The following is a 72,089-nucleotide window of genomic DNA, read 5'->3' on the forward strand; positions in this document are numbered from 1 at the left end:
GCACAATAACTTTTGTAGTCTAATTTCTCCTGTTACCCTTGGTAAAATAAAAAAATTGAACCTGAAGTAATTTTTTTTTGTGAAAAAAAGTTAAATGTTCATTTTTTTTAAACATTCAAAAAATTCCTGTGAAGCACCTGAAAGGTTAATAAACTTCTTGAATCTGGTTTTGAGTTCCTTGAGGGGTGCAGTTTTTTTGAATGGTGTCACTTTGGGGTATTTTCTATCATATAGACCCCTCAAAGTGACTTCAAATGTGATGTGGTCCCTAAAAATAAAATGGTGTTGTAAAAATGAGAAATCGCTGGTCAAATTTTAACCCTTATAACTTCCTAACAAAAAAATTTGGTTCCCAAATTGTGCTGATGTAAAGTAAACATGTGGGAAGTGTTACTCATTAAAGTTTTTTGAGTGCCATATCTCTGTGATTTAAGAGCATAAAAATTTAAAGTTGGAAAATTGCAACATTTTCAAAATTTTTGCCAAATTTCCATTTTTTTCACAAATAAACGCAAGTTATATGAATGAAATTTTACCACTAACATGAAGTACAATATGTCATGAGAAAACAGTGTCAGAATCACCGGGATCCATGGAAGCGTTCCAGAGTTATTACCTCATAAAGGGACAGTGGTCAGAATTGTAAAAATTGGCCTGGGCATTAACATGCAAACCACCCTCGGGAGTAAAGGGGTTAAGGGAAAAAGAAATCCAAACCTACAGGGCCCTGTGCTAAAAAATGAGTGTTCCCCCCCCTTCCTTTAAAACATAAGGGTTTATCATATCTTTGGGGTGCTGAGTTCAAATGCCCTAGCCACACCCAGTCCTGATTACTGCCACACCTGTTCTCAATCAAGAAATCACTTCAATCACCTGTCCGACAAAGTGAAGTAGACCAAAGGATCCTCAAAAGATTGACATCATGCCACAATCCAAAGTAAATTGGGAACACATGAGAAGCAAAGTAATTGAGATTTATCAGTCTGGAAAAGGTTAGAAAGCCATTTCTAAAGCTTTGGGATTCCAGCGAACCACAGTAAGAGCCATTATCCACAAATGGCAAAAATATGGAATAATGGTGAACTTTCCCAGGAGTGGCCAGTCAACCAAAATTACCCCAAGAGTGCAGCGACAACTCATCCAAAAGGTCACAAAAGACCCCACAACAATATCCAAAGAACTGCAGGCCTCACTTGCCTCAGGTAAGGTCAGTGTTCATGACTCCCACCATTAGAAAGGTCACCATAAGAAAGGCCTGCATGGCAGAGTTCCAAGACAAAAACCACTGCAGAGCAATAAGAACATAAAGGCTCGCCTCAATTTTGCCAGAAAACATCTTGATGATCCCCAAGACTTTTGTGAGAATATTCTCTGGACTGACAAAAGTTGAACTTTTTGGAAGGTGTATATCCCATTACATTTGGCGCAGAAGTAACAGCATTTCAGAAAAGGAGCATTATACCAACAGTAAAATGTGGTGGTAGTGTGATGGTCTGGGGCTGTTTTGCTGCTTCAGGACCTGGAAGACTCTGGTAAATGGAACAATCAATTCTGCTGTCTACCATAAAAAACCTGAAGGTGAATGTCCAGCCATCCGTTAGTTACCTCAAGCTGAAGTGCACTTGGGTTATGCAGCAGGACAATGATCGTAAACACTCCAGCAAGTCCACCACTGGGTGGCTTAAAGAAAATCAAAATGAAGACTTGAGTGGCCTAGTCAAAGTCCTGACCTTAATCTGATTTAGATGTTGTGGCATGACCTTAAAAAGGCGGTTCATACTCGGAACCCTTCAATGTCGCTGAATTACAGCACAAAATTCTTCCAGAGCGTTGTAGAAGACTCATTGCCAGTTATCGCAAACTCTTGATTGTAGTTGTTGATGCTAAGGGCGGCCGAATAGTTACTAGGTTTAGGGGAGCAATCACTTTTTCACACAGGGCCCAGTAGGTTTGGATTTCTTTTTCCCTTAATACTAAAGACCTTCATTTTAAAACTGCATTTTGTGTTATCTTTGTCTAATAGTTAAATTCATTTGGTGATCTGAAACATTTAAGTGTGAAAAACATGCAAAAGAATACAAAATCAGGAAGGGGGAAAACACTTTTACACAACTAATATAAAAGCTGCCAGGAGAATGGATCAGTAACAACCTTTAGTTTCCTCATGGTTTTCTAAGCCTGACACAGTTAAAAAAAGACAAAATATATGCACAGTAAGTGGTTTTAACATTGCTGTGCATTTGTTATTTATTGAATAATTTTTAGGTGAGTTCCAGGCAGAGTTCGCTTGAAAAAGAGACTGGTGTTTATACCCTCAAGTTTTTTTTTTTTTCCCATATCACAATCTGTATTAAGAATAAAAATTAGTAATCTTGCAATTGTCACAATGCCATGTGGGGTTATTTTGGACTTACTGCAGGAAATTCACAGGTACATGGTCAGCCATAGACTGATTCAAACTCTGGGCACGATTTATTATTGTTTGTTTAGTTTTTGGTGATTTCGTACATTTTTTTTCTTACTACCTTATTATTCTATTAATTTTCGCCTTTTATAAAGTTTATTTTTTAGGTGCTTACCTATTTTTTCATGTTCGTTATTGTGGGTGGGGATTTGGGGTTTTTAGATGTTTTCAGCTAATTCATCACTTGTGACCTTATATAGTGGAAAATGTTTGCAAAACTATACTGCAGTCCCCACCATTATTTGATGTGCGCATAAAATATTTGCAAAAGAAAAAAACAAAAACCTTTTTACATTTTAGGAGAACATGCCGCTTTTTGCAATAAAAAGTAGGAAAAAAAAATTAAGGCAAAACAATTAGCATTTTTGATTTTACGCAAAACTCTTGAACCGTGTGTGCCATTTTGAAGAATTTTGCAGCAAAACTGTCAAAGAATAACACATGGAAAAAATAAAAAAGAGGCGACTTTAAAAAAAAAAAAAAAAGCGTAAGTGATAAATTGGGCCCTCCTAACTTTTGCATTGACTTTTTGTCAAGTGTGAAATTTGCAAGATTACTAATTGTTATTTTTTAAATAGATTGTGAGAACAAAGAAAAATTGTCAAAAGGTTTTTAAGAGTACAAGTAACATTGATGACACTTTCCCTTTAACTGTCGTCATCCATCATGTGCCATTTCTAGCTCTGGTGACTTTTCACATGACTGTGCAGCTTTTGGACTCCCTGAAGAACTATGGCTGGAGGAGACTGCTAACCTCTGCACTCTCTAGAATTGGGCCGATGTACAGCTATTGATAAAAAATGGGCCACATTTCCCACTGAAATGAATGGACCTTGTGCTGTAGCTGCATGAATATGAACTAGACCCAGAATCGTACTGAAATGCTACAATTCTCATATGCTTATTAGGGCACATGGACGTAATATAGATGGGTGGTGGGTCCCCAGCAGTGTATATACGAGGACGGACCTGGATGTTGTAGTTCGAGAACTGTCCATAGATGTATGAAATTGGCCTTGCATGCGGTTTCCAATGTAGGATTGCTTCTGAAATGAATGCATCTGCTCAATGAGAATATTCTGCCGCACACCCTCTCAGTACACAGTACAGATTACAAGTCTCCTGTCTGTCACACGCACAGGCTTTTATCCAATTCACTTTTGACTGCAAGTGTCTGTACATAGTGAAGGCAAAACTTACCCATGGACTGAAAAAAGTAGAACATGTCCCACTTTCAGCTTTGCAGCCTGTTATCTATTGTCAAATGCCCCAGTGTGCTAAGAAGAAGCTGCTGCCTACATTTGCCTTTGCTTTATTATACATGGGGGATGGACGACACCGTGGGTTTTCTGTCTCTTCTGATCACCAATGTGGTTTGGTCCCTGTTTCATTTTCACACTTCTCCACAAGCAAAGAATTTATAATTTCAAACTGGAGAATCAGGAAGCTGTGTATATAATATACATATATACACAGCTCTGGCAAAAATTAAGAGACCACAGCACAGTTTTATAAAAATCAGCTACTCTACTTGTCTGACAGCCATTCCATTACAGTGTCAGTTGAATTCCAACCAGAGTACACCTCATTCTACTTAATGTGCTTCTGATTAGATGATCATCTGAACCAATTATTTAATGAAGGAAAGTATAAAAAAAACCCTGCTGTGGTGTTCACAATCCTCTTGCAGCAGGACAAGCTGGATGGCAAGAAAAAGTGCTAGTAATATCCCAAAAGTAATAGGAATGAAAAAATAACTTTTAACCATGCCAAAGGAGTTGAAAAGAAAAGTCTAGTGAGGAAAAGAAGGGCTCAATTCTGACTTTACTGAGGGATACAGTGAGCGTCATGTTGCCTCCATCCTTAAAATTTCTAAGATGGCAATTCATTACAACAAGGTCAAGCAGCAGAAATTGGGGACAACAAAGCTTACAGACTGGCAGAGGGCGAAAACGACTCTCCACTGACCGGGATGACAGTCATCTTATTCGAATGTCAGTCAACAACTGCAGGATTGAGATGCTGTGGCATGACGATACAAAAGCTGTTTATGCTCAGAAATCCTCCACTGTGGTTGAATTACAACCAAAACGTCAAAAAACTCATTGCCAATTATCACAAACATCTGATAGGAATTCTTGCTGCTAAGGGTGGCCCAACCATTTATTAGGTGTAGGGGACAATCACTTTTTCACACACAGCCCTGTAGGTTTTTTTTTTCCCCCTTAAGCCCCAAGGGTGGTTTGCACGTTAATGACCAGGCCAATTTTTACAATTCTGACCACTGTCCCTTTATGAGGTAATAACTCTGAAACACTTCCATGGATCCCGGTGATTCTGACAATGTTTTCTCGTGACATATTATACTTCATGTTAGTGGTAAAATTTCATTAAAATAACTTGCGTTTATTTGTGTAAAAAACGGAAATTTGACGAAAATTTTGAAAATTTAGCAATTTTCCAACTTTGAATTTTTATGCCCTTAAATCACAGAGATACGGCACACAAAAAAACTTAATAAATAACATTTCCCACATGTTTACTTTACACCAGCACAATTTTGGAACCAAAATTTTTTTTTTGTTAGGAAGTTATAAGGGTTAAAAATTGACCAGCGACTTCTCATTTTTGCAACACCATTTTATTTTTACGGACCACATCAGATTTGAAGCCACTTTGAGGGGTCTATATGATAGAAAATACCCAAAAGTGACACTATTCTAAAACCTGCACCCCTTAAGGTGCTCAAAACCACATTCAAGAAGTTTATTAACCCTTTAGGTGCGTCATAGGAATTTTTTGAATATTTAAAAAAAAATGAACATTTAACTTTTTTTCACTAAAAAAATATTTCAGGTTCAATTTTTTTATTTTACCAAGGGTAACATGAGAAATTGGACTGCAAAAGTTATTGTGCAATTTGTCCTGAGTACGCTGATACCTGATATGTGGGGGGAACCACTGTTTCGGCGCATGGCAGACCTCAGCAGGGAAGGAGCGCTGTTTGACTTTTTCAATGCAAAATTGGCTGGAATTCAGATCGGACACCATGTCGCGTTTGGAGAGCCCCTGATGTACCTAAACAGTGGAAACCCCCCCAAGTGACCCCATTTTGGAATCTAGACCCCCCCCAAGGAACTTATCTAGATATGTGGTGAGAACTTTGAACCCACAAGGGCTTCACAGAAGTTTATAACGTACAGCGGTACAATTGAAAAATCATTTTTTCCACAAAAATGATCTTTTCACCCCCAATTTTTATTTTTCCAAGGGTAACAGGACCTTAAAAGTTATTGTGCAATTTGTCCTGAGTGCGCTGATACCCCACATGTGGGGGTAAACAACTATTTGGGCGCATGGCAGAGCTCGGAAGGGAAGCAGCGCCATTTGACGTTTTTGGCTGGAATTGAGATCGGACACCATTTCGCGTTTGGAAAGCCCCTGATGTACCAAAACAGTAGAAACCCCCCACAAATGACACCATTTTGGAAACTAGACCCCCCAAGGAACTTATCTAGATGTGTGGTGAGCACTTTGAACCCCGCAGTGCTTCACAGAAGTTTATAACGCCCGGGCGTGAAAATAAAAAAAATCGTATTTTTTCCACAAACATGATCTTTTAGTCACCAATTTTTTCATTTTCCCAAGGGTGCCAGGAGAAATTGGACCTCAAAAGTTGTTGTCCAATTTGTCCTGAGTACGCTGATACCTCACATGTGGGAGAAAACTACTGTATGGGCACACGTCGGGGCTCGGAAGGGAAGTAGTGACGTTTTGGAATGCAGACTTTGATGGAATGGTCTGCGGGTGTCATGTTGCCTTTGGAGAGCCCCTAATGTACCTAAACAGTGGAAACCCCCAAGTGACCTCATTTTGGAAACTAGACCCCCTAAGGAACTTATCTAGATGTGTGGTGAGCACTTTGAACCCCCAAGTGCTTCACAGAAGTTTATAACGCCTGGGCGTGAAAATAAAAATAATCATTTTTTTCCACAAAAATGATATTTTTGCCCCCAATTTTTTATTTTCCTAAGGGTAACAGGAGAAATTGGACCCCAAAAGTTGTTTTGTAATTTGTCCTGAGTAGGCTGATACCCCATATGTGGGGGTAAAACACTGTTTGGGCGCATGGCAGAGCTTGGAAGGGAAGGAACACCATTTGACTTTTTCAACTCAGAATTGGCTGGAATTGAGATCAGACGCCATGTTGCATTTGGAGAGCACCTGATGTGCCCAAACAGTGGAAACCCCCCAATTCTAACTCCAACCCTAACTCCAACACACCCCTAACCCTAATCTGAGCCCTAACCCTAATGGGAAAATGGAAATACATTTTCTTTTAGTTTTATTATTTTTCCCTAACTAAGGGGGTGATAACGGGGGGTTTGATTTACTATTTATGGCGGTTTTTATGTTTGGCGGCTGTCGCACGCTAAAAGACGCTTTTTATTGTAAAAACCAGCGTTTCATGAATTTCTTTTGGGGGGGTGCGTTTACACCGTTCTGCGTGCGGTAAAATTGATAAAGCGGTTTTATTCTGCGGGTCGGTACGGTTACAGTGATACCTCATTTAGGTCTTTTTTTATGTTTTGTCGGTTTTTTGCAATGAAAACCATTTTATATAAAAAATAATTATTTTTGCATCGCTTTATTCTGCGAGCTATAACTTTTTAATTTTTTTGCGGATGACGCTGTATGGCGGCTCGTTTTTTGCGGGACAAGATGACGTTTTCAGCGGTACCATGGATATTTATATGCGTCTTTTTGATTGCGCGTTATTGCACTTTTTGTTCGGTGGTATGATAATAAATCATTATTTTTTGCTTCATTTTTTATTTTTAAGGGGTTCGCTAAAGGGGTTAATGGGAGTTTTATAGGGCGGGTCGCTACGGACGCGGCGATACCAAATGTGTACTTTTATTGTTTTTTTTATTTTCAAAAAATGAATTTATTGGGGAATATTTTTTTTTTTACTAATTTATTTAGCGATTTTTTTAAAATTATTTTTACACTTTTTTTTTTACTGTATTACATAGTCCCAGGTGGGACATCGCTGATCTGTCACATCACTGACAGATCAGCAATCTGTCACAGGCAGTTCTGCAGACTTCCTCATGCCTGCGCTTTGCAGGCAGTGAGGAAGTCAGCTCCCTACAGGCCCCCGTCGCCATCTTGGATCCGGGGGCCTGTAGGGAAGGAGTCCCCCTGCAGCAGCGCTGCACATTGCGCTGCCGTGGGGGGCTCAGGGAAGCACGGAGGGAGCCCCCTCCCTGCCGATGCTTCCCTTTAACCCCGGTACACCGTGATCGTGTTTGATCGCGGTGTACAAGGGGTTAATGTGTCGGGGGCGGGCCGTGACCGCCCCTGACACATTGTGCCGGGTGTCAGCTGTGATAATCAGCTGACACCCGGCCGCGATCAGCGGCGCTCACCACGTGGGCGCCGCTGATCGCATTAGACGTACTATCCCGTCCCTGGGAATTAAGTCCCAGGGCACATGGACGGGATAGTACGTCTAATGGCAGAAAGGGGTTAACCACCACTGATACGCCTTTTAACGGCGGTCGTTAAGGGTACTTAAACCAAAAAAAGAGTGTATAGCGCCCTCCTCAGAGTTGGATTTTCTCCAAGGTCTCGGCTGTCAGGGGTAGCCGAGACCCCAGAGAACATGATTCCGGTCGGTTTTTACCGACCCCACTTTTGCGAACTCCGTTGTTAACCGTATAACGGCGACCGCAGAAGAAAAAAAAAAAAAGGCAGATGTGTCATTTAATTTCTCTCTCGTCTGATGTGATCGCACATCAGAGAGAGAAATAGGGTCCTCAGCCCGCGTTCTTTCCCTCCATGGGTGCCGCCATCTTCTTCCGGGAAGAAAATGGCAGGCGCGTGCGCAGGCCGAGATCTGCCGTCTGGCACCCGGCAAGATTTCATTCATGGTACATTTTTGTTATAAACCCTATCAAAGTGATCAAAATAAAAATAGTAAGTACCCCCCCCCTTAGTGAAAAATAACGAAAGAAAATATATTTTCATTTCTCCATTAGGGTTAGGGTTGGAATTAGGGATAGAGATGTGTTTGGGTTATGGTTGGGATTAGGGTTATGGGTGTGTTGGGGTTAGGGATGAGTTAGAATTGAGGGGTTTCCACTATTTAGGCACATCAGGGGGTCTCCAAACGCGACATGGCGCCACCATTGATTCCAGCCAATTTTGCGTTCAAAAAGTCAAACGATGCTACCTCCCTTCCGAGCCCCGACGTGTGCCCAAACAGTGGTTTACCCCAACATATGGGTCACTTGTGGGGGGGGTTTCTACTGTTTAGGCACATCAGGGGCTCTGCAAACATAACTTGACACCCGCAGACCATTCCATCAAAGTCTGCATTCCAAAACGGCGCCCACAGTGCTCTGCCATGCGCTCACAGTGGCCCCCCCCCCCCACATATGGGCTATCAGCGTACTCAGGATAAATTGCACAACAACTTTTGTGGTCCAATTTCTCCTGATACCCTTATGAAAATAAATAATAGCAGGCTAAAAAAAATCATTTGTTGAGGGAAAAAAAGATTTTTTATTTTCACGGCTCTGCGTTATAAACTTCTGTGAAGTACTTGGGGGTTTAAAGTGCTCACCACACATCTAGATAAGTTCCTTATGGGGTCTATTTTCCAAAATGGTGTCACTGGTGGTGGTGGTGGTGGGGGGTTTCACTGTTTAGGCACATCAGGGGCTCTCCAAACGCGACATGGCGTCCGATCTCAATTCCAGCCAATTCTGCATTGAAAAAGTCAAACAGCGCTCCTTCCGTTGCAAGCCCTGCAGTGCGCCAAAACAGTGGGTTACCCCCACATATGGGGTATCGGTGTATTCAGGAGAAATTGCACAAATTTTGTTGTTCATTTTCTCTTTTTACACTTGTGAAAATAAAAAAAAAATAAAAAATTGGTTCTGAAGTAAAATGTTTGTAAAAAAAAAAAAAGTTGAATGTTAATTTTTTCCTTCCACATTGCTTCCGTTCCTGTGAAGCACATAAAGGGTTAATAAACTTCTTGAATGTGTTTTTGAACACCTTGAGGGGTGCAGTGTTTAGAATGGTGTCACTTTTGGGTATTTTCTGTCATATTGATCCCCCAAAGTGACTTCAAATGTGATGTGGTCCCTAAAAAAAAAAAAAAAAAAAATGGTTTTGTATATTTTGTTGTAAAAATGAGAAATCGCTGGTCAACTTTTAACTTCCTAACAAAAAAAAAAAAAAAAATGTTTCGAAAGTTGTGCTGATGTAAAGTAGACACGTGGGAAACGTTATTTATTAAGTATTTTGTGTGACATATCTCTCTGATTTAAGGGCATAAAAATTAGAAGTTTGAAAATTTCAAAACTTTAAAAATTTTCACCATATTTCCGTTTTTTTCATAAATAAATGCAAGTCATATCGAAGAAATTTTACCACTAAAGGCTCATTCACACGTCAGTATTTGGTCAGTATTTTGCATCAGTGTTTGTATGCCAGAGCCAGGAATGGAACTTACCGAGAAAAAAAATATAATTGAAAGACTGATTCCTGTTCCTTATTTTGGAGACATTCCTGGTTTTGGCATACAAATACTGATGAAATACTGATCAAAAATTCTGATGTGTGAAAGAGGCCTAACATGAAGTACAATATGTCATGAAAAAACAAACTCAGAATCACCAGGATCCGTTAAAGCGTTCCAGAGTTTATAACCTCATAAAGGGACAGTGGTCAGAATTGTAAAAATTGGCCCGGTCATTAAGCTGCAAATTGGCTCTGTCACTAAAGGGGTTAATAATAAAGGTCTTCATTTAAAAATGGCCGATAACATTTTGCAGAAATGAAGTACATCTAGCCTTGGGCTGACATCAGTTTTGTTTGGTGCTATCAGCCTGTACATACTGAGATGTATTGTGGCCATAGTATTTTTCCTTCGTTATACATTATTCCAGGTCCATTACTTTCATGAATATGACCAAAGTGTGCTATACAGTTTTAAGTTGTACTCAAAACGACAGCTATTCCTGCCATCCACATACATGCTTGGCTCAGCTGAGTGCGCATGTGTTTCCAAAAGGGGCAAGGAGAGTAAGGCTAGATTCACACTGGCGTTCTCGGGCGCAGCGCAGGGCCGCCGCTTAGCTCTGCCCCTGGCCACGCCCATTCCAGCCAACTCCTCCTAGGATCGCATGCGATCAGCGTACCGTATATTTAGCTCAGTGCACAAAAATGCAACACAGCGCGTTTTTGTGCGCTGGGGGCAGCGCCAGCAAAATCAGACCAGAGCACGACCAGCGTACCCAACGCTAAATATACCGTACGCTGATCGCATGCAGCGTCATGCGATCCTAGGAGGAGCTGACCGGAGGGGGCACGGCCGAGGGCAGAGCTAAGCGGCGGCCCTGCACCCGAGAATGCTAGTGTGAAACTAGCCTAAGGCTATGTGCACACGTAGTGGAAGGTGGTGTGGATTTGGAAAAATTTGCAGGTAAAGCCCCAGGTCAAAAGACCTGCGGATTAGCCTGCGGTTTGACACCTGGACTATGGAGCAGGTGTAAAACCGCTGCAGATTCCACACAAAGAAATGGCAAGCTGCGTTTTTCATTTTCCATAGACTTAAATGGTACTGTACAACGCAGCAAAATCTGCTGCGGTTCCACAGGGCCAAAAACGCTGCGGATCCGCAGCAGAATCCGCAACGTGTGCACATGGCCTAAGACACCTCTGGTTATCGCCCTTAGGCTAGGATCACATGAGTAAATTAAAAAAAAAAAAAAAGTACCGTATATACCCGTGTATAAGCTGACCCCCCTAATTTTGCCACAAAAAAACTGAAAACTTATTGACTCGTGTATAAGCCGAAGGTGGAATCCATAGACTATGCCCCCATATGCTGCTCCATAGTTTATGCCCCCATATACTGCCCCATAGACTATGCCCCATATGCGCTCCATAGAATGTGCCCCCATATGCTGCTCCATAGACTATGCCCCATATGCTGCAAAAAGAAAAAAAGCCATACTCACCTCTCCTGGGTCCATCCCCGCTGTCTGCCGCTTCTTGTGGCAGTGACTGTTCAGCCAGCAGAGGGGCGGTGCGCACTAATCACATCACCATGCCCCCTGCTGCCTAAACGTCACTGACACGAGATGCAGCAGAGACAGTGGTGAGCAGCGATGGACCAGGGGACAGGCGAATATCGCTATACTCACCCATCCTGCCGCAGTCTCTGCAGCCTCGCTCACTTCTCCACTGTCTCCCTTCCCGTCTTCAGCGGTCACGTGGTACCGCTCATTACCACTCATGAATATGCGCATATTCATGAGTGGTAATGAGCGGCACCACGTGACCGCTGAAGACAGGAAGGGAGACAGTTAAGCAAGGCGGCAGAGACCGCGGCAGGACAGGTAAGTATGATCTCTGACACCCCCGCCGACCCCAGGTATATAAGCCGGGGGGGGGGGGGGGGGGACTTTCAGCCCCAAAAAATGGGCTGAAAGTCTCGGCTTATACACGAGTATATACGGTAATCTTTTCATCCAGAGAAGTACGGTACAATTTTTTTTTCTCACTTGTCATGTGTGGTGTTCATATACAATCTGTTTTTTTACTTGGCCGTTATTAATCTTTTACAAGACTATTTACAGTTTCCTATGCTACAGAATAGTAATATATCCATAATAATGGGAAGCTATACTGTGGCTCTGTACGGCATCTGATTTTTTTTTCAATAGGTCCAATCCCATTTCTTCCCAATATTGACCAAATGAACGATGATCTTATAAATACGAGATGGTCAATCGTGCCGGAATCAGCTTGTTTGGATGACCTTCTTCCAGGTCCTTTAGTCCTTCGTCTGGCACCCACCACTTTTGCATCGGGAGGCAAGTAGCAGAAATGATGATATTGCATCTACTGTTACTTGCCAGGGTGCTTGCGCAATCTGGAATGATGAGAGACTCAGACATCAGGTTTACAAGAACGTTTCAGTATACTTTACAGAAATCTTCCATCAGCTGGAAGAAGGTCCACCCAGGATGTTCATATAAAACAAAGAAAATTACTACATTTATTCCCCCAATGTCTCTTCTGCAAGGATAAAACTTCCGTCTGTTCAGAATAAAAGTTTCGGGTAAACATGAAGTCTGCTAAATGTGATGGACGGCGTCTTCCGGCCAGACTCATGTGGTGGCAAATAAAGTTAACAGCCCCTTTACAAATGAGACTATTTCATTGCCCCCAAGCTTGGACTCTCCATAAACACGATCCACAAAGGAGATTGGCACCTAGAAGAAAAAAAAAAAAAAAAAAAAAAAAAAAAGGGAAAGATCAGGGATTTTTCAGACCAAGTATCAACAGCATCAGTGCAAAATTTCTGGGCTCAAGACCGATAATGAAGGTTACAGATAACTAGAAGCCGTAGGCCTCATTCACATGGTCGATGTTTGTGTACATGTTCTAGTTTCTTTTTTTTCCCCTCAAATAGTACCCATGACATACCCAATAAGTAGCGATGAGCGAACATGCTTGGATAAGGTGTTATCCAAGCATGCTTGTGTGCTAACCAAGTGACTTTGGTGGGCGCTATTAATATTATTGCGCCATTTATTCCATTGCACTTTACATGTAAGGAGGTGTATACATAATAAATACAAGTACAGTAAACTTAAACAATACAAGTCATAATATGTTTGAATCCACACGCCTGCACGTCTCACGGAGGTAATCCCTGCATGTGCTGTGGCTGTGGAACAGCCGCAAGGACTGAAACACATTTTTCAATGACACCGAAGACACTCGCTTACCACTTGAGCTTGCTCGGATAACATTATCCCAGCACGTTCGTTTATTCACTACAAAATAACACCTATGAAATCTCCTGTGCCATCATTCTACCCATGCTATTTCATGGCACTGAGGCGACAGGTTATATGCAGCTAGGTGAAACTGTCTATTCCATGATATTTTGGTGGCATTTTACCTCTCCGATTGTGTAATTAAACTGCCGTGCTCGTACGATCATCTCCATCTGGAATACGTAACCCTTGGAGACGCAGTGATTCACCAGCTTCTGCAGAACCTCTTTCTTATAAAGCCTATACAGCATATTGTACACATAAAACAATTACAATATAGATATAATTTGTGCCCAGAAAACTCAAAACGAATCTGAATAAAATGCAAGAAAGAACGGTATACAACGATGACGGACAAGAAAGGGTGTAGAAAGAAAGTCTTTAGAAGAATCTTACAGAGTTATCCAATTGTCACCACTTTAATAAGTTTGCTGAAAGTACAGGTCCCATTTCCAGTTCTCTGCGTGATGTCAGTAAAAAAGCAACAACATCATGGAATGGAGTTTGCCACAATTGTATCCAGTATATACAACTCTCTAACTAATCAGTCCTCATATGGGACAACGTTAATAACCCATCAGCTATGAGAACGATTAGGTCTGTAAAGGGGTTGAGCATTTACGGATAGCACAAATCTTGATGTGAACTGAAGTACAAGTGATAATGATCATCATTAACAATAATGATGATCATTATGTTTATACTACTTAAACAATTAGCGATGAAAAGCTTTTGGAGGCCTCTGTGGCCACACAGCAATGGTAGCTGCATCAATACCAAATAGCACATGCTTTGTGTAGGGCCAAAAAACGTATTCTTAGGGTTGGTGATTTGGGCTGCTAAATACACTTCTGTCAAAATTGATTGTGTGGTTGTGTTGATCATGATTGTCATGCCCACCATGTCTGTTATGCCGCATGAACCCTGGAGCAGTGTGCACGTGCGCTGAACTATCATGCCCGTTATGTCTTGTGCTGCAAGATCCCTGGAAGCAGTGTGCACATGCACCTCGTGACTGTTGTGCTGCAAGATGCCTGGAGCAGTGTGCACGCGTGCTTCATCTCATGGCTGCCTGCCAGTGCGCATGTGTGTTTTACCTCTTGGCTACACGCCATTGCTGTATGACCAGCCGTCTCTGCTCTGCCTGCAGCAATCCTCTATATGGTCCTGCCCCTGATCATGTGACCTTTCCTATGTTCCAGCACTGTCTGAGCCAGCTAACCTCTTCGTGTTTCTGGAGCCCCTGATCATGTGACCTTCTCTATGGTCCAGCCCAGTCTGATCTAGCAATACTCTCTATGATCCTGGAGGATCTGAACCAGAAGTCCTTCCCTGGTCCTGACCTGGAAGTGCAGGTGCTATATCAGACCGCCCCTTCCTATGGTCGGGGCCTGAGTATCGTGTCGCTTCCCTGCATGGCTGCTTGGTCTGCTCGGTCTCTCCCTGTATTCTGTGCCCCTGCACTCTGCCCTGTCGTGCGTCTCTACACACGCTCTGTGCTTGTACTCTGTCTCTTGTCTCTTGCCATGTCTTGTGTTGTCTTTCGTGCCATGTTTGTCCTTGCTATGCTTTGCCTTGTAAAACTTCCTCTGTTCTCTGCCTTAGTCTGTTTCGCTATGTCTTGCCTAAGCTCTTCCTTGCCTAGTCTCAAGGCTCCGCCTTGACCCGGCTCTGGGCTTCGGTCTCTGCTCCGCTGCTAAACTCTGTCCTATCGTGCTCTCTAGCACATTTCATGGCTAGTCTCAAGGTTCTCCCTTGACCCGGCTCTGGGCTTTGGCCTACGCTCCGCTGCAAGTCCTTTACTCGCTCTGGCCCCACTCTGTGCTTCTGCCTACTTTCCGCTCCTTGTTCCGTACCTAGTCTAGCTTTGTTTCTTTGTGTGCCCTTTGCATGCGCCTGGCCTTCCTAGCCTCTTGTCTGTGCCTCAGCTGTGCTCGTCGGCCAGTGACAGCTGTGTCGCCTGTTATGCCTCAGCCGGGTTCGCCTCAGTCTTGCCCGCCTGTGCCTCAGCCCGACCAACTAGCCAGTGCCCCAGCTGTGCTCTGTGCTTTGCGTGCTTCTCTAATAGAACACGCAGGCCCTAGCCTGCTCCTTGGCATACCTCCCCGTGCTTCTGTAAAAGTACATGCAGGCCTTGCCATGTACCCTGTCGTGCCCTCTTGCACGCACAGGCCCTAGCCTATACCCTATCGTGCCCTCTTGCACGCACAGGCCCTAGCCTATACCCTGTCGTGCCCTCTTGCACGCACAGGCCCTAGCCTATACCCTGGCATGTCTCTTAGCACGCACCCTGACTAGAACCTGACCCTGGCGTGTCCCTCGGCACACGCAGGACCTTGCCTTGAACCCTGGCGTGTCCCTACACACGCACCATGTCTTGTACTTTGAACCCTGGCGTGTCCCCCTACACACGCACCTTGCCTTGCACCTTGTCCTGGACCCTGGTGTGCCCCTAGCACACACCCTGCCTGGAACTGCCTTGGACTTTGGCATGTTCCCTAACACGCACCATGTCTGGAGATCTGTCGTGCCTCCTTGCCTGAACCCTGGTTTGCCTGCTGGATGACCGGAACCTGCCGATCGCTGCCAGAGATCGTAAGCCTGACGACTGCGGCCTGATGTCCGCAGCCTGATGCCCGGAGTCCAATGCCATTGAGCCTTGCTTGTACCTAGGCGTGCCTGTGACGAGGTCAGCTTACGCTGAGTCGACTTTTTCTTTAGAGTGGACCCTCTGGGTCGTGGCACCCACCCACCTAGGGCGAGCTGACCTTGTGAGGAACCACCCCCTATACAAGGAGTGTCAGGGGCAAGACCAAGGGGGTGAGCCACGACTGCTGGCACCAGACGGCCGGCTCGAGTAGACATCAGGTGCGAGTGTATAACGACCAGGGACGAGCAGGAAACAAGACAAGACGTGAATTCAAAGTTTCTTCATTAAGGCAAATTCAGGATAACATAAATGTAAAACGGGATAACAGGCAACCACAGCAAGGTGCGTGCATAGCACACCAAGGTCCATGGAATAGTACGTGCTAGAAGGCAAACCCAGTTACCGGCACGGACATGATGGCATCGGACTCCAGACAACTGGCAGGGATCGGAGCATCAGGCTGTAGTCTTCATGCTTACGATCTCTGGCAGGGATGGCAGGTTCCAGCAGGCAAACCAGGGTACAGGCAAGAAGGCACAACAGATCTCCAGGCACGGTGCGTGTTAGGGAACACGACGAGGTCCAAGGCAAGATTCCAGGCAGGGTGCGTGTGTATGGGACACGCCAGGTTCAACGTGCAAAGGACGGTGCGTGTGTAGGGGACACGCCAGGGTTCAAAGTTCAACATACAAGGCAGAGTCCTGCGCGTGCAGAGGGGCACGCCAGGGTAAGAGGCAGAGTCCTGTGCGTGCAGAGGAGCACGCCAGGGTCAGGGTACAGGATAGGACCTGTACGTGCTAGAGGGCACGACAGGGTATATGGCTAGACCTGCACGTACTTTTCCAGAAGCACGGGGAGGTATGTCACGGGGCAGGCGAGGGCCTGCGCGTGCTAACAGAAGCACGGAGAGCACAGTGCAGAGACAGCGTAGGTGCAGAGACAGCGTAGGTGCAAGGAAGCACAGAGAGCACGGCTGGGCACTGGCTAGCTGGTCGGGCTGCAGCACTAACAGGCGGGCAAGACTCCAGCGAACCCGGCTGGGGCATAGCAGGCGACACAGCTGTCACTGACCGACGAGCACGGCTGAGGCACAAGCAGGCGGGCACGGCTGAGGCACAAGCAGGAGGCTAGGAAGGCCAGGCGCATGCAAAGGGCACACGAAGAAACAAGGCAAGGCTAGACCGTGTACGGAACATGGAGCGGAACATAGGCAGAAACAGAGTCAGGTCAGAGCGAGAACAGAGCTAGCAGCGGAGCGTAGGTCGAAGCCCAGAGCCGGGTCAAGGGAGAACCTTGAGACTAGCCTGGAAATGTGCAAGAGAGCACAAAAGGTAGGAGAGGAGGAATGGTGCGTGTGCCAGGAGGCACAACAGAGCACCATAGGTAAGAGCAAGGAAGAACTAGCAAAGACAGAGCACATAGGAAGGACCACAAGGCAGAGCATGGCAAAGCAAGCAAGGCAGAGAAATACCGGAAGGACTACAAGTCCAAGCATGACAGACAAAACATGGCACAATGGACGAACACAAGACAAGGCACGGGACAAGAGACAGAGTACAAGCACAAAACATGTGCAGAGACGCACTACAGGGCAGACTGCAGGGGCGCATAATACAGGGAGCGACTGAGCAGCCATGCAGGGAAGCAACACAATACTCAGGCCCCGACCATAGGAAGGGGCGGTCTGATACAGCACCTGCACTTCCGGGTCAGCACTAGGGAAGGACTTCCGGGTCAGGACTAGGGAAGGACTTCCGGGTCAGATCCTCCAGGGTCAGAGAGAGCATTGCTAGATCAGACTGGCTGGAGCATAGGAAAGGTCACATGATCAGGGGCTCCAGGAATACAGAGAGGATTGCAGAATCAGAGCAGAGACAGATGGTTACCCAGCAACAGCGTGCAGCCATGAGGTAAGGCGTGCGTGCACACTGTTCCAGGCATCTTGCAGCACAACAGTCACGAGGATTTAGTGCACGTGCACACTGCTCCAGGAGTCATGCCGCATATCAGACATGGCAGGCATGATAGTTCGGTGCGCGTGCACACTGCTCCAGGGGTCATGCGGCATAACAGACATGGCGGACATGACAGTCATAACGGACATGGCGGGCATGACAGTGCCATCTAGCACGTACCATGCCATGGACCTTGGCGTGCCATGCACGCACCTTGCTGTGTTTTCCTGTTATCACGTTTTGCACCTGTTGCTACCCTGAGTTTGCCTTAATGAAGATACCTTAAATTCACGACTTTTCTTGTTTCCTGCATGTCCTGTGTCATCAGACACTCGTGTCTTCCTTGAGCCGGCCGTCTGGTTCCAGCAGTCGTGGTGGCTCGCCCCTTTGGTCTTGCTCCTGACACTCCCTGTATAGGGGGTGGTTCCTCACAAGGTTAGCTTGTCCTAGGTGGGTGGGTGCCACGACCCAGAGGGTCCACTCTAAAGAAAACGACTCAGCGAAAGCTGACTCCGTCACAGTGATACATATGGCACTGCATTATGCAGTGATGTAGCAGCTGCAAAGTATGATTTTTGGGTGAGCCAAGTGTGTCATGGCGGAAGTCTGGCCCCGGCCTAATCTTCGCTCAGAGGGTAGAGATATTGGTAGCACGCTGGGCGATATAGCTACAGAGACACACCAAACATACCTTTTCTAAATTTTGGTGCAGTACAGTCATGGCCAAAAGTTTTGAGAATGACACAAATATTAATTTTTACAAAGTCTACTGCTTCATTTTTTCTAATGGCAATTTGCATATACTCCAGAATGTTATAAAGAGTGATCAGCTTAACAGCAATTACTTGCAAAGTCAATATTTGCCTAGAAAATTAACTTTATCCCCCAAAACACATTTCAACATCATTGCAGCCCTACCTTAAAAGGACCAGCTAACATTGTTTCAGTGATTGCTCCATTAACACAGGTGTGGGTGTTGATGAGGACAGGGCTGGAGATCAATCTGTCATGATTAAGTAAGAATGACACCACTGGACACTTTAAAAGGAGGCTGGTGCTTGGCATCATTGTTTCTCTTCTGTTAACCAAGGTTATCTCTAAAGAAACACGTTTAGTCATCATTGCACTGCACAAAAATGGCCTAACAGGGAAGAGTATCGCAGCTAGAAAGATTGCACCTCAGTCAACAATCTATTGCATCATCAAGAACTTCAAGGAGAGAGGTTCCCTTGTTGCCAAAGAGGCTCCAGGGCGCCCAAGAAAGACCAGCAAGCGCCAGGACCGTCTCAAGTGTTTCAGCTGCGGATCGGGCTACCAGCAGTGCAGAGCTTCCTCAGGAATGGCAGCAGGCAGGTGTGAGTGCATCTGCACGCACTGTGAGGCGGAGACTCTTGGAGCAAGGCCTGGTCTCAAGGAGGGCAGCAAAGAAGCCACTTCTCTCCAAAAAAAACATCATGGACAGACTGATATTCTGCAAGAGGTACAGGGAGTGGACTACTGAGGACTGGGGTAAAGTCATTTTCTCTGATGAATCCCCTTTTCGATTGTTTGGGACATCTGGAAAACGGCTTATTCGGAGAAGACCAGGTGAGCGCTACCACCAGTCTTGTCTCATGCCAACTGTCAAGCATCCTGAAACCATTCATGTGTGGGGTGGCTTCTCAGCCAAGGGAATGGGCTCTCTCTCAGTCTTGCCTAAAAACACAGCCATGAATAAAGAATGGTACCAGAATGTCCTCCAAGAGCAACTTCTCCCAACCGTCCAAGAGCAGTTTGGCGATCAACAATGCCTTTTTCAACATGATGGAGCACCTTGCCATAAAGCAAAGGTGATAACTAAATGGCTCAGGGAACAAAACAGAGATTTTGGGACCGTGGCCTGGAAACTCCCCAGATCTTAATCCCATTGAGAACTTGTGGTCAATCATCAAGAGACGGGTGGACAAACAAAAACCTTCAAATTCAGACAAAATAAAAGCATTGATTTTGCAAGAATGGCCTGCTATCAGTCAGGATTTGATCCAGAAGTTGATTGAGAGCATGCCACGGAGAATTGCTGAGGTCCTGAAGAAGGGTCAACACTCAAATATTGACTTGCTGCATTAACTCATTCTAACTGTCAATATAACCTTTTGTTACTCATAATATGTTGCAATTATATTTCTGTATGTGATAAAAACATCTGACAAACACACACAAAAACCAGAGGGCAGCAGATCATGTGAAAATATAATATTTGTGTCATTCTCAAAACTTTTGGCCATGACTGTATATGGATTACAAATTCCACAAGAAAACACCATTTTATACATGAAGGGATTTATTAATGATAGAAGACGGGTTTCACTTACCTAAAACTCCCAGTCAAGTCGGAGGCTCCTGGACGCAGCAAAACCTGGGATAGGAAGTTTGCCCCTCGACTGTTAAGGTCAATTAAGAAGAGCCCATGAGATGATTAATTATCAAAACGTTAATGGTTGAAGCAATGAAAGCTAACCGTAACTTCTGGTGACCTGATGAGCTTCCTCTTTAAGTCCCAGCCATAAACGCCTCCATTTCTGATGTATCGAGTCCCAGACACAATGTCGAAATTGCCTTCCTTCTGTTTACTGCAAAAGTACAGCGATGTTAGCGGTCCGCTAGTAATAGTCATGTTCTTATGTGCTGCTGGCAGGTAACGGACAGGTCATTGCCCCCTCAAGATTAGCACACTAGCCCTGAAATACTCCGATTTTCAGTGAGTGAGGGCTCGCTCCCACTTGCGATTAAATCCGATGAATGTAATCCAGTTAAAAATTGGATTGCATTTTACCAATTTAATCCTATGCTTGTGTTCTCAGTGGCATTTTTTTTCCTGCCATGATCGGATGCATGCACCACTATAAGTCTGAGTGCATGTGAAACATTGCACTGCACTCAGATATCACCCGAGTGCAATTCACACGGACGCCGGCAATGGAGAAATTAATTTCTCAGTCTCCTCCACAGCTGTGCTCCGATCCTGTCATGCGAGACACTTGGCTGCTGCTCGCAGCAGAGCTGGAGCTGAGTGTCATTAGCATGTTCCATCAGATGTGATACCCTAGGGTATCTTCGGCCAAACTATCAGTCTGTGATCCACCACAATATAATCACTGCTCCTGAAATACTGCACTGCTGGATATTCCTAAATATCCCAGCCGCCCACCAACAACTTTCCAGAAATAATCTGTACTACAAGACATAAAACTAAATTTTGCACTCACTTGATGAATTCTGGGATAAATTTTGGCTGAAGAGAAAGACGACAAAAAAAAAAACAAAAACATACAAAGAAAACAAGAATATGATTAAAACAAAAAAGAAAACAAAAACATTTATTACATATTGCAAATATCTGCAAAGAACTTTTAAAACAATTTATGGTATGTCTACAGTGTTCTTAGAGACTGAAGTCTTTTTAAAGTTCCAGAGAAAAAACCCAAAAAGTTCAAAATAAATGTACCGTACATACTCGAGTATAATAAGCAGAGGCACCAAGTTTTGCCATGAAATACTGGGTAAACTTATTGACTCGAGTATAAGCCGGGTATACATTGTCCCCTCATCCCTATCTTGGTATGCATGGCTCCCCTCTCCCATCCTTATATGCACTGCTCCTTATCCCCTATCCTTGTATGCATGGTTCCTATTTAAACACAAACATCCTACTCACCTTCGTGCGCGCCCTCGCTGCATCTAGTTCGTTCCGGTGCCAGCAGCACTTCCGGCCAAGCGATCACCTGGCCCCGCTCATTAAGGTAATGAATATTCACTCCACGCTTATGGGAGTGGAGAGGCGTGCATATTCATTACCTTAACGAACGGGGCCACGCGATTGTTCGGCCAGAAATGCTGCTTGTGTCGGAACGAACTAGATGCAGCGAGGGCACGCAGGAAGGCGAGTAGGATGTGTGCCACTGTGCTGGAAGTTGATGGCTGCAGCTGTAACTGTGCGCGCTATAAGAGAAATGAATATTCGTTTCTCTTTAGCAGCGGCACAGGCTTTAGCCACAGCTCCTGCCTCTGAGCTGCTGCTCCTCCTTCACCGCCAGCTTTCTGGGACAACTGACATGTGTATAAGCCAAGGGGGCGCTTTCAGCATAAAAAAAAAAAAAGTGCTGAAGAACTCGGCTTATACACGAGTATATATGGTATTTAGTTTTGCTAAAAAGCAGTCCAAACAATGCACGATTCATCATAATATATATTGGTGGTCATGATTTTATGTTGAAAGACAGCAAATACTGACAGGTCAAGATAGATCACTTATAGAATTTTTAGTGCAAATGTTTAGTCACACTTTATTTGTTTGGGATCCGGGTCCTGAAACACTCACTGACCGCTCAAAATACCAGAAACGTGTGCAGCTCAGAAGAGAGAAACGCAACAGCTCCAGCGTGAATGCAGCGTTAAGTACTGAAATCATGGGGCTCCAAGGCTTTCTATGGAATCCATCTTTGATCTGGGCAGGCTCCGGCAGTATCTGCACACTTTTCAGGGGCGTTTTGAGCAATCAGTGTGGGTGTCAAGTCCCAGATCCTCACTGATCTGCAAGCAGTTAAAAAGGCATAAACAAAGAATTTTAGTACACGTTTAGTTATTCTAACATGAGCTAGGACTCATTTTAAACGGTGTAATGGTCATGTAATCTCTCTTGGCATTTCATTACTGCCCTAGATTATTGGGAGACGGCATTCAATAATGTATTATGACATCTGCTTAGCCTATACCCCTCTTGCCCCCACAGTCATTTTTCATCTTTGCATTTTATTTTTTTCCTCCCTTTCTCCAAACCATAATTTTTTTTTTTTGACCAACAGTCATGAGGCCTTTTTTTTTTGCCGGACGAGTTGTAGTGTTGAATAACAGCATTCATGTCACAATAATGGGGTTAAAAAACCCACGGCATTACAACATTCTTTATTTTCCGTCTATGGAGCGATTTGAAAGCTTTTTTATTGAATGGCAACCTGACAGTCTGATACTAATTTGTGGCGTATTTCTTAGGGAACTATGTTACCAAAGAAAAAAAAATGGAATTCTGTTTAGATTCCCCCCCTTCTGACGCAGACGCTAAGAGGGGTCAGAGATTAAATGTTAAATAGCAGCGATCAGAGCTCAGCTCCGGTCACTGCTGTTCGAGACACATGCTGGCTATGTAGATAGCTCTTGAGCACTCTTAACACATGGGCATCCCCGCATTGACGTACACGGATGATAACTTGTGCTCCGGTGTTAAAGATAAAATGTTATTTAGAATACCATTCTCATAGCCATCAGTCACAGGGTAAATAAAAAAAAAAAAAAAAAAAAAAGACACCAATAATATAAAATATTGGTATATTTTAATCTGACATGTGAAAAGATATATATACACACACACCTTTTACTGATCGGTGGTGGTTTGGCATCCAATATTCCACCAATCAGAATGTTTTAACCCTTTGTTTTAAAGATTAGTGGGGATGTCAGCAATTAAAGCTGTTATGTCACTATGACGTCTATTTTTAAAGATTTACGTCAATATGTGTCCTCCCAGTCATTGTCAAAGGGGCAAGACAATCTCAATGGCCCCATCATTTTAGAGATTTGTTTGGTGTGAGCAGTCAGATGCTGATCAATCATACACTCCAGCAATACACTGTGAATATACAGTGGAACAACCATGTCACCAACTTGCAGCCTGTGAATAATACATACATGGTGTGACAGGTCGGCATCCATGATGATGATGAAATTTCCTGAGGCGTGCTGCATGCCGTGAATGTACGCAGTTCCTAGGGGAGGAAATTAAAAGATCAACATATTAGTACAATTTTTTTTTTGGGTGGGCGGGCAAATCACAGATTGTATTGCATAAGGGGGTTGCATCTATTTTTCCAATAATACGCAACGTAAAAAAAAACAAAAAACAAAAACAAAAAAAAAAAAAAAAAACAAAAAACACTACCGTAACCAAACTCATTGTGGGAACGTATCCTAATAAATAAGGATATGAGGATGGTTTCTGCACAGTGATTTTGGAGGAATTTCTATAATATATGGGCGAGAAAGCTGTATCTCCTTCGGTGTAGAGACACAGCAAAGTCATCAATTCATACACAAGATTATTACATGGGTCCTATAATAATGTATGGCCTTCACATTCTCCGCTGGCATCTCCTTACTTGATGTAAAGGTGAATGTCTTCATTCACTGACAGCAAACGGCACTGTGAACCTCAACTCCAGTCTTTAAGTACCACAAACAGAAAAAGTTTTCAGGATTTCCTTAGTAATGCAGTGGTCATGGAATAATCACCAATGAAAGGTGGGAAACAAGGAAAGGAAATCCTGAAACCTTGGTTTGTGGTGTGTACGGATCACTCACTCTCTGGCAGCTCTTCGGGTATACACATGCACGGGGTTCTTGTCAATCAAGGGAAGATTTATTAAACGTTATAGTCTTTCACGGTGATCAAACTAAACTGACAAACCAAAACAAACACAGTCACTTCTCTGGGGAGAATTATATTTTAATTATAACAGCCAGTCATGTAAAATCATTTCTCATGTTATACTCACACTCTACAGGAGAAATAGCAAATATGCACTTGCACTTTTATTACTTCTGGTCCCATACAGATACACTATAATGGGATAGGTTGAATTTTGTATCATGCTTGTTCCCATGAGACTATGACCTTGCACTGTCTGTTATAACAGTTTTAAAGATTTTACTGTGTACTTGTATGCAATATATCAACTAACTTCTCTATACAGTGGGTACGGAAAGTATTCAGACCCCTTCAAATTTTTCACTCTGTTTCATTGCAGCCATTTGGTAAATTCAAAAAGGTCATTTTTTTTCTCATTAATGTACACTCTGCACCCCATCTGAAAAAAAAAAAAAAAAAAAAAAAAAAAAAAAAAAAAGTATAAATTTTTGCAAATTAAAAAAGAAAAACTGAAATATCACATGGTCATAAGTATTCAGACCCTTTGCTCAGACACTATTTAAGTCACATGCTGTCCATCTTCTTGTGATCCTCCTTGAGATGGTTCTACTCCTTCATTGGAGTCCAGCTGTAAACTGACAGGACTTTATTTTGTAAAGGCACACAATTGTCTATATAAGACCTCACAGCTCACAGTGCATGTCAGACCAAATGAGAATCATGATGTCAAAGGAACTGGCCAAGGAGCTCAGAGACAGAATTGTGGCAAGGCACAGATATAGCCAAGGTTACAAAACAATTTCTGCAGTACTCAAGGTTCCTAAGAGCACAGTGGCCTCCATAATTCTTAAAATGGAAGAAATTTGGGAACACCAGAAGTCTTCCTAGACCTAGACGTCCAGCCAAACTGAGCAATCGTGGGAAAAGAGCCTTGGTGAGAGAGGTAAAGAAGAACCCCCAAGATCACAGTGGCTGAGCGCCACAGATGCAGTAGGGAGATGGGAGAAAGTTCCAAAAAGTCAACTATCACTGCAGCCCTCCACCAGTCAGGCCTTTATGGCAGAGTGGCCAGACATATGAAAGACTGCATAGTTTGCTAAAAAAAAAAAAAAACACATGAAGGACTCCCAACTACGAGAAATAAGATTCTCTGGTCTCATGAGACGAAGATAGAAGTGATAATTTTAAGCGGTATGTGTGGAGAAAACCAGGCACTGCTTATCACCTGCCCACTACAATCCCAACAGTAAAACATGGTGGTGGCAGCATCATGCTATGGGGGTGTTTTTCAGCTGCAGGGACAGGACAATGACCCTAAGCACACAGCTAAAATAACAAAAGGAATGGCTTCAGAACAACTCTGTGACCATTCTTGACTGGCCCAGCCAGAACCCTGACCTAAACCCAATTGAGCATCTTTGGAGAGACCCGAAAATGGCTGTCCACCAACGTTCACCATCCAACCTGACGGAGCTGGAGAGGATCTGCAAGGAAGAATGGCAGAGGATCCCCAAATCCAGGTGTGAAAAACTTGTTGCATCATTCCCAAGAGGACTCATAGCTGTACTAGCTCAAAAGGACGCTTCTCCTCAATACTAAACTTCTATCTCTCACTTCCTCCTTCGGCCTCACTCAATGGTCTTCTGCAGCCACTCACAAAGATGGCCACACACTAGACCTCATCTTCACCCGCCTCTGCTCCCTATCTAGCCTCTAACTCACCTCTTCTTCTCTCTGACCACAACCTACTTACATTCTCTTCCCTCTCCTCCTCAGGTCCACAATCCTCACCTCAAAAACTCGCACACCCTCGCAGAAATCTTCAACATCTCGATCTACACTCACTGTCTGAATCCCTCCTCCCTCTTACAGACATAAGTTCCCTACACAATGCAGATGCCGCTCTATATAACACCACAATAGCTGTAGCTTTGGAATCAGTTGCCCCTCTCAAACATACCAAAACTCGCAAAATCAACAGACAGCCCTGGCACACCAGTCTGACCAAAGAACTGAGGCGGGCTTCCAGGGCTGCTGAGCGGAGATGGAAAAAATCCCACTCCGATGAGGACTTCATCACATTCAAACAGTCCCTCACTACTTTCAAGGCCACACTCGCTGCAGCAAAACTAACCTACTTCTCATCTCTCATATCCTCCCTGTCTCGCAACCCTAAACAGTTATTCAACACTTTCAATTCTCTCCTCCGCCCCCCCAGCACCTCCTCCCTCTCCACTCATCTCAGCTGAAGACTTTACCTCATTTTTCAAGTAGAAGATTGATAACATCAGAGACAGTTTTGGTCAACAACCCCCAGTGCCCTTCCTCCTACCTGCCCTGCCCTCCTCCCCCAAAACCAACTTCTCCACCATTACAGAAGATCGACTCTCCACTCTACTCTCAAGATCACATCTCACTACCTGTGCACTTGACCCGATCCCATCCCACGTCATCCCAAAACTCACCACAGTCTTCATCCCAACCCTAACCCATCTCTTCAACCTATCACTAACAACTGGTGTTTTCCCCTCAAGCTTTAAACATGCCTCAATCACACCTATCCTCAAAAAGCCCTCTTGACCCATCCTCTGTATCTAGCTATCGCCCTATATCACTTCTCCCCTATGCCTCAAAACTACTGGAACAACACGTCCATCTTGAACTATCCTCCCACCTCTCTTCTAGCTCCCTCCTTGACCACTTGCAATCCGGCTTCCGGCCACACCACTCCACTGAAACTGCCCTAACTAAGGTCACCAATGACCTACTAGCCGCCAAGGCCTCCTCCTCCTGGACCTGTCCTCTGCCTTTGACACAGTGGACCATTCCCTATTACTACAGACCCTCTCATCTCTTGGTATCACAGACTTGGCCCTATCTTGGATTGCGTCATACCTAGCAGACCGGACATTCAGCGTCTCCCATTCGCACACCACCTCCTCACCGCGCCCCCTATCCGTCGGAGTCCCGCAAGGTTCAGTCCTAGGCCCCCTGCTCTTCTCCGTTTACACCTTTGGCCTCGGACAGCTCATAGAATCCCATGGCTTTCAGTATCATCTCTATGCTGATGACACACAGATCTACATCTCTGGACCAGATATCACCTCACTACTAAACAGAATCGCTCAATGTCTGTCTGCTATTTCATCCTTCTTCTCCGCTAGCTTTCTAAAACTTGATATGGACAAAACAGAATTAATCATTTTTCGCCCATCTCATGTGACCCCCCCCAACAGACCTATCCATTAAAGTAAACGGCTGCCCACTCTCTCCAGTCCCACAAGCTCGCTGCCTCGGGGTTATCCTTGACACTGATCTCTCCTTCAAACCACATATCCAAGCCCTTTCCGCTTCCTGGCGACTTCAACTCAAAAATATTTCATGGATCCGTACATTCCTCAACCAAGAATCTGCAAAAAAAACCCTAGTCCATGCCCTCATCATCTCCCGCCTTGACTACTGCAACCTCCTGCTCTGTGGCTTCCCCTCTAACACTCTCGCACCCCTCCAATCTATTATTAACTCTGCTGCCTGACTAATCCACCTGTCCACCCGCTATTCCCCAGCCTCTCCCCTCTGTCAATCCCTGCACTGGCTCCCCATTACCCAAAGACTCCAGTTCAAAACCCTAACCATGACAAACAAAGCCATCCACAACCTGAGTCCTCCATACATCTGTGACCTAGTCTCCCGATACTTACCTGCACGAAACCTCCGATCCTCACAAGATCTCCTTCTGTACTCCCCTCTTAGCTCCACTTCCCACAATCGCGTACAAGATTTCTCCCGCGCATCCCCTCTACTCTGGAACTCTCTACCACAACATATCAGACTCTCGCCTACCATGGAAACCTTCAAAAAGAACTTGAAGACCTACCTCTTCCGACAAGCCTACAACTTGCAGTAACCACCGATCCACCAAACCGCTGCACGACCAGCTCTACCCTCGCCTACTGTATCCTCACCCACCCCGTTGTAGATTGTGAGCCCTCGCGGGCAGGGTCCTCTCTCATCCTGTACCAGTTGTGACTTGTATTGTTTAAGATTACTGCACTTCTATGTATTACAATATGTATACCCCTCCTCACATGTAAAGCGCCATGGAATAAATGGCGTAATAATTAAAATAATAATAATACTGAGCAAAAGGGTCTGAATACGTATGACCATATGATATTTCAGTTTGTCTTTAATTAAATTTGCAAAAATTTCTTCATTTTTTTTCCAGTCAAGATGGGGTGCAGAATGTACATTAACCGCTTTCTGATATTATACGCACTATTCCATCCATGTGACCTGGGACTTGATTCCCGTAGACGGAATAATACGTCATAGTCGATCATCCGCACTCATGAAGGGGGGGGGGGCTGAGGGGATTGCAGCGTTCTGGAGCTGGCAGAGGGGATGACAGCCCCTCTGCCTTTGGATTGGAGACCCCGCGGCATGACACGAGGTCCCGATCGCTCCCATGGTAACCAGATGTCGTCATGACAACGTCTGGGTTACCAGAGCTGGGAGACTTCCTGCCATGTGCAGTGCATGTCAGGAAGTCTGAGGTCAGTGTGCACAGAGAGCAGCACTGATAGCTTATATGGCATGCAGATCTGCATGCAATATAAGCGATCAGCCTGCACAAAATGAGTGTCCTATAGTTGGACAAAGTGTAAAAGTAAGAATGAAATTAAAATATCAATAAATATTTTATTAAAAAAAAAAATCTAAACAATAAAAGTACACTTATTTAGTATCGCCGCGTCTAACGACAACCTATAAAACTGTCCCAATATTAAACACCATCAAAAAGAAAAAAAGCCAAGGCAAAAAAAACCAATGCTTTATCATACCGCAAAACAAAAACTGGAATATTACGCGATCAAAAAGGCGGATATAAATAAACGTGGTACCGCTGAAAACGTCATCTTGTCCCGTAAAAAACAAGCTGACATATAGCTCCATCACCGGGAAATAAAAAAGTTATAGCGCTCAGAATAAAGGGATGCAAAAAATAAGTAGTTTTTATTGTATAAAAGCACCAAAACATTAAAAAAAAAAATATATAAATGAGGTATTGCTGTAATCTTACTGACCCGAAGAATAAAACTGCTTTATCAATTTTACCACATGCGGAACGGTAGAAACACCCCCCCCAAAAGAAATTCATGAATTGCTGATTTTTGTTCATTCTGCCTCATAGAAATTGGAATAAAAAGCGATCAAAAAACGTCATGTGCCCGAAAATGGTACCAATAAAAACGTCAACTCGTCCCGCAAAAAACAAGACCTCACATGACTGTGGGCCAAAATATGGAAAAATTATAGCTCGCACAAACTATCTTTTGCAATGAAAAGCATCTTTTAGTGCGTGACAGCTGCCAAACATAAAAACCCGCTATAAGTAGTAAATCAAACCCCCCCTTTATCACCCCCTTAGTTAGGGAAAAATAATAAAATAAAAAAAAATGCATTTATTTCCATTTAGGGCTCGGATTAGTTGGGGCTAGGGTTGGAGTTAGAATTGTGGGGTTTCCACTGTTTAGGCACATCAGGGGCTCTCCAAACGTGACGTGCGTCAAAAAAGTCAAATGGTGCTCCTTCCCTTAAGAGCTCTGCTATGCACCCAAAGAGTGGTTTACCCCCACATATGGGGTATCAGCATACTCAGGACAAATTGCCCAACAACTTTTGGGGTCCAATTTCTCCTGTTACCCTTGGGAAAATAAACTGGGGGCAAAAAGATCATGTTTGTGAAACAAATATGATTTTTTATTTTTACAGCTCTACATTATAAACTTCTGTGAAGCACTTGGGGGTTCAAAGTGCTCACCACACATCTAGATAAGTTCCTTAGATGCTCTACTTTCCAAAATGGTGTCGCTTGTGGGGGGTTTCCACTGTTTATGCCCATCAGGGGCTCTCCAAATGCGACATGGCGTCCGATCTCAATTCCAGCCAATTGTGCATTGAAGAGTCAAACGGCGCTCCTTCCCTTCTGAGTTCTGCTATGCGCCCATTGTCAATGAGAAAAAAAAAAAAAAAAAAAAAAAAAAAAAAGAACTTTTTTTTGAATTTACCAAATGGCTGCAATGAAACAAAGAGTGAAAAAATTAAAGGGGTCTGAATACTTTCCGTACCCACTGTATATACTGTTAGAGATATGATTATGCTCATGTTCTAGGACTGGCCCTATACTCCCTCTTCTGTCAGACATTCCCTACATTCAAAGGCACCTTGTTATTACTTGTATGTATTTATTTTACTTATTTTCTAAATAAAAATTGATATTTTAACCTCTCTATTTGTCACTTTGTCTCTACTATAACGATTGTGATATGCTGGTGGCGGCACTATTGATTTCATGCTGAATTGGTGACACCGATTATGGTCATTTGGACCAATCTTTCATAATATTAAAAGAAAATAAACAGGTCTATGACAAAACATGTGCGATTGCAATCATTTTCTGGGAGAAATACTTAATTTTCCTAAACATTTTCAAGGGTTCCAACACATCAGCCATGACCATGTCATATTGCCCTGGAATATACCTGTTTCTGTAAAATTCACCATCATACCTGTTACGCCTCCGGGCTCCACTTACCGGCGCGCTCCTGCTCTCCGGCGCGTCCCCGCGCCCGGCTCCCCCCGGTGGCAGGCGCCTGCGCACTGCCTCCCTTCAGGCGCGCAGCCCCCTGGGTAACATGACGCGCTGGCTCCGCCTCCAACATGGCGGCGCCCAGCGCTACTTATGGCCGGCGTCTGGACAGGTAAGACGCCTGTTCTTCTAATGCGGTGACGCTGTCTCTTTGCAGCACCCTCCGTGTTCCAGGCCCTTTTACCCTGCCTCTGTTTGCGCTGTCTTCCTAGTCCTTGCACCCCTATTCTTGCCCCTGCCTTCGCTGCCTCCATCAGTTCTCCCTCTGCTCTCCTGCTTTACTGTGTCCTCAGTTGCTCCTACTCCTCCCCAGTCCTGCTCCTCACATCCTTCCGCTTTTTGTTTCTTCTTTTGCAGCTTCCAGCCATTTGCACCCACTACGCTCCGGTCCTGCGCTCAACGCTCTCTGTGCTCACTGGATACGCCTGTGCCTCCATCCTGCCTAGCCCTAGTCGCCCCTTTGGTTCCGGCTGTCGCGGTTCCATCCCCTGGGGGTCTGCCTGTATAGGGGGTGGTCCTCACCTGGGCGCTCGCACTCGGGGGCTCTAGAGCCGTGACCCAGAGGGTCCACTTCCGGGTTGCCTCTACGTACCTTACCGCTACAGCAACCGTAACAGTAAGAACAGGCCATGGACCCCGCTGGACCCACGGCTGCCCAAAAGGAGTTGGTTTTCCTTCGAGAGAACCAGACGCGCATGATGTCCTTCATGAAAACTATGGACTCGTGTCTTTCCGCTCTCCAATCCTCTGAGCCTGGTAACGCTGCTCAGTTGGCTGGCTTACAAGAATTGGCGCAGCAGCGTGATACCCAGTCCCATATCCTCAGCTATATGGCTTCGGTGGATGGTCGGTTGCTCGCTTTGCACTCGGCCGCCTCTGCCCCTCCTGCTGCGGGTTCCTATCCTCCTCCACGGTTGGCCAAACCACCCCGGTATAGCGGTGACGCCAAATTGTGTCGGGTTTTTTTTAAATCAGTGCCGCCTTCATTTTGAATTAATGCCCCAGCAGTACCCCACTGACCGAGCCAAAGTGGTCTTCATCATCTCTCACCTAGAGGGAGACACTCTGGCTTGGGTCAATCCCCTCTGGGAGCGATGACCCGGTGGTTACCCAGTTATCCATTTTTATGGACACTTCGTCGGGTTTTTGACGAACCGGGTCGGTTAGCTTCCACCACCGAGGCTCTATTTAGCCTCTGCCAAGGTTCACTAACCGTGGGCCAGTACGCCATACAGTTCAGGACCTTGTCCGCCGACTTAGGTTGGAATAACGAGGCGTTGGTGGGCGCCTTCTGGCGAGGTCTCTCGAGACGTATTAAAGATGAGCTCGCTGGTAGAGATACCCCTACAGCTCTGGAGGATTTGATTTCCCTGGCCACCCGGATAGATCTCCGGTTTCAGGAACGGGCCAGGGAGAGAAGGGCCTCTCGTCCTTTATCTTCTCTTCGCAGACCACCCAGTCCCCGACCCAGGATTCTCTCCTCAGCCTCTGCCCCTGAACCTATGCAGTTGGACCGCCTGAAGCTCTCTGACCAGCGTCGCAGGGAGAGAACCCTCCAGGGTCTTTCTTTCTACTGCGGTGGGCAGCTCCCATTTGCACCGAACCTGTCCTGACAGTCCGGAAAACTCCTCCGCCTAGGCCAGGTAAGAGAGGCCTTCCTGGGCGTTTTTGATACCTCTCTACCCCTCACTTTGTCTGTCCTCTTGCATGTTGAAGGGAAGCGGGCTTCTCTGGTGGCCTATGTGGACTCGGGTGCCACCGGAAATTTTATTAGGCTTGAGGAGGTCAACAAATTTTCTGTTCCTGTGAAGCCCTTAGTGAACCCCCCCTAAGCCTCGCTTCCGTAGATGGTCGACCCCTGCTCGAGACAGTTACTCATGTCACTCATGAGAGAGAGTTGCAGGTAGGAGCCCTACACAGGGAGAAAATAACGTTTTTTGTCTTGGCAGGTATTTCCCATCCTATCCTACTCAGTCTTCCTTGGTTACGACTCCACGAGCTCACCTTAGACTGGCATAGCGGCAACATTTTGCGCTGGGGGTGGGGGGGGGAAGTCTTGTCGGGCTCGGTGTCTGCTGCCGGTGCGTCCTGTGAGTACCCCACTTCCCTCTCCTGTTCTCTCCGGATTACAGTCTGCCTACAGTGCCTTTGTGGATGTTTTCGATAAGAAAGAGGCCGAGACTACCGCCGCACCGACCTACGACTGCCCCATTGAGCTCGCTCCCGGCACCACTCCGCCTCGGGGTAGGATTTATCCTCTCTCCTCGGCGGAGACCCAAGCCATGTCTGAATACATCCAAGACAACTTGGCCAGGGGCTTCATTCGCAAGTCATTGTCCCCTGCAGGAGCGGGCTTCTTTTTTGTAAAGAAGAAGGATGGGTCGTTGCGTCCCTGCATCGATTACCGTGGCCTGAATCGCATCACCATGAAGAACAAATATCCACTGCCACTCATCTCTGAGCTCTGATCGGCTGAAAGGAGCACGTGTGTTTACAAAGCTTGACCTACGAGCGGCCTATAATCTGGTTCGCATACGTGCTGGAGATGAGTGGAAGACGGCGTTCAACACACGAGACGGGCACTACGAATATTTGGTTATGCACTTTGGGCTCTGCAACGCACCTGCAGTATTCCAGGAACTCGTTAATGATGTCTTTCGAGATCTCCTCTACTCCTGTGTCGTAGTCTACCTTGATGACATCTTAGTCTTCTCTCCGGATCTGGTCACACATCGCCGAGACGTTCGCCAAGTCCTCCAATGTCTTAGGGAGAACCATCTTTTTGCCATGTTGGAGAAGTGCCTCTTTAAGCAGACTTCATTGCCGTTTCTTGGTTACATCGTCTCGAACTCAGGGTTAGAGATGGACCCTGAGAAAGTCTCGGCAGTTCTCAAGTGGCCACGTCCCCTCGGACTAAAAGCTATCCAGCGGTTTGCCAATTATTACCGGCAATTTATCCCCCACTTTTCTTCGTTGACTAAACCCATCTCGGCTCTTGTTCGCAAAAGGGGCCGATCCCAATCATTGGCCCTCTGATGCTGAAGCTGCCTTTGAAACCTTGAAGCAGGAGTTTGCGAAGACTCCGGTACTCCATCGTCCAGATACCAGCCGACCATTCATTTTAGTGGTTGACGCCTCTTCGGTGGGAGCAGGAGCAGTTCTTCTGCAGAAGACCTCCTCCGGGCGTACTCTCACCTGCGGATTCTTTTCAAAGGCTTTCTCCGCTCCCGAACGCAACTATGCTGTTGGAGACAGAGAACTTTTGGCCATAAAGATGGCTCTTGAAGAGTGGCGCCATCTTCTCGAGGGTGCTCTCCATCTGTTCATCATTTTTACGGATAACAAAAATTTAGCCTATCTTCAGTCCGCCCAAAGGCTCAATCCACGGCAGGCCAGATGGTCCTTGTTCTTCGAACGCTTTGACTTCGAACTCCACTTCCGACCCGGGGATAAGAAGATCAAGGCAGATGCCCTGTCACGGTCGTTTCAGCCAGTGGATAAGGAGGAGGGTCCAGCACATCTCATCGACCCCGCCAAAATCCTTACCGTGGCCCCTGTAAGTCTAGTCTCCCCACCATCTGGTAAAACCTTTGTTCGGAGTGGAGATAGACTCAAGGTTCTTCGTTGGAGCCACTCGTCAAAATTTTCAGGACATTCTGGAGTTAAAAAGACTCTCTCGCTTGCCTCCCGCCATTATTGGTGGCCTTCGCTTCGCAGGGACGTCCAGGATTTAATCGCCTCCTGCCCTTCGTGTGCCCGGAACAAGGTGCCACGACATCGTCCTTCGGGACTCCTACATCCGTTACCTGTACCTACCAATCCATGGACTCATATTGCGATGGATTTCATCACCGATTTGCCCTCTTCTTCTAAATATACGGTTATTTTGGTAGTCGTGGACCGATTTTCCAAAATGGCTCACTTTATCGCTCTACTTGGTCTTCCTACCGCTTCTGAGTTGGCAAGGATCTTCCTGCTCCATGTCTTTCGCCTCCATGGTTTTCCCACAGCATATTGTCTCGGATCGAGGAGTCCAGTTTACCTCCCGTTTTTGGCGAGCCCTCTGCGGGTTGCTGAAGATCACTTTGGATTTTTCCTCTGCCTACCACCCCCAGTCTAATGGTCAAGTCGAGCGAGTCAACCAGGCACTAACATCCTATCTCCGGCATTTTTCCAATGCGCACCAAGATGATTGGGTTTCACTTCTTCCTTGGGCTGAGTTTGCGTATAATAACCATCCAAGTGAAGCCTCCTCCAAATCTCACTTTTTTTGTGGTTTTTGGTCAGCACCCCGGCATTCCCCTTCCTGTGTCCCCTACCTCAGGTGTACCGGCAGCTGACTCCTTGTCTGTGGACTTCTCTCAGATTTGGAGGGAGACCAAAAGTAGCCCTCGAGGGTGCCAGCCTCAGGATGAAGAGGTATGCTGACAAAAGTCGGCTAGACGCACCTCCGTATCGCCCAGGGGATAGAGTTTGGTTGTCTTCTCGGCATGTCAGGTTGAAGATTCCCTCCTATAAATTAGGTCCTCGTTACATTGGCCCCTTTGAGGTCTTAAGTCGCATCAACGACGTGGCCTACAAATTGAAATTGCCCGCCTCACTAAGGATTCCCAATACCTTTCATGTATCTCTCCTCAAACCTGCAGTATTTAACCAATACCACTCTGCGCCTTCCCAAATCTCCCAACCTTGTAGCTCGGATAACACCTTTGAGGTTCGGGATATATTGGCTATGAAGACAGTTAAGGGAAAGACCCTGTTTTTAGTGGATTGGAAGGGTTTCGATCCTGAGGAGAGATCATGGGAACCCCAGGAGAATATTGATGCCACTCGCATTATGAGACAATTTCTCTCCAGCGTAAGGAGAGGGGGACGTAAAGGGGGGGGGGGGTACTGTTACGCCCCCGGGCTCCACTTACCCTGCGGCGTGCACTTCCCGGCGCGCTCCTGCTCTCCGGCGCGTCCGGCCTCCGGTGGCAGGTGCCTGCGCACTGCCTCCCTTCAAGCGCACAGCCCCCTGGGTAACATGACGCGCTGGCTGCGCATCCAACATGGCGGCGCCCAGTGCTACATATGGCTGGCGTCTGGACAGGTAAGACGCCTGTTCTTCTAATGCGGTGACACTGTCTCTTTGCAGCACCCTCCGTGTTCCAGGCCCTTTTACCCTGCCTGTTTGCGCTGTGCTCCTAGTCCTTGCACCCCTATTCTTGCCTCTGCCTTCGCTGCCTCCGTCAGTTCTCCCTCTGCTCTCCTGCTTTACTGTGTCCTCAGTTGCTCCTACTCCTCCCCGGTCATGCTCCTCACATCCTTCCGCTTTTTGTTTCTTCTTTTGCAGCCTCCAGCCATTTGCACCCGCTACGCTCCGGTCCTGCGCTCAACGCTCTCTGTGCTCACTGTTCGGATACGCCTGTGCCTCCACTCCTGCCTAGCCCTAGTCGCCCCTTTGGTTTCGGCTGTCGCGGTTCTGCCCCTAACACTCCCTGTATAGGGGGTGGTCCTCACCTGGGCGCTCGCCCTCGGGGGCTCTGGAGCCGTGACCCAGAGGGTCCACTTCCAGGTTGCCTCTACGTACCTTCCCGCTACAGCAACCGTAACAATACCAAATACATATAATGACTTGGAGTGAATGGTTTTTGTAGTAACTTGTATAAATGTGCCAGTATAAAGAAAAAGCAATATACAGTCTACTATAGTTACCTAGCCCCAGCTTCTTTTCTCTTGGCCGGAGAAGCTGAAATTGAAAAAAAAAAACAAAAAAACAAAAATTAGACCATCAATATCCAAGTCCTTGAGAGCCCAACTTTGTCTCCCTGTCCATATAAATCTACTCACGAGCTTGTCGGAGCCGTAGATTTTCTGCAGTTGCTGAGCCACTTCTAAGGTCCCATCAGGGCTTCCATCATCGATTATGATGATTTCATAATTATATCCGCTGAAGAGGGAGAGAAATTAATGGAGTCTCTACATCCGACCAACATTGTGCTAACGAAACTGGTAGTCTAGGGCTGCGCAGTGAATTTGCTTGCATGACCTGACAACTGTATACAACGGGAACGATGCATGCAAATAGTGACCAGGAATCTACAGGTTCGGATTTTTGGCAACGGCCAGGTTTCGGTAATGTCCTGCAAAGGGACCACATTCTTTACGTCGTTGCCAAATAGCCTGGGGCCTAAACGCTCAAGAGAAATCTACGCAACCGTCTATCCATATAATAAAGGGCCGCTTCCCATGTCCAAAGTTAGAAGATATGGATAATTCACATACTGAGGCAAGTGTGGATTTATATGATGTGACCATCACTGTAGTCACCACCCTGACGAGTCCTGGTGGACTAATGTGCATTCAGATAACCAGCGAACAAGCATTTGCATGAATATTCATTACGGATTATCCACGTGTGGAAACTTGCCGACAATCACCCGATGAAAAGCAAATTGCTTGTTTGTAAGTTGAATAGTTTACGGCAGCAAAAAAAGTCAGTCACTGTTATCGCCAAGCACGTTGCGCGGTGTAAACAAGGCTGACAGAACGATAATCAAGATCCCATTAGTGATCTTCATGGCCTCAGCATTGTTGGCATCCTGTGTAAACAGGTGTTAAGGGAGCACCAAACAACTTGTATAAAGTTTTAATGACCTTGGGTAAATGCACCATAAGGCAGAAATCATCATCATCATCATCAGATATGCCAACAATGATTCAATCCATCCTGCTGCTGGTGCAGCCCATAGAACATCTCACCCTGGCAATGGTCAGTATCTGTAATCGCCCCACATGAAGAAACATCAGGCAGAGGGAATTTATCACTTCTCCAATTCCAGTTTTCTGATGTGAAAGAGTTGCAAATTATGGCATATTTACATTATAACATGGAACTTTTTTTCTCTGCTGCTCATTACACTTAATGCTTCAGTCAAAGGAGTTGGCGCCATATTACCTGACAAATTTACTACAATTTATGCCAAAAATCGGCATAAATTATACTACACATTTACACCAGTCACTTCATTTTTCAGGTGCACACACAGCAAGAGATGCACCTAATTTATTATGAGATTTGCACCTTTTAATAAATTAGTTGCCTCTAATTCCAGTTTGCTTTTTATTAAAGCACCACTCCAGCGGTTTTTTTTTGTTTTTTTTAAATTTCACCACTGGAGTGGTGCTGAAAAGTCAAGTCCCCAGTCTTGTACTCCCCTTCCGATGTTTTTAGTGCTACTCCGTTCCGTCTCCTGCAGATTGGGACCTGCCGGCTGCTTCAGTGTTTCATGGAGCAAGCCGGAGGTCACTAGTCAATATAGGTCTATGAAAGCCTCTTTCTGGCCCCCAGACTTGCATTGAGAGCATGTGATCATTATTTCTGGCCAGTAAGAAGCTGCGCTCAGAAGATAGCGCTGCAGGATCGGAACAGAGCCAAGAACGGTGAAGACGCCGGAGGGTGCGTATATGACCGGGGGCACGGGACTGATGTTTTAAAGAACTAGTCCAGTACTGGGGGGGGGGGGGGGGGGAAACACAAAAATGCTGCAGTGGTGCTTCAAGACTGGTGTAAAGCATGCTAGAGTTAAAGGGTATGTCCAGTGAAAACAAATCACCTATCCACATGACAGGCCATAACTTACCGTAAAGGGGGGGGATCAGACTGATGGGACTTGCACCGATCAGCAGAACGTGGAACTTTTATCCGAGCTACAAAATGGCGCTCCAAGTCAGATGCCCGACTGCTGTTACATACAGTCTCTCTGTGAGAAAAAGCTCGGTAGGGAATGAATGGATTGGCGGCAGAGCATGAGCACTGCTGCTCCATTCTAACAGGTATTAAGTTCCCCGTTCTGCAGATCGATGCAGGTCCCAACTCTAGGATGTCCATGGATCAAGAAGTTATCACCTATACTGTGGAGAATGAAGGGTTCTCCCGGGAAAACAAGTTAGTAAATTACCCCAAGTAGAACACATTTATGAAGAATGGTGTAATTTGCTGGAAATCCTTGTCGTTCCCCACGCTTGGCCTCGATAAAATAAAAAAGGCTATACTTGCCTCCCATGTCGGCGCCGTTCCAGTGGTGTTGACATTCACTCTCCCAGGGGCTTCTGTGCGGTTGTGACACGTGACCCTGATGTCCAATCAGTGCTGTCGTCACTGTCCCTGCATTTGGACAGTTTGAACATGAAGAGGAAGTCCAGGCTGCAGCTGATCTCCGACTTCCTCTTCATGTTCAATTTGTCCAGAGGCAGGGACAGTGACGTCAGCACTGATTGGACATTGGGGGTCACGTGACATGCAACCACACAAGAGCCCCGGGACCGCTAATGTCGACACTGCAGGAACTGTGCATAGGCTTTATAATTTTATCGGGGCCAAGCGTGTGGTGTGAGAAGCGGTTGTCCAAGTAGTGGGCAACCCCTTTAAGTTTCCCCCCGAAATGCCAGAGTTAGGCTAGTTTCACACTAGCATTCTCAGGCGCAGCGCAGGGCTGCCGCTTAGCTCCGCCCCGGCCACACCCCTCCGGTCAGCTCCTCCTAGGATTGCACGACGCTGCATGCGATCAGCGTACCGTATATTTAGCGTTGGGTATGCTGACCGTGCGCTGGTATGATTTTGCTGGCGCTGCGCCCAGGGCACAAAAATGCGCTGTGTTGTATTTTTGTGCGCTGGACGCAGCGCCAGAAAAATCATACCAGCGCACGGTAAGCGTACCCAACGCTAAATATACGGTACACTGATCGCATGCAGCGTCATGTGATCATACGAGGAGCTGGCTGGAGGGGGCATGGCCGGGGGCGGAGCTTAGCGGCAGCCCTGCGCTGTACCTGAGAACGCTAGTGTGAAACTAGCCTTTCATGGCAGCAATCCCGCAGCCAGTGACCGATTCGTGCTGCCAGTGTTTCCTGCAGCCTCCAACAGACGCCAGGTTCCCTTTATGGATAAATTTGGTGCAACTTTCACCAGTGCAGCTTTGAAGCATGGCTGCGGTGCAATGCCCAATGGTAGATATGAGGGGAGACCAATGTGTTAAATGCCTAACGTTAATAGAGAATTTTTTGTAACCAAATCCCTCCCTTTAAAAACATGGTGAAAATGGCTGCAACATAAATGTAATTATTCCACCTTTTTTCAAAACGCAACTTAATTTTTTTTTTTTGCACAGCTTTTATATAGAAATGCAATGATTATTGTGCCGCCCTTCACGGCACATAGCTAACAACCCTTTCTTATGCTTTAAGTTTTTGCATAGGTACTGCAAAAGAAAAAAAAAAAGTCGGTGTCAGTAAGCATCGATAAACTTGTCTCAGACAATTATTACAAAGAAATGCATGCTTTGGTAAGCCAAAAGCCTTCTGTACGGAACACCATACGGGACAAAACACTGCGACATGCAAAACAAGCGCTAACGCCTCTGTGGAAAGAAGGGTTAATATCACTGGGCACTGCGGACAATACCTCTCTCCAAAATATTTGACCAGCAACCACACGATAAGCGGCAGATTCTCTCTCTCGTTATACGTAGGCAGCAGCACCGAATACTTATCCCGTCCTCCGCCATCTCTCCGGGTTTTACCCCGTTCAGCAGCATCAGACATGGCGACCGGCAACCAGGATATGACAAGCCAACTAACTAACCCCACCCCTCCCGGTGATAAGAAGAACATAACCAATGAGAGTAGTAGGCGGGAAATGTCGCAGTAGCCAATCAGAATTGATATGGAAAAAATGCATAACTATCCAACTATTGGCTCTGATGAAGGTGGGCGTGGCTATCAGGGTTCAGGCATCTGTGCTTGCTTGGTAAGTTCAACTCTCTCACAGACTGTGTGAGGTAAATGGTAATTCAGCAGAACGGTCCTGGCAGGGAGCTCTTCATTTAGTAGCTTTTTCATGTAGTTCTCAGAGGATGCATTTTTATAATTTTTTTCATCACGTACGTTTCTTATCAATTCGTTTATTTTTTTGTGTGTAATTTTTTATTTTTCTACAAAGCACAAATAAAACATAATCCCCTGTAATCTCTGTAGGCTCCAGATAGAAAATATGTTCTGTAACATGGCGTTTTTCTAGAAAGTTCCATCAACTGTATCTGGAATAAACCTGCTGTTTAGCAAAATATTGAATTTGGAGCTTGATGTGGAGTGGTCCCCATGTATTTTTCCAAAACGTGTTGAAGAAAAAGTTCCTATGGTTCTTTACTATGTGTAAGACTATAAGTCCTAGAAGACATCTCTGAATGTACAGGCTGGTGTGGTAAGTGGGGACATTGTGGTGTCTATATGGCGGGTGTAGAGGCCTCATCAGCCATTGGCTTGCGGACATGTCTGCATGATGGCGACTTTGTGCAATGTTAGGATTTCTAGTTACTTTTATCATGGCCTCATTTTCATCTGTAGTGTTGATTTTTTTTAGCGGGACAGTACAATCCTAATGTAGAACAGCCAGAGTGCTGTGTAGCCCTGGCTTCGCCAACACCGTCCCATTGCTCAGGTCAGGTTAAGATGGGTGAGGAGGAGCAGAAATGCAGGGGTGAAGAGGGGCGAGAAGGAGCAGAAACAGAATGGAGGAGTGATGTGGTGCTGAAAAGGAGGAGAGAGGGACGAGGAGGTTGACTGATGGGCGAGGGGGAGAAGAAACGGAGGGTTGAGGAGGAGCAGAAAAGGAGACTGGAGTGGCAAGGAGAAGGTTCCACTATTACTCCCCAGCAACATGCCCGCTGTCTTGGGGTCATACTTGACTCCGAGCTTTCATTCGCCCCCCACATCCGATCACTGGCTCGCTCTTGTTATCTGCACCTCAAAAACATTTCTAGAATTCGACCTTTTCTTACTTTTGACACTCCAAAAACTCTTAGGCTATGTGCACACGTATGCAGAAAATTTCTGCATAAAAACCGGACTCCTTCCCAGAAACCGTGCGTTTTTTGCACGTTTTTACCGCAATTTTTTCCGGAGAGTCCCCAGACCCATAGAAAATAGCTAGAAACGCGGAATTTTCTGCGAAATTAATGAGAATGCTGCGTTTTTTACCGCGAAGCCGTTTTTTCACGGTAAAAAACATCAATGTGCACATAAAGTGCAAAATGCATAGAAATGAATGGGAAGCTTATTTTAAGCGTTTTTTGAGCGGATTTTTTGTCAAATCCGCGAAAAAAAACGCTACATGTGAACACAGCCTTACTGTTTCATTCTCGTCTGGACTATTGTAACTCTCTATTAATTGGTCGCCCTCTTACCAAACTCTCCCCCCTCAAATTTGTCTTGAATGCTGCAGCCAGGATCATATTCCTCCCAGTCATTACACTGATGCCTCTACCTTGTGCCAGTCATTACACTGGCTACCCATCCACTCCAGAATCCAGTACAAACTTATTATCCTCACCCACAAATCACTCCACGGCTCAGCACCACCCTACATCTCCTCCCTCGTCTCATTCTACCACTCTACCCGTGCCCTCCGTTCTGCTGATGACCTGAGGTTAGCATCCTCAATAATCAGAACCTCCCATTCCCGCCTCCAAGACAATACACGTGCCAATTCTTTGGAATGCGCTTCTCAGGTCAATATGATTAGTCCCCAATCCCTACTAAGTGTGCCTAAAAACGCATTTATTCAGACTGACCTACCGCCTTAACACATTAACCTAACTATCCCTGTGCGGTAGTGATGGGCAGTCCGGCTCTTTTTGGTGATCTGGCTCTCACAGCTCCGCTTTTGGATCCTAAATGGATCCCAATTGCATACCTGCTCTGGCGTCCGAAACCCTGCCCACCTACCACATAAACCCCACCCGCTTTCTAGGAACAAATGAAATTGCGGAGTGGATGGAGTTTTGTTCGGGTGGGCGGAGTTATGTCTGCCGAACACCAGGATTTTACACCCAGTGAGAGCCATTCAGGGATTTTAGTGGCTCTCACTGAGGTGCCGACTCCCATCATTCACAGCAGGCTCTTTGTGTCGGATCGTTCGCGAACGACACATCACTACTGTGTGGCTCGTTCAAAAGTTTTACCATAACCAGGTTCCCCACATCATGTTCCCACATGCTTTATGCATCTATTAGCCCTCTGTGTCTGTACTGTTACACACGTTTTAAAGCGCTCAAAAAAACGGACTCCTTCCCAGAAAACGCGCATTTATTTCCGCGATTTTTGCACAAAAGCCGCGCGTTTTTGGTGCGTTTTTTTCCGCACATTTTCTGGGAACATTGGAAACGGCTAAAAACGCAGACCTATGTGGAAAAGAATGAGCATGCTGCGTTTTTAGCCTCTAAGCATTTTCTGAGCGGAAAAAAACGCATGCATTGGCACAAAAAGGCCAAAATGCATTAAATTGAAAGGGAAGCTTATTTTAAGCATTTCTGAAGCGTCTGATCCGGCACAATCGCTTCAAAAACGCTTAAAAAAATGCAATGTGGGCACACAGCCTAACATTATGGCTGGTCCGAACAATGAAGGCAACTGTTACCACCCACCTTTCGTGTCTACCTTTTTTCCTCATAGATTGTAAGCTTGCGAGCAGGGCCCTCATTCCTCTTGGTATCTGTTATGATCTATGTGATTATTGTTATGCAGGAATGTCTATTGTCTGTACAAGTCCCCTCTGAAATGTAAAGTGCTGCGGAATATGTCGGCGCTATAGAAATAAAATTATTATTAAGGTTGACGGGGGAGGAGGAACAGAAATGGAGGGTCGAGGAGGAGTAGAAACTGAGGACAGTCCGTCGAGGAAGAGGTTGATGGAGAGTCGAGCAGGATCACAAATGTAAGGGTAAGGAGGAGCAGAAACAGAGAATGGAAATGCGAGGATGTTGACGGACTGGTGGGGAATAACAGAAACGAAGGGGTGAGGAGGAACAGAAACGCATCGGCAAGGAGGAGAAGAAACGGGCAAGGAGGAGGTTGATGGGTGTGCAGGGAGAAGCAGAAACTGAGGGGTGAGGAGAAGCAGAAATGGTGGATGGTGAGGCGAGAAATGGAGAACAGGGGCAAGGAGGACAGAGAGGCGAGCAGAAACGGGGTTATAAGGAGCAGAATTCGAGCAGAAACTGAGGACAGAGGGGCAAGGAGGAGCAGAAACTGAGGGACGAAGAGGCGGTTGATGGAAGGGCGAGGAAGAGCAGAAACAGGTGTCTGCAGGAGCAGAAATGGAGGGGTGAGGAGGAGCAGAAATGGAGGACAGACAGTGGGGCAAGGAGGAACATAAATGGAAGGACGAGGAGGAGGTTGATGAACGGGCGAGGAGGAGCAGAAACAGGATGGGAGGGGCAAGCAGGAACAAAGATGGAAGCCAGAGGGGTTAGGAGGAGGTTGATGGTCTGGGACGGAGCAGAAACGGGGACAAGCAGGAGCAGAAAAGGAGGACAGTGGGGGAAGCAGGAGCAGAAACGGAGGGGAAAGGAGGAGCAGGAGTTGAGGGCAGAGGGACGAGGAGGTTTATGCGCGGGCAGGTAGAAGCAGAAACAGAGATATGAGGAGGAGCAGAAACGACAGCTATTGGGGTGAGGAGAAGCAGAAACTAAACGAAAGATGGAGGGACACGGAGTAACAGAAATGAAGGACGAGCGAGGAGGAGCAGAAACGGAGCACGGAGAGGAAAGCAGGAGCTGAAGCGGAGGAGTGAGAAGGAGCAGGAAAAGAGGGGCAAGGATGAGGTTGATGGGCAGGCAGGGAGAAGCAGAAACGGAGGGAGGAGGAGAAACGGAGGACATAGGGGTGAGGAGCAGAAATGGAGGACAGAGAGGTGAGCAGAAACGGAGGGGTGAGAAGGAGAAAAAATGGATGAACTATGAGGAGCAGATACGAAGGGGCGTGGAAGAGCACAAACAGGACAGACAGGGACAAGGAGGAGCAGAAACAGAGAATTGGAGAGGCAAGCAGGAGCAGAGACAGAAGCTAGAGGGGTGATGGGGAGGTTTATGGATGGGAAAGGAGAAGAAACGGAGGAGTGGAAACAAATAATGGAGGGCGATGAGGAGCAGAAACAGAGGATGGAGGGGCTAGGAGAAGTAGAAACGGCGTGGTGGGGAGGAGCAGAAGTGGACAGAGAGCTGAGGAGAAGCAGAAACGGAAGCAAAAACTAAGGGGTGAGGAGAAATGTATTGGAGAAGAGGAGCAGAAACACAAGACAGAGGAGCAGAAACGGAGGGATGAAAAGATGGAGGTAAGTGCCGACATTGTGTCTATATGAAGGATGTAAAGCCTCATCAGCCATTTCTGTGCTCACACATCTACATTGTAACGGGGTCTACCAAGCTGGGGTACCTCTTTCAGTACCACCCCGTGTTTTCGGAGGTCCGCTCTGCGTTGGCTGGAGTCTGAATGAATGACGCTGGCTGGAATTCCTTGGTTACATGGGCGCATATAAAAGATCACTGCTTCTCCATGTATTTCCAGTCTGACAACACTTTACTCACAGGACACAGAATATATCACACAGATACAGAGGGCCGGCCAATAGAAAAGCGGCAGGCCAGACATACATTACAAAAGCCGCAGGTGGCCGGTGCCTGCCGATGTTTACTGTGGGAATTACAAAGGTGGGGGAGGGCGGACAAAAGGAGAATATCGTGTCCCCTCTGCCCAGGGGTGCAGCCTGTGAACTGATGCATTAGGGACATGCATCTCACATGGAACCTATTATACATACATATAACTGCACAACATATTCTGGGTGCCGAGTGGTTCTGTAACATGTAACACGGCTCCCCTTTTCAGCGACGCGATCGGCATACACAGTCTGATCCTCAACGGATCGGTTTGGGGATGACCGAAGTTTATGGGGTTGGTACAAGTTCCGTTTGTCAACTTAGTCCATCGGCGTTACCGTTTTGTTTGCCGGGTCTGTGGTGGATGGTGAAGTCCAGAGGTTGTAGGGCTAAACTCCACCGCAGCAATCTGGTGTTGTCTCCGGAGACCCGATAAAGCCAGACTAGGGGATTATGGTCCGTTAGGAGGGAAAACTGTCGTCCATACAAATATGGTTGCAACTTCTTGAGTGCCCATACTACCGCCAGGCACTCCTTCTTGATGGCCGTATAGCTTACTTCACGGGGCAGTAGTTTCCGACTCAGGTAAGATACCGGGTGTTCTTGGCCATCCGTCCCGACTTGGCTCAGTACTGCCCCCAATCCAAACATAGAAGCGTCTGTGTGAACAAGGAAACGTTTAGTTGGATCGGGTGCGGCCAATACAGGGGTATTGGTGAGGGCGTCCTTTAGTTGACGGAAGGCTTCCTCACACTCTGAGGTCCAGGTTACCTGGCAGGGTTGGTTCTTACGGGTCAGATCAGTGAGGGGCTTGGCTACGCTGCTGTAATTGGGAAAGAATTTCTTGTAATACCCCGCTGTCCCTAGAAACGCCATGACCTGGGTTTTAGTGCGTGGGATGGGCCACTTGGCTATGGCCTCAATCTTGGCTGGTTCTGGTCGCTGTTTCCCACTTCCCACCCAATGCCCTAAAAACTGAACCTCTGCTTTGACCACGTGACACTTGTTTGGGTTCAGGGTGATTCCGGCCTGGTGGATCCTGTCCAATACTGTCTCTAGGTGATTTAGATGCTCTTCCCATGTCACACTGTAGATGGCGATGTCGTCCAGATAGGCACAAGCATAGTCCTGGAGACCATCCAGAAGCCGGTCAGCCAGCCTTTGGAAGGTCGCCGGGGCATTCTTCATCCCGAATGGCATAACTCGAAACTGGAATAAGACGAACGGGGTGACAAATGCCGACTTGGGAATAGCGTCAGGACTAAGGGGAATCTGCCAGTAGCCTTTGCATAGATCGATGGTGGTCAAATACTTTGCCCCCGCCAGCCGGTCTAACAACTCATCCACACGCGGCATGGGGTATGCATCCGTCACTGTTTTCTCATTGAGCCTATGATAGTCTACACAAAACCGTGTAGTCCCATCCTTCTTGGGCACTAACACTACGGGGGATGGCCAGGGACTATCTGACTCTTCAATGACCCCTAAACGCAGCATCTCTTGTATCTCTTGTCGCATCCCCTCTTGTACAGACTCAGGGACGCGGAAGGGGTTTTGTCGCAGGGGGGTCTGATCCTGGGTCTCAACCTTGTGTTGTGCCAGGCGAGTGTACCCTGGTCTCCCTGAAAACATCCTCTGTCGCTGCCTCAACATCTCGGCCTGCTGTCTCTCCCGGGGGCCTAGGTCTTCACCCAAGTGTACCTGGTCCCATGTTTTAGACTGAGTCCTTTCCCCTATTACATCCGGTAAGGGAAGTCCGGCAAAATCCTCTGCTTCAGGTGCACAGATGGCCACTACCTCTTCAGGGCGTTCCCGGTAGGGCTTCAGCATATTCACGTGGAACATGCGGATAACCCTGGGGTCGTCACAATCGGCGACATTATAGGTTGTGTCGGCTATTTTCCCCACTACCTGGTAGGGCCCCTGCCATGCAGCTTGAAACTTATTCTGCTTAGTGGGCTCTAACACCAGGACCTTCTGTCCTATTTCCAAAGTGCGCTCTCTGGCCCTCCGATCGTACCATATGCGCTGGCGCCGCTGAGTCGCCTGCATGTTCTCACGTACAGCCTGAGTCAGCTCCTGTAGGCGGTCCCGGAATTCCAGCACATAGGGTACAATAGGTACCCCTTCTATGAGGCCCTCCCCTTCCCAGTGTTCCAGCACTAAGTCTAGGGGTCCCCTTACCCGTCTCCCGTATACCAGCTCGAACGGGGAGAACCCCGTGGATTCTTGGGGCACCTCCTGATAGGCAAACAGGAGGTGTGGCAAGAATTTCTCCCAGTCCCTGTATGTCCTGGTAAAAGTCCCAATGAGCTGTTTTTATGTCCCGTTAAAGCATTCACACAACCCATTGGTTTGCGGGTGGTACGGGGCGCTTCTAATGGACTTTACGCCGCACAGCTTCCACAGTTGGTTGGTCACCTCTGCTGTAAACTGGGTACCCTGGTCCGAGATAATCTCCCGGGGAAATCCAACCCGTGAGGACACCTGGAGCAGGGCGGCCGCCACCGTCTCTGCCAGTATGTTAGGTAACGCTACCGCCTCTGGATACCGTGTGGCATAATCTACCACTGTCAATATATACTTTTTCCCTGACGGACTGGGTTTGGCTAACGGCCCTATCAGATCGACCGCTACTCGGCTAAATGGTTCCTCCACAATAGGGAGGGGGCGTAATTTGGCCTTGCATCGATCCCCCCTCTTGCCAATGCGCTGGCAACTGTCACAGGTCTGGCAGTACTGACAAACATCATAGGTTACCCCCGGCCAAAAGAAGTTTTGTGTCAGACGATGCCTGGTGCGACTGACGCCGAAGTGCCCGGCTAAGGGTATGTCATGAGAGATTCGCAGTAGCTCCTGCCTATACTTCTTGGGAACTACCAGCTGTCGTTTTATAGTGGGGCTCGTCCCTGTGTGGTGCTGCTCTGTGATCCAGTAGAGGAGTCCCTGCTTCCATACAAACTGTTCCCCTTCCAGTACCCCACTCCCCTCCTGTGCCTTCCCACGATATCCCTCTAATGAAGGATCCTCAAGTAACTCCCTCTTAAATTCATCTGGGGTGGCCCAAGAAATGTGTCTGGCTATGGGAATACGTGTAGGGCTGGGATGTCTTACCTGGGCCTCCTCTGAGTGTGATTCCCCCTCCGCAGCTCGAGCTTGTCTCCGGGTGGTCACAGGATATGTCTCAGCCAGAGGGGCCACCGAGAATGCAGACAACATGGGCCCTAAGTCATTTCCCAGCAAGACGTCTGCAGGCAAATCCTCCATCAAGCCGACCTCAACAAGGCCATCCCTGACTCCCCAGTTCTGGTGAATCCTGGCAGTGGGCAGTTGATGTATGGCTCCCCCTGCTACACGGACTGCCACTGTCCGGTCCGTCTTCTCTTGGTTCCGGACGAGATGAGGCTTCACAAGGGTCAAAGTTGCTCCGGAATCTCTTAGTCCCTGCGTACGTTTCCCATTAACCCACACGACCTGTCGATGCTGTTGTCGATTATCTGCCCAGGCTGCCTGCACGGGGTCTACTTCATGCAGCACTTCCTCCATCTCTTCCACCCCTTGGTTAGTCGTAGCCCCCAATGCCGGGTCAGCTTTGCCTTGGTAGCAGTGTACAGCAGCCCGGCTGAAGGTAGCTGTTCCCGCCTTTGGCCACTGGGTATGCTGAGTCCGGTTGGGACATTGTCTTTGCAGGTGGCCCAGCTGACGGAAGGTGTGGTATCGCGCCCCAGGGGAACTGTGGTAGGCCGGGTTTCTAGCTGGTCCCCCTACAATCTTCGGTGTTTTGGGGCCCTCCAGGTCCATGGGCGGGCCCCTAGGGACCATCTTTGAAATATGATGTAATTGGAATCACTGAAACTTGGTGGGACAATACACATGATTGGAATACAAGACTAGAAGGATACAACTTATTTGCAAGAAACAGACTTGATAAACGAGGAGGGGGTGTCGCATTGTATGTTCGAAACGCGTATATCTGCACAGAGATTGAAGCTTCAGAGACTGGGAGTTCTGTGGAAACTGTTTGGGTAAGAATACAAGGACAGAACAATGGAAAGGACACCATTGTAGGCATTTACTACAGGCCGCCTGTGCAAGCCGAAGATATAGATGAACTCTTTATGCATCAGATGGCCAAGTTCTCCAAAAAATATGACATAGTTGTCATGGGAGATTTCAACTATCCAGACATTTGTTGGGAATCTCTCTCAGGCAAAACTAACAGGTCAAGGAAATTCTTATCCTCTCTTGCTGACAACTTTATCTTCCAAAAGGTAGGGGAGAAAACAAGGGGAACTGCTACCTTGGATCTAATCCTTATAAACAGGGAGGAAATGGTTGAGGAGGTAAAAGTGGCTGGGACCCTAGGAGGTAGCGACCATGCTATTTTAGAATTTTGGATAACTAGAGGTGGAAGACCTGTGAAGACTCAGACGTCAAGGTTAGATTTCAGAAAGGCAGATTTTAAGGGATTCAGAAAGAGAATTGGAGGGATCCAATGGCTGGATATCCTTAAAGACAAAAATGTCCAGGAAGGATGGGAAATCTTGAAAAATGAAATTCTCAAAGCACAGTTGTTAACAATTCCGAAAAGAGGGAAGAATAGGAAGCATTTAAGGAAACCAGGATGGATGAACACAGAACTTAAGCACATGCTAAAAAGGAAGAAAAAAATGTTTATAAAATGGAAAGAGGGAGGCATATCTAAAGAAGAATATAATGCTGTCTGCAGAACCTGCAGGGCACAAATCAGATTAACTAAAGCTGAAAATGAACTGAGGCTTGCAAGAGATGTCAAAAGCAATAATAAAGGATTTTGGGGATATGTCAAAAGTAAAAGAAAAGTCAAAGATGCTATAGGATTTTTACATGATGAAAATGATGAAATGGTAAGACAGGATGTTGAGAAGGCTGAACTTTTAAATTCCTATTTTGCATCTGTTTTCTCTCAGAAAGGAAATGCAACATCAACTGTTATTCACTGTCCTATTAAGGGAATAGAAGAATCCAGGATATCTATAAACAGAAAGATAGTGAGGAAACACTTAGCTAACCTAAATGAATTCAAGTCTCCAGGTCCAGATGAATTACACCCCAGAGTACTGAAGGAGATAGCAGAAGAAATTTTTGAACCCCTCTCCATAATCTTTGAAAATTCTTGGAGAACAGGAGAAGTGCCAGAAGACTGGAGAAGAGCAAATGTTGTTCCTATCTTCAAAAAGGGGAAGAAGGTGGACCCAGGCAACTATAGGCCGGTGAGTCTGACTTCTATACCAGGAAAGATCTTTGAACAAATTATTAAACAACATGTATGTCAATACCTGGATAAGAATGAAGTGATTAAACAGAGTCAGCATGGGTTTCTAACTAATAAGTCATGTCAGACTAACTTAATTTCCTTCTATGACGGTATCACTGATTGGGTGGATCAAGGAAATGCTGTAGATATAGTATATCTTGACTTCAGCAAAGCATTTGACAAAGTCTCTCATACAATCCTTATTGAAAAAATGACTAAGTATGGAATGAACAAGGCAACTGTTAGGTGGATTCATAACTGGCTTAGTGATCGGACCCAAAGAGTGGTCGTAAATGGCTGCACATCCAGTTGGAAGAATGTCTCAAGTGGGGTACCACAGGGCTCTGTCCTGGGCCCTGTATTGTTCAACATCTTTATCAACGATTTAGATGAAGGAATTGAGGGTAAACTGATTAAATTTGCTGATGACACAAAGCTAGGAGGGATAGCTAATACTAGAGAAGAGAGAGAGAGGATTCAAAAAGATTTAAATAAACTGGAGAAGTGGGCAGCAACTAACAGAATGGTTTTTAACAGGGAGAAATGCAAAGTACTACATCTGGGCAATAAAAATGAAAAAAGCATATATAGAATGGGAGGAATAGGGCTAAGTGACAGCACATGTGAAAAAGACTTGGGTATACTAATAGATCACAGACTGAATATGAGTCAACAGTGTGATGCAGCAGCAAAAAAGGCAAATGCAATTCTAGGATGTATTAACAGAAGCATACAGTCTAGATCACGTGAAGTCATTATTTCCCTCTACTCCTCTTTGGTCAGACCTCATCTGGAATATTGTGTCCAGTTTTGGGCACCACATTTTAAAAAAGACATCAACAAACTGGAGCAAGTTCAGAAAAGAGCGACCAGAATGGTGACCGGTCTGCAAACCCTGTCTTATGAGGAAAGGTTGCAGGATTTGGGAATGTTTAGTTTGCAAAAGAGAAGACTGAGAGGAGACTTAATAGCTGTCTACAAATATCTAAAGGGCTGTCACATTGTAGAAGGATCAACTTTATTCTCATTTGCACAAGGAAAGACTAGAAGCAATGGGATGAAACTGAATGGGAAGAGACACAGATTAGATATCAGAAAAAACTTTTTGACAGTTAGAGTGATCAATGAGTGGAACAGGCTGCCACGAGAAGTGGTGAGTTCTCCTTCAATGGAAGTCTTCAAACAGAGGCTGGACAGACATCTGACTGGGATGATTTAGCGAATCCTGCTTTGAGCAGGGGGTTGGACCAGATGGCCCAGGAGGTCCCTTCCAACTCTACGATTCTATGATTCTATGATTCTTTGATCCGGACAACTGCGGCCTCCTGGCATCATGATATTCATCGGCCAGACGAGCAGCTTCCTTAAGAGTCATTGGCCGCCTGTCCGGAAGCCATTCCTGTGTCTCGGGGGTTAGTCCATTAAAGAATCGTTCTAACAAGAAGAGCTGGAGGACGTCCTCCTTAGTGGTTGCTTGGCTCCCTTGTATCCACTGTAGAAGTGACCGCCGTAATTTACAGGCCCATACAGCGTGGGTATCGGTTACGTGTTTTATAAGTCCGCGGAACTTTTGGCGGTATACCTCTGGTGTCAGCGCATACCGGGCCAAGATCACTTCTTTGATCCGCTCATAGTCCATACAGTCCTCATCAGGTACCGTGCGATAGGCGTCCGCTGCCCGGCCTGTCAGCTTGCTGGCCAGAATCTGAACCCGTTCCTCCGGCTTCACTAGATGAAGGGCATACTGCAGCTCAAAGTCCTGCAGAAAGCCATCAATGTCTTCCTCTGCCTCCCCCAACTGTCGGAAGGCATTATACTGGATTTTTTTGTGGCTTACTGTTGAAGGTACCTGGTCGAAGGCCAGAGCTCCCCCTGCTCGCTGACTCTCCTCTCTCCACTCTGCCATCTCCATCTTGGCCAGCTCCACTTTGGTTCGCTCTGCCATCTCCATCCTGGCTAGCTCTATCCTGGTCCGCTCGGCCATCTTTTCCTTCAGATCAGTACGCACATCAGCCATCACCTCTCGTATGATCTCTACTGCAGGGTTTGGGCCATAGAATGCCAATCTGTTCTTTACCTCCCTCTGGAATTCGGTCTCCTCCGCGTTCACATTGGGGGGCGCTGCACTGTCGTGTTCCATGATGACTGCTATCAAATCCGCTTTTGTTTTGTTGCTGGCGATCAACCCTCGGGCTTCCACTAGATCTTTTAATGTAGTCCTCTTTAACTTCTGGTAGTTGTTTTCCATCCATTCCTTTCCTCCTGTAGAAGGGGTATCATATCCCGCTGCTGCCACCAGTGTAACAGGGTCTACCAAGCTGGGGAACCTCTTTCAGTACCATCCTGTGTTTTCGGAGGTCCGCTCTGCGTTGGCTGGAGTCTGAATGAATGACGCTGGCTGGAATTCCTTGGTTACATGGGCGCATATAAAAGGTCACTGCTTCTCCACGTATTTCCAGTCTGACACTTTACTCACAGGACACAGAATATATCACACAGACACAGAGGGCCGGCCAATAGAAAAGCGGCAGGCCAGACATACATTACAAAAGCCGCAGGTGGCCGGAGCCTGCCGATGTTTACTGTGGAAATTACAAAGGTGGGGGGAGGGCGGACAAAAGGAGAATATCGTGTCTCCTCTGCCCAGGGGCGTAGCCTGTGAACTGATGCATTAGGAACATGCATCTCACATGGAACCTATTATACATACATATAACTGCACAACATATTCTGGGTGCCGAGTGGTTCTGTAACACGTAACATACATGATGGTGACTTTGTGCATCGTTAGGATTTGTAGTTACTTTTGTCTTTGCTGCAAAATACAATCTTATCGGTAGTGTTGATTTTTTCAGTAAGACACTGGAATCCTAATGTAGAGAAGCCAGAGTGCTGTGTAGCCGCAGCCTCATCCACACTGGACCCATTGCTGAGGTATAGACGGGCATGGAGGGGCAGAAACGGAGAATGGATCGTCAAGAAGGAGCAGAAACGGAGGGGTGAGGTGGAACAGAGAAGGAGGAGAAAGGGGTGAGGAGGTGGTTGACAGATGGACGAGGAGGAGCAGAAATGGAGGGGTGAGGAGAAGCAGAAATGAAGAATGGAGGGGTGAGGAGCAGAAACAGTGGCGCGTGGAAGAGCAGAAATGGAGGGACGAGGATCAGGTTGATGGACAGACGAGGAGGAGGAATAGAGGAGCAAAAACCGTGTTGCCTTTTGGTGTGGCCGGCGCACCGTCAAAAGGACGCATGCGCTGTCAAAAGGATACCTGCGCACGGTCTGCGTACCCAATGCTAAAGATAGAGTACGCAGGTCGCATGCAGCGTCATGCGCCCTTAGGCGGAGCTGCCCGGAGGAGGCGCCGCAGGAGGCGGAGCTTCACGCAGAGCGTACGCTGCGTCTCCTAACCAGGGCCGGCGTCAGCACCCGGGCAAGTGCCGGGGCCCTGGCGAGACCGGGGGGGCCCACTCACGCTGTCTGGGATAACTACAACACGCCGCAGCCCTGTATTCATTTTCGCCTGCATCCTTGGGGCGAGCCCATCCTTGCTGCGCTCCCGCCCATCACTTCCTTGTATGGAGGACGGGGTGGGGAGAGGGCTGGGTGCTAGTAGCAGGATGGGAGCTGGCGAGGAGCACAGCTGCTGTCTCCGTACTTTTCCTCCGTCCTCCCCTGCAGCCATGGCGGGGTCCCGGCCCGGAGTCCATGCCCTCCAGCTGGAGCCTGTCCGGGTGCCAGAGACCCTGTAGCGGGGCAGCAAGTACATCAAGTGGGATGAGGTGAGCGGGGCCTGGCCGGGATGGCAGGGGTTAATAGTGAGGGGGGCAGGTCCCGGCCGTCACACAGGGGGCGCTGCACGCTCCAGGCAGACCGGTGGCATGCTGGTGGGTCGCCCTCGCACACCCAGGGCAGCGGGGTACTCGGAACCGGGCCGGTGTCGAGGTGGGACTGTGTCACAGCAGCAGTGACCCGGTCCGTGGCCCTGGGCGCCCAATATCAATGGCGATGATGTTAATGGTGTTAAAGTTTATTAGAATAGTTCGTGACGCCACCCGTGGTGTTTGGCAAGTAAGATGTTGAGCCAACGCTGCATGCAGATCCTCTTGGACTGATGGTGTGGTGCAGCAAAGATGGTGTAGCTCCCCACTGGTGGAGCTGTAGTCCCAGGGCAGTGTAGGTGCAATGGATGAGGAGAGGCGCAGAATGGTATAGATGCTGGTACCTAGGTGTAGTGGTGCGGGAATAACTGGAGGACACCCGAGTATGTGGTTCCAAAGCGTTACTCACAGTTTGCCGTTCACTCCAGCCAACCTCCAGGCAGGATAGGATTCTCCTTTCCACACTCCGCCAACATGTACCTTACTGAACGACTCCTCCAATGCGCCTTTAGGTGCGAAGCACTCCAGTACTTAGTTACCCTGGAATGCCTCTCTCTAGGTGTTCCTAGTCTTTATTTGTATGACAGACAGCTGTAGCCTGCTCCGGGGACTCCTCACTGCGTCCCGGCTCTCTATTCAGTTGCTGTTGTGTCCCGAGTCTATGATGGGAGCAAGGTGTTAGCGGCTCACTACTCCTCCGGTGTCTGTTGCCGGACATAAAGATCCAATCAACCTCGGGGACCGGGCCCCGGCCTTTGCGCTCTCTGGACTGGAAGGGTTCTCTATCTTTCTTCAACCAGCTTCCCACCGTCCTTCTATTCTCCTTCGTTCCGATCTGTTCTATCTCTCTTATGGAAGGTTAGGTTATCAATCTTATCAGTCTCTTTCTCTGGTCTTTCTCGTGCCAGCAGTCCAGATCACTGGGACCTGCTGCAGCACGTCCTTCAAACACCCTTCTCTCTTCTCTCTCCAACTAACCAACCAACTACTCCTAACTCTCACTCTTCCACTCCTTTATATCATCTCACTCCACCCGCCTCCCAGCACATCTCGTGTTACGAAGCAGGGTTCCACTAGGGGTGCTCTGCTAACCCCCAGCCTGAAGCTGTTAGGTGGCCCCACTGAACTATCCTGTGTGTAGAATGCAGGTGTGGAGCGTTGTCAGGAGTTCCCACCTTACCTGGATGGTGGGGCACTACACCTTAGGAGAAGGTGCAGTACCTCTGTGGCGACTGAATCCTCAGGGGCGCCACACTGGCACTTGTTCTGCTTTCCAGAAAGTTTTCCTTGTGATGTAGTATTCTTACCTGGGGCCTGCTGCTTGTTATCTAGTGTGGTACTGCAACTCCCAGCATGCCATGACAGCCACAGGATGAGGACTACAGTCCATGGACGAGCTCGGACTTGTCCATATGCGCTGTATAGATGACAGGGCCACAGTTACATAACTATATATCTCCATAGATCAATAAATGCAGAACATGTAACGCAAGGTTATAAGTGATCCAGAGAGCGGTGTGTGAGATCTGTGTGCAATCGTGTGAGCGGTTTGTTCAGTCGTATGTGAGATCTGTACAATCATGTGAGCGGTGCGTGCAGTCATATGTGAGATCTGTACAATCAGGTGAGCGGTGCGTGCAGTCATGAGATCTGTGTGCAATCATGTGAGCGGTGCGTGCAGTCGTATGTGAGATCTGTGTACAATCATGTGAGCGGTGCGTGCAGTCGTATGTGAGATCTGTGTACAATCATGTGAGTGGTGCGTGCAGTCGTATGTGAGATCTGTACAATCGTGTGAGCGGTGCGTGCAGTCGTATGTGAGGTCTGTACAATCATGTGAGCGGTGCGTGCAGTCGCATGTGAGATCTGTACAATCATGTGAGCGGTGCATGCAGTCGTATGTGAGATCTGTGTACAATCTGAGCGGTGCATGCAGTCGTATGTGAGATCTGTACATTCATGTGAGCTGTGCGTGCAATCGTATGTGAGATCTGTCTACATTCATGTGAGCGGTGCGTGCAGCCGTATGTGAGACATTATAGTATTTTAGCTCCGTCTTCCCGCTGCCTTGCAGATGAGGGCTGTGACATCACAGTGGCTGCCGCCATTGTTGGCCATGCAGTCTGTGGACGCCGTGCTTCTACCAATATATGGGGTGTAACACGTACTTATATGTCAGGGGGATTCACATTGATTAGCTGCTGAGTGTAGCAGATGTGTCAGTGTGAATCAGCCAGGCCTGGATACCTATATTTTCCCTTCCCCATGACAGCACCGCACATGAGAGAAGGTATCCGCCCCCAGGAAACAGGAAACCTGTAGCAGAGACATAAGAAGGGGGCGGCACCTCTCCCCTCAGTTTGGTTTCCTGTTTCCTGCAGGCGGATGCCTGAGGCAGAGCGGTATCTTCGGAGGGATCCCTGTTATGATTGAGTCACCGTAGGAGGCAAAAACAGAAATGCTAGCTAAGTCCAGAAAACCAGAGAGGTTGGCAGCTATCGGATTGCAGACCACTGAACCTATCAACACAACTAGCAGTAGCCGTGGGGGGTTCCTACGATGCCCTAGACCCCTCGATCACAGCCGGAGAATTAAATAGCCTAAAGACAGAAAGGGAAATCTAAACTGCCCCAGAGCAGACCCCAAAGCAAAAGGCAGCCCCCCACATATAATGACGGTGAAGCAAGGAGAAAGAACACAACACAGACAGAAAGATAGACTGAGCAAAGACGGGGCCCAAGCTAACTAGGTAGGAAAGGAAAGGAAGGCTGCTGTCTGCAATCCGTGAAAAACCCTATGAAAATAAGAGCCAACAGACTGACAGTGAAAAAGGCCCTGAAGACGCTAGGCTTCAAAAAGACTATGTCAGTACTCAGGAATATTCTGAAGACAGAGCAACCGGCAAAAGGAGAATCAGCTCACCCCAGCAGGGAATGGCAGAATCCAGAAAAGCAAGGCAAACAAAAACAAAATACAAAAGCTAAAAGGCAAAGCAGAAAACTTCGCTTTAGAGGAGCAGGAATCAGACTGGTTTCCTAGAAGTCCACAGAGAAATCACCCGCAGGGCAGAAGGGCGTCGGCAGCCTTATATCCAGTCCGTGACTCCACTCAGCCAGTCATCCTCATTAGGCTCAGGTGCCTGATAATCAGGCTCATTACCTTCCTTTACCAGAATAGGGAGTTCACCAGACCTCAGTGACGAAGGGGAAAATGAACTCACAACAGTACCTCCCCCTTGAGGAGGGGTCACCGAACCCTCAACCACGCCACCAGGGCGATCAGGGTGAGCCCGATGAAAGGCACGCACCAATCTTTTGGCATGAATATCAGAGGCAGAGACCCAGGAATTATCCTCCTGACCATAATCCTTCCACTTAACCAAATACTGGAGTCTCCGTCTAGCCAGATGGGAATCCAGTATTTTCTCTACCTCATATTCCATGTTACCTTCAACCAATACAGGGTCCGGAGGTGCCACCCCAGGAACAACTGGTTCAACAAACCTCTTCAACATGGACTTATGGAACACATTATGGATTTTAAATGTGACAGGAAGAGCCAAACGAAAAGAGACCGGATTAATAATCTCCAAAATCTTGTAAGGTCCAATAAATCTAGGCTTAAACTTAGGAGAAGCCACCTTCATAGCAATATTTTTTGATTATAACCACACCATATCACCAACCTTAAACTGGGGACCAATGGTCCTATGTCGATTGGAAAACCGCTGGGCCTTTTCCTGGGAGAGAGATAACTTATCCACCACTTGGTCCCAGATTTGGTGCATTCTCTCCACCACAGTGTCAACACCTGGGCAGGCAGAAGGCTCCACCTGCCCTGAAGAAAATCGAGGATGAAACCCAAAGTTACAAAAAAAAGGTGACATCAAAGTGGCAGAACTAGCTCTATTATTTAAAGCAAATTCGGCCAAGGGCAAAAATGAAACCCAATCATCCTGATCAGCGGAAATAAAACATCTCAAATACGACTCCAAGGTCTGGTTTGTTCTCTCTGTCTGCCCATTGGTCTGAGGGTGAAAAGCAGAGGAGAAGGACAACTGAATTCCCAGCTTGGAACAGAAAGTCCTCCAAAATCTAGACACAAACTGAACTCCTCTGTCAGATACAATGTTCTCAGGAATCCCATGCAAGCGAACCACCTGTTGCAAAAACAGGGGCACCAACTCAGAGGAAGACGGCAACTTAGGGAGTGGTACAAGATGAACCATCTTAGAGAACCTATCACAAATCACCCAAATAACAGTCATTCTTTGAGAGACCGGCATATCAGAGATGAAATCCATTGAAATATGGGTCCATGGCCTCCTGGGGACCGGCAAAGGCATCATAGAATCATAGAATCGTAGAGTTGGAAGGGACCTCCTGGGCCATCTGGTCCAACCCCCTGCTCAAAGCAGGATTCGCTAAATCATCCCAGTCAGATGTCTGTCCAGCCTCTGTTTGAAGACTTCCATTGAAGGAGAACTCACCACTTCTCGTGGCAGCCTGTTCCACTCATTGATCACTCTAACTGTCAAAAAGTTTTTTCTAATATCTAATCTGTGTCTCTTCCCATTCAGTTTCATCCCATTGCTTCTAGTCTTTCCTTGTGCAAATGAGAATAAAGTTGATCCTTCTACAATGTGACAGCCCTTTAGATATTTGTAGACAGCTATTAAGTCTCCTCTCAGTCTTCTCTTTTGCAAACTAAACATTCCCAAATCCTGCAACCTTTCCTCATAAGACAGGGTTTGCAGACCGGTCACCATTCTGGTCGCTCTTTTCTGAACTTGCTCCAGTTTGTTGATGTCTTTTTTAAAATGTGGTGCCCAAAACTGGACACAATATTCCAGATGAGGTCTGACCAAAGAGGAGTAGAGGGAAATAATAACTTCACGTGATCTAGACTGTATGCTTCTGTTAATACATCCTAGAATTGCATTTGCCTTTTTTGCTGCTGCATCACACTGTTGACTCATATTCAGTCTGTGATCTATTAGTATACCCAAGTCTTTTTCACATGTGCTGTCACTTAGCCCTATTCCTCCCATTCTATATATGCTTTTTTCATTTTTATTGCCCAGATGTAGTACTTTGCATTTCTCCCTGTTAAAAACCATTCTGTTAGTTGCTGCCCACTTCTCCAGTTTATTTAAATCTTTTTGAATCCTCTCTCTCTCTTCTCTAGTATTAGCTATCCCTCCTAGCTTTATGTCATCAGCAAATTTAATCAGTTTACCCTCAATTCCTTCATCTAAATCGTTGATAAAGATGTTGAACAATACAGGGCCCAGGACAGAGCCCTGTGGTACCGCACTTGAGACATTCTTCCAACTGGATGTGCAGCCATTTACGACCACTCTTTGGGTCCGATCACTAAGCCAGTTATGAATCCACCTAACAGTTGCCTTGTCCATTCCATACTTAGTCATTTTTTCAATAAGGATTGTATGAGAGACTTTGTCAAATGCTTTGCTGAAGTCAAGATATACTATATCTACAGCATTTCCTTGATCCACCCAATCAGTGATACCGTCATAGAAGGAAATTAAGTTAGTCTGACATGACTTATTAGTTACAAACCCATGCTGACTCTGTCATCAACAACCCACTAGAGCGAGAACAAGGTTTAGACCGGGAGCAAGTCCCACAGGACTGCACAAAATTCCTGACATCATGAGACAAGGTGGGCCACCAAAAAGAGCGACTCACCAGATCTCTAGTACCAAAAATACCTGGATGACCAGCCAATGCAGAGCAATGAACTTCAGACATCACTCTCTTCTTCCACTGGTCAGGAACATACAACTTTCCACTGGGACAACGCTCAGGTTTGTCCTCCTGGAACTCTTGCAGAGCAAGTCTCAAATCAGGCGAGATGGCAGAAAGAACTACCCCTTCGCCTAAGATGGTAGCAGGCTTGGTCACCACAGGAGAATCAGCAAAGAAGCTCCTAGAGAGGGCGTCTGCCTTGACATTCTTAGTTCCAGGAAGAAAAGAGACCACAAAATCAAAACGTGTAAAAAACAAGGCCCACCTAGCCTGTCTAGGGTTCAAGCGTTTAGCCGACTCTAGGTAAATCAAATTCTTGTGGTCAGTGAGGACCACAACTTGATGTTTAGCTCCCTCCAACCAATGTCTCCACTCCTCAAATGCCCATTTCATGGCCAACAGTTCCCGATTCCCCACATCATAGTTACGTTCAGATGAAGAGAACTTTCGGGAAAAGAAAGCACAGGGATTCATTTTAGATGTTACAGGATCCTTTTGGGACAAAACAGCTCCTGCACCAATCTCAGAAGCATCCACCTCTACCTGGAACGGGAGTGAGACATCAGGTTGCCGCAAAACCGGGGCGGAGGTAAATCTTCGCTTCAGCTCCTGAAAGGAAGCAACAGCCTCCGGAGACCAATTTAACACATCAGCACCCTTCTTAGTCAGATCAGTCAATGGCTTGGCAATACTAGAAAATATTGCTATAAATTTCCGATAAAAATTAGCAAAACCCAAAAACTTCTGGAGGGCCTTCAAAGAAGTGGGCTGAACCCAATCATAAATGGCCTGTACCTTGGCCGGGTCCATTTCAATAGTTAATGGAGACAAAATAAATCCCAAAAATGAAATCCTCTGTACTCCAAAAAGGCATTTCGATCCTTTGACATACAGGGAATTCTCCCTCAAGATCCGGAACACAGTCCGAATATGTTCCACATGAGAATCCCAATCCTTGGAGAAGATCAAAATATCATCCAGATAATCAAAAATTTATCGACAAAGTCTCAGAAAATATCGTTCATGAAGCACTGGAAGACAGAAGGGGCATTAGTGAGCCCAAAAGGCATCACCAGGTACTCAAAATGTCCCTCCGGAGTATTAAACGCCGTCTTCCATTCATCCCCCTGCTTAATGCGGATAAGATTATACGCCCCCCTGAGGTCAAGCTTGGTAAACCAGCAAGCCCCTCTAACTCTAGAGAATAGATCCGAAATCAGGGGTAACGGATACTGATATTTAATAGTAATTTTGTTGAGGGCACGATAATCAATACAAGGCCTTAAAGAACCATCCTTTTTGGCCACAAAAAAAAAACCGGCACCTAAGGGTGAAGAGGATGGTCTAATATGACCCTTCTCCAACGCCTCCTTAATATAGGATCGCATAGCCTCGTGCTCGGGTACAGATAAATTGAAGAGCCGACCCTTGGGAAATTTACACCCCGGGCTCAGTTCAATTGCACAGTCATAACTCCTATGAGGAGGCAAGGACGCAGACTCATTCTCACTAAATACATCATAAAAGTCCGCCAAATAGTCAGGAACATCATGCGACTGAGGAGAGGTAGAAAAAACCGGATCCTCACTACAGGCACACCGACAACCCCAACTCACCACAGACACAGATTTCCAATCCCAGACTGGATTATGAATTTGCAACCAGGGAAACCCCAGAACAACGGCATCATGCAGACCATGTAACACCAAAAATCTGCAATTTTCTTGATGGTCTGGGGCGACCCGCATGACCACCTGGGTCCAAAACTGAGGTTTATTTTTCGCCAAAGGAGTAGCATCAATCCCCCTCAAAGGGATAGGCATCTGCAGAGGTGTCATCGGAAATCCACAACGTTTAGCAAAATCCAAGTCCATTAGGTTTAGCGCTGCTCCCGAATCCACAAAAGCCTTGGCGGAAAATGTGGACAGGGAGCAGATCAGAGTAATTGCCAGAAGAAACTTAGGTTGAACACCACCAACAGAAAACGTGTGTGCAAAGCGTTTCTCTCGTTTAGGACAAACAGAAATAATATGCGAGGCATCTCCACAGAAAAAACACAGCTTATTACGCCTTCTGAACTCCTGACGTTTCGTCTTAGAGAAAACTCTATCACATTGCATAGGTTCAGACGTCTGTTCTACCAGTGGCAACACCTCTCGTGTAATCCTGCGTTCACGTAAACGCCGATCAACCTGAATGGCTAATGACATAGAATCGTCCAGACAAGAGGGAACAGGAAATCCCACCATAGTATCTTTTACGGCCTCTGACAAACCCTTCCGAAAGAGAGCAGCCAAGGCGTTATCATTCCAGGTAGTAAGGACCGCCCACTTTCGGAACTTTTGACAGTACAACGCTGCAGAATCTCGACCCTGGTTCAATGCCAACAGGGTCTTTTCAGCCTGATCAATAGCATTAGGTTCGTCATACAACAACCCCAAGGCTTGAAAGAATGCGTTCACATTAGTCAGAATAGGATCATCTGGTTTCAAAGAAAACGCCCAATCCTGGGGATCGCCATGCAGCAAAGAGATGACAATTTTGACCTGCTGCGCGAAGCTCCCTTACGAGTTAGGCTTCAAGGCAAAAAATAATTTACAATTATTTTTGAAACTCAAAAATTTAGATCGATCCCCAAAAAATACATCAGGTGTAGGGATCTTTGGTTCAACAGCATGCGAACGAGCAAGGTAGGCGGAAATTCCCCGCACTTCCGCAGCGAGCTGCTCCACACGATCAGACAATTGCTTTATCTCCATTGAGAGAAAAAAAAAATTCCCCCTACGGCCTCAGAGATATAGAGGAAAGAATATACACACTTTTTTTTTTTTTTTTTTTTTTTAACACAATTCACACGCCGGGGGAGCGGTGTACTGGGCACTTCCGGGCGGGAGCAGTCCCAGAGGCGCGCACCGCTCCTCCATTAAAAGGGAAGCGAGGCAGACGCCACTGGTCCCTAAGAGGCTGCACACAAGCTCTACTGTTATAGAGCCAGGCCAGCAGCAGAGCGCAAATGGATCCTGAGGTCGAGGAGCGCGCGCAGGAGGAAGAGCCACCGGCTACCCGGGTACCCAGAGGGCCGGGTGAGTGCCTTTGTAAGGCAGAACTATATATTAACGACTCCCTATGTATGTCTTCTATAGGGAAAAGCCACATCCAAACAAAAAAACAAGGAATGTGCATTATGCAAAAAGACCCTAGCTAAAACGTATGAAAAACGACTGTCGCTCATGCATTAAAAAGACAGTGGCCGAAGAGTCGCCATCCCTGCTCCAAAACATTAAAGCTATGATCCGGGAGCAAGTAAAGTCGACTGTAAAAGATGAATTAAAAGAGCAGACACCGAGCTCTGAGATAACACCTGCCTTACCCCCGCCCCTACCTCCTCCGCTCCCTCCAACAGAGATAACTACTGATATGGAGTCTGAGGAAAGGTACTGTCACACTAAGCGATATCGCTAGCAATATCGCTATAACTAGGGACGTTATAGCGATATTGCTAGCGATATCGCTGTGTCTGATACTTACCTACAACCCACTCCCCCGCTGGTTATCGCTGATCGCGCGAGAACGTCCTGGACTGTTTCTCGTCGTCAGCTTCCTGCGGCGCTTCCTGTGGAGAGACGAGCGATGAGCGTGGAGTCGGGCGGGAGGACGTCAGGATCGCCTAGTGTGACAGGTAAGTAGCGACCCCCATCCCCAGCGATGTCGCTGGTGAGATCTGCCTGTGTGGCAGCTCACTAGCGACCACTTAGCGATGTACCAGCGATCCTGACCGCGTCATATCGCTGGTCGGGATCGCTGGTACATCGCTAAGTGTGACAGTACCTGAAGAGCAAGGGGAGATAGGGGCCTCGGACTCAGATCTGGACTCCTCGGACGAGGAAGAGGGTCGTCCATATTTCCTATCTGAGGACATTGGGAAATTACTAAAACTTGTAAGGTCCACAATGGGACTTGAGACACCAAAAGAACCAAAATCAATTTAGGATGCTATGTTTAGTAATCTTGAGGGGAAAAAACGAAGGGTTTTTCCCTTCCATGATAACCTGGTAAAGTTGATCAAGAGGGAATGGAAAAAACCCAACAAAAAAATGTCCATACCGCAGGCGCTCAAACGTAAATACCCGTTTGATGAGCAGGTATGCGATAAATGGGAAAAAGCTCCCAGACTAGATGCCGCTATTGCTAGTACATCCAGAGGAATAGCATTGCCATTTGAAGACATGGGCGCCTTAAAAGATCCCCTTGACAAGAAAGCAGACACTTTTCTAAAATCGGCTTGGGAAGCATTGGCTTGGTCATTTAAGCCAGGGGTGGCCGCCACTTGTACAGCACGTGCTATGGTCAAGTGGTTAGATGACTTAAGTGACCAAATTAAGAATAAATGCCCAAGGGAGACACTGCTGGAGGCAATACCTTCCCTACAGAAGGCAGCGGGATTCCTGGCTGACGCCGCAGTAGATTCCGTCCGAGGCGCCGCCCGGGCATGCGCCCTTTCAGATTCAGGCCGCAGAGCACTGTGGTTAAAAAACTGGTCGGCAGACTTCCAGTCAAAGGTTAAACTCTGTGCCGTCCCCTGTGAGGGCCAATACTTGTTCGGAAAAGCTTTGGATGAAATTTTGGAAAAGGCGTCAGATAAGAAAAAACAATTTTCCAACCCCCTTCCCTAGGCGTCGATGGACTGAAGCTCGCTCGTCCTTCGTCCTTTCGTGGAGCAGGGAATAGAGGGAGCCGAGGGCGGCCAGACGATAGAACCACACGGGGTAGACCCTGGAGGGAAAGAAAAGAGAGAGGATTCCTCTTTAATAAAACCACCCCGAGACCCGATGCTAAACAATGACGCCAGGGCGGTTGGAGGAAGGCTTCAATTTTTTGTCCATCAGTGGGTAGCATTGCCCACCTCAAAGTGGGTAACCGACCTGTTAGCCGGGGGCCTACGACTAAGTTTTCTTAGCCTTCCACCTCAAAGACTAAGAGTGACCCGGGTAGCCAAAAAGAATCAGGCTACATTAGAAAAGGAGATCCAGCTCCTTATTAACAAAGAGGAACTAATAAAAGTACCGGATCATCAGGAAGGGAAAGGGTTTTACAGCACTCTGTTCCTCATGCCAAAACCAGATGGGTCACTAAGAACAATATTCAATCTCAAAGGCCTGAACCAATACATCAGAACAGAGAAATTCAAAATGGAGACCTTGAGGTCAGCAGTGAAACTACTCGACCCGGGTTGCTACATGGCAGTAATAGATCTTACCGATGCCTATTACCATGTCCCAATATGCGGGGAACACCAACAATATCTGAGACTGGTGGTAGAGATTGCTCAAGTCCCCACTCATCTACAGTACCAGTGCCTACCCTTCGGGGTATCAGTAGCCCCGCGTATATTTACAAAAATCATTGGGGAAGTAGCGTCATTTATAAGAAGGGAAAATATCCTGTTGGTACCCTATCTAGACGATTTCCTGGTCATAGCAAACGACAAGCAAAACTGCAAAAATGCAGTTACAAGGGTCCTGGACATGTTCAGGCTTTAAATACATTTGATAGGGACTGCTTCGTGAAGGGTTACCGTGACGTGGTGAAGCAGCTTGGTATACATTTTTTGCAAAAAAACGTATCGGCTAAATACCCTGTATTTGTTATACAGCACTTGCTGATTACTGTCATGTTTTTACTGCAGACTATTTTTGCAAATTTGTCATTTTGTGTTCTTTTGTTGTGTTTCAGCCATTGGGTGGTGTGAGCATTGTCTTACTGACTTGTTCACACTTGTGCATGTCACATATGTTTTTAACACATTTAAAGGGGGCAGACAATTATCTGGCCGATTATTTAAGCCGTCATGTACTACATCAGGGAGAATGGTCCCTAAGTCAAAACATATTTGGGGAAATCTGCGCTGCCTGGGGCACACCAGAAGTAGACTTGTTTGCCACCAGGAGAAATCGGAAAGTGGACAGGTTCTACTCCCTAAATCCAAGAGAGCAGCCAGAGGGGGTGGATTCGCTACTACACCAGTGGAAATTTCTTCTGGCCTATGCGTTTCCCCCGTTTCCATTGATTCCAGTAGTCTTAAAAAAGATCCGACAGGACAAAGCGCGGATAATCCTGATTGCGCCCTTCTGGCCAAAAAGGGCATGGTTCACATGGCTCAGACGCATGTCTATCTCGGACCCATGAATCCTCCCAGATACCCCGACTCTGCTATACCAGGGCCCAGTGGAACAGCCCAGGGTTCACAGGCTACACCTCACTGCGTGGAACTTGAGAGGGGACTCCTTCTAGCAAAAGGGTTCTCAGTCCCGTTAGTAACCACCCTGCTCGCTAGCAGAAAGGAGGTGACTTCACAAAAGTACCAAAAAATTGGGGGAAAATTCTTGCAGTTCACGGGCCGACAATTGACTAGGACAGCCCAGGAAATACCAATAAAAGATATCCTAGAGTTCCTCCAGAAAGGACTGGAGAAAGGGCTATCCACAAGCACCTTAAAAGTGCAGGTATCGGCCCTGGGTGCATTGTTTGATCAAAAACTGGCTGATCACCCATGGATCTATAGATTCATTCGGGCCTCTTTTACATCCAGGCCCACAAAATTAACATCTAAGGTAGCTCCCTGGGATCTAAATTTAGTATTAAGGGCTCTGACAGCGTCTCCATTTGAACCTATTGCTTCCATCTCAATAAAGGCGCTAACGCTAAAAACAGTGCTCCTGGTGGCCCTAACCTCAGCTCGTCGTGTCTGCGAGCTACAGGCAATATCTGTAAATCCACCATATACCACCTTTTTGGATGATGGAGTGATCATAAAAACTGATCCAGCCTTCCGACCGAAGGTAAATTCCAAATTCCACAGGGAGCAGAAGATAATTTTGCCCTCATTTTGTCCGAACCCCAAATCCCAGGGAGAAAAAACCTTCCATTGCCTAGATGTCAGACGTTGCCTGCTTCAATATATAGAAGCCTCAAAATCATGGCGACAATCTTCAGCCCTTTTTGTCTCCTTTCAGGGGACAAACAGGGGGAAAAGAGCTTCAAAATCTACAATTGCACGATGGCTTCGTATGGGTATTGCACTAGCTTACTCTTCTTCGGATCTGACTCCCCCACTGGGTGTAACGGCTCACTCTACAAGAGCCATAGCCACGTCCTGGGCTGAAAGGGCAAATGCTTCAGTAGAGCAGATTTGTAAGGCAGCAGTATGGTCTTCACCATCCACTTTCTTCCGACACTATAAACTAGACCTAGGGCCCTCAAATCTGGCCTTTGGGAGAAAAGTGTTGTCTGCTGTTGTCCCACCCTAGGAGTCTATTCTATCTTTCCTCTCATGTGCGGTGCTGTCATGGGGAAGGGAAAAAATGATAATTACTTACCGGTAATTTGATTTTCTAGAGCCATGCCAGCACCGCATTGTTCCCTCCCTATCTTGGTGATGGTTGTGAGGTGCACCAGAGGATTTAAAATTATATCTGGATATGTAAATATATGTATATAGATATGTATATAAAGGGAAAAGAAGGTGAATATTAGTGACGCTGTTATATAACATGTATGTAAACTAATAAGGCGGTTACACTGCATACTCTGAAACAAACTGAGGGGAGAGGTGCCGCCCCCTTCTTATGTCTCTGCTACAGGCTTCCTGTTTCCTGGGAGCGGATACCTTCTCTCATGTGCGGTGCTGTCATGGCTCTGGAAAATCAAATTACCGGTAAGTAATTATCATTTTTCTCTGCATCATGAATCATGGTATGAGTTAAGGGGCCCACTGAGACTCTTTCGCCCGGGCCCATGAAAACCTGAAGCCAGCCCTGCTCCTAACGCAAGTGTGAAAATAGCCTTACCTCCCCGGCCCTGGGCATGGTCCTTGACAAGCTCCTGTTTCCTGCTTTATGTGTGCACATGTAAGCAGAAGGACTGGGCTGGGGGTACCTTTCTTGCGCCGGGTGAGGAACTGTCGGGGCTGTCTCCTCTGTTGTTCAGGGGAAAGCTTAAAGAACTGGACCAACCTTGGCACTTGGCAGCAGGGGGCGTGTTGGAGGCTAAAAAGCAAAAGCGCTCGCGGAAACAGGCAGACTTGGTGGGAACTGACAGCACGCAGCAGCGGAAGGTGAGTGCTCCGTCCCTCGAGCACCATAGCAGCCCAGGCCTGCGCTCCAGCATCCCCGCTGCTGCCCATAGAGACTGTGAACAGAGACGTACCGTGTGTCCGTTGGCCCCCCGCTAAGCAGGCTGCCAAACGCTCCGGTCTCGTGAGTACCGCGCACGTGCCACCTAAGAAAGAACGGGAGTGTGACCGTGAAGTGAACTCTGACTCCCCGGTGCTTATTTGTCAGGCCACGTTGGGCTCTGACATTGCTATGGCCTGTGCCTTACCCTTCACAGCACCCGCTGGACTTAGGAACCCGCAATAGGCATCAGAGGCTCACCGCTGCCGGGAGGATTCAGCTCGTCTTTGTCTTCAGGACTACACTGGATTAACCCCGCACTGACCATTGTTAGCACCAACGTCAGTTTCGTGGACTCTACAGTCTAGAAGTTGTCAGATTGGTTAAGTTACACCTTAAGAACTGCTACCGTCATTGTCCCCTGCATTTTCCCGAACCGTATACCGTTTTTCACCTACTACCTGCATTATTCCTGTTTAACTCTTTATCTCCCTGCATGGTGTACATGCTTGTTAAAGTAAAATATGTTAACCCTTGCTCTGTCTCCTGTCCGCCACTGCTTCCCTCAACCTGTTCACACTTGGTGTAGTCAGCAGGATGCAGTCCACCTGCGCAGAAGGGACGAGTGATGGAAGAACTGTATCGCATGTATCAGATTGAGAAATCTTGGATGACGCCTTATCATCCCCAGAGAAATGGGGCCTGTGAACGGTTCAATCAAACCTTTATCCAGATGCTGAGGACGTTAGAGGACGACAGGAAAGTCCACTGGCCTAAGTTTGTGGCTGAACTAGTCTGGGTGTACAATAACCGAGTACATCGTATCACTGGATACACACCATACACCCTGCTGTTTGGCCGACCGGGGTGAGAAATCACTGAGCTGGAGTTGGATCCAGAGGAGGACTACCCCTGGATGGGGTGTCCACCTGGGTTCGAGAACGTCATCGTTTGCAGACACTACATCAGCTCGTGCAGACCAGGTTTCGGGAACTAGAAAATCCTGAGGTGACTCCTCTGCCAGGGACAGCTCATAAGGTCGGTGACCGTGTGTTAGTCCGAGACAAACGCCCCCAAGGCAAGTTGGAGTACCGGTGGGAGAAGACCCCGTATCGGGTAAAACGAAGAATCACCTCTGAAGGTCCCATCTACGAAGTCCAACTGGAGGGAAAAGAAGACGCTCCCACTCGAGTCGTCCATCGGAATATGTTACGTCCTTGCCTGCAAAGGGATCTTGACCAAATGGAAGAGACGCAAAGTGTACCTGAAGCATTTCCTCCTGCAGCTGTTGATTATGATGAAGAAAAATTTCTTGACTCGCCACCTGTTGACCCAGAAGAGGAACAGGCTCCTGAAATGGCTGCTTCATTAGACTTGGGCGTGTCCCTGTCCTCGCCCACTCAACCCGACTCCACTACCTAGCCCGATTCTACTACCAGGGCCGGTGTTAGCGCCTTAGCGGCAGACAGACCAGGCAGCTGCCTAGGGCCCTCGCTCCCCCAGGGGACCCCACCCAGTGCCCATGAGTCAAGGGGGCCCGCCTGCCACCAGCGCCGACTCCCCCCGCCGGTACAGTTCTAACTGCTCTATGGTTCCATAAGGATATGTCTCGTTCATGACATCCGCCAATCATCGCTAGAACATACGTGTAGCAACGAGCCACTGCCAATGTATTGACCAATGAAATTGAGCTGTTTCCCATGGTTCGGGGCGTACCGTGTGGTTAGCAACGTGTGTGGCTTTGTGAATTGCCAACCAAGATGGCGGTGGATGAGCTGAGCGTGCTGGAGAAATGTCTGGGGCTGAAAAAAGGAAAGTTCAGCAGCCATGCCCTGGGGATCAGCTAGGTGAGCCCGCCGTGTGCCCTCTGGTATCAGGGCAGTGGGGGAAGTCACAACTACTGGAAATATGATCGCTCATGTGCAGAAGGAAGTAGCCAGACCGGCATGTAATGCGTTCCTATGGCAGCAGGCTGCATGGAGAGAGCACTGTCCTGCCAGGCACATGGCCTTCTAGATGTCAGCCAAGGGGGAATTTAAAAGGATTTTCCAGAACTGGAGCAATAGCCATAAAACACCAATATATTTAATATATTGATTTTATCCCACCTGCTGAATGTAAATGTGGGTTCTTGTGTTCATGGGACCTGGGAATTCAGATCAATGACATTTAGGCTAAAGTCACCAGGTCTGTGACCCACGAGTGCACCCCCTACACAGGGCGCTGGTCCAATGATCATGGACTCTGAGAGCAGATTTCCAGGAAGTGGGCACAACTGCCAATCGGTATCTTTCTCACCCTCGTAGGCATTTATGGCGCTGATGATTTCAGATCGTGAGACCCACGGACAGTCTGCATTGTGGTTCATGCTGGGACCGAGATCCCCAGACGCCATGAGCCAAGTGACACTGCTGGAATCAGGGTCTCTGACTCTACATCCTCCTGTTATCAGATTAGATGGAAGAAACCTGGTTACTGATTCCTTTTAAGCTGTTGTCCGCTACTGTTACGACCAGGGCCGGCGTTAGCGACAGGCAGACCAGGCAGCTGGCTAGGGCCCCGCTCCCTCAGGGGTCCCCAGGCAGTGCCCGCGAGTAAGGGAGGCCCGCCTGCTGCCAGCGCCGACTCCTCCCGCCGGTACAGTTTAAAGCAATGATGGAAAAGTCTTGAGTGAGGAAAAGAAGGGTCAATTCTGGCTTTACTAGCAGAGCAATACAGTGAGTTGCCTCCATCCTTAAAATTTCTAAGATGGCAGTCCATTACAACAAGGTCAAGCAGCAGACATTGGGGACAACAAAGCTACAGACCGGCTGGGGGTGAAAACAACTCTCCACTGACCAGGATGACCGTCATCTTATTCGAATGTCACTCAGCAACTGCATGATGATATCAAGTGACCTACAAAAGGAATGGCAAATAGCAGCTGGGGTGAAGTGCATGGCAAGAACAGTTTGCAACAGGCTCCTAGAGGCAGGGCTCAAGTCTTGTAAAGCTAGATAAAAGCCTTTCATCAATGAGAAGCAAAGGAGAGCCAGGCTGAAGTTTGCCAAAGACCATAAGGATTGGACAATAGAGGACTGGTGTAAGGTAATCTTCTCTGATGAGTCTAATTTTCAGCTTTGCCCAGCACCTAGTCTAATGGTTAGACAGAGACCTGGAGAGACGTACAAGCCACAGTGTCTTTCACCCACTGTGAAATTTGGTGGAGGATCGGTGATGATCTGGGGATGCTTCAGCAAGGCTGGAATTGGACAGGTTAATGTTTGTGAAGGACGCATGAATCAAGCCGCATACAAGGTTATCATGGAAAAACAGTTGATTCCTTCTGCTCAGGCAATGTTCCCCAACTCTGACGACTGGTTTTTCCAGCAGGACAATGTGCCATGCCACACAGCTAGGTCAATCAATGTGTGGATGAAGGCTCACCACATCAAATCCCTGTCATGGCCA

The 72,089-nt window shown here is 47.0% G+C and overlaps 1 protein-coding gene across 3 annotated transcripts; it reads right to left on the minus strand.

Moving 5' to 3' along the window:
- Positions 1-12,443: 12,443 nt before the first annotated feature.
- On the minus strand, positions 12,444-40,679 carry DPM1 (dolichyl-phosphate mannosyltransferase subunit 1, catalytic). 3 transcript variants are annotated; one of them, XM_073580608.1, is made up of 9 exons: positions 40,492-40,677; positions 36,879-36,978; positions 36,744-36,777; positions 23,659-23,735; positions 21,183-21,208; positions 20,451-20,546; positions 20,289-20,357; positions 13,458-13,572; positions 12,444-12,762 (listed from the first exon to the last, which is right to left on the minus strand). In XM_073580608.1, exons 1-9 carry the CDS (start codon positions 40,629-40,631, stop codon positions 12,658-12,660), a joined length of 762 nt encoding a protein of 253 aa, XP_073436709.1. In that variant the 5' UTR covers positions 40,632-40,677; the 3' UTR covers positions 12,444-12,657. The 3 variants fall into 3 exon arrangements, with proteins under 3 accessions (XP_073436709.1, XP_073436711.1, XP_073436710.1); XM_073580609.1 differs by lacking the exon at positions 12,444-12,762 and adding an exon at positions 18,219-18,346 and having other exon boundaries at positions 13,460-13,572; positions 40,492-40,679; XM_073580610.1 differs by lacking the exons at positions 36,744-36,777; positions 36,879-36,978 and having other exon boundaries at positions 40,492-40,678.
- Between the last annotated feature and the right edge of the window lie 31,410 nt (positions 40,680-72,089).

Source organism: Dendrobates tinctorius, unplaced genomic scaffold (genome assembly GCF_039654945.1).
Source record: "Dendrobates tinctorius isolate UK_male_01 unplaced genomic scaffold, ASM3965494v1 ptg000065l, whole genome shotgun sequence".
In the NCBI taxonomy this organism is placed as follows: domain Eukaryota; kingdom Metazoa; phylum Chordata; class Amphibia; order Anura; family Dendrobatidae; genus Dendrobates; species Dendrobates tinctorius.

Bases quoted from the DNA above. Each gene is read 5' to 3' on its own strand.
- DPM1 (XM_073580608.1), bottom strand. From the start codon at position 40,631: ATGTCTGATGCTGCTGAACGGGGTAAAACCCGGAGAGATGGCGGAGGA. The intron at 23,736-36,743 runs GTAACTATAGTA...TTCCTCCCCTAG, and splicing joins AGAAAAGAAGCTGGGGCTAG to GAACTGCGTACATTCACGGC. The intron at 20,547-21,182 runs GTGAGTGCAAAA...GTACTTTTGCAG, and splicing joins TTTATCCCAGAATTCATCAA to TAAACAGAAGGAAGGCAATT.